This window comes from Lemur catta, chromosome 15, assembly GCF_020740605.2.
Source record: "Lemur catta isolate mLemCat1 chromosome 15, mLemCat1.pri, whole genome shotgun sequence".
Taxonomy (NCBI): domain Eukaryota; kingdom Metazoa; phylum Chordata; class Mammalia; order Primates; family Lemuridae; genus Lemur; species Lemur catta.
This window is the reverse complement of record NC_059142.1, coordinates 38,684,450-38,753,684: the sequence shown is the minus strand read 5'-3', so window position 1 is coordinate 38,753,684 and position 69,235 is coordinate 38,684,450. Positions and strand designations below refer to the sequence as shown.

Sequence of the window (69,235 nt, the reverse complement as noted above, 5' to 3'; positions counted from 1 at the left end):
TTCACATTCTAAACATGTCAAGTGTAAAAGGTGGGTTGGGAAGCTTTGTATCTTTTCCCACGCTTGGCAACAGTTTAAACAACATGTCATTAATTTGCTCCTTTTAGGTTTGCTAGAACTTGTCCATAAAACATCTGAACCTCCTCTCGTAAACAATATTTTGCTAAGCCTGAACATGCTTCTAGCTAAATCTTTACTTAGACTTATGTTCAGGACAGGAGAACAATTTTCAAAATACAGAAGTTTTGAGAAAAATATTACAAACACCTACCAATCAGAATTGACATTTTCTTATATCTGCTTTGGATTTTTAAAACATAAAATTGAAATAAAACATTATTCATAAAGTGAAGTCCTGTTTGAAACCCCCAAGTCCCCTTCTCAGATACAACCTCTGTCATGATCTTATTATATACCCTCCCAGTCACTGTTAATTTACGTAAAAATATAAGCAATATATAATATGTATAGAGTATGTAAATGATATCTAGCATTAGACTTTGCAAATTTAAGAATTTACATATGTAATGTAAAATTATGCGATTTATTTTTAATTTCATTATTGCTTTTAAGAAACATGCATTTTGATACATGGATCTGTTTCATTCTATTAGATATCTATCACTGTGTAACAAATTACCCAAAACAGTGGCTGAAAACAGCAAACATTTATTACCTCACTGTTTCTGTGGGTTAGAAGTCTAGGTGTGGCTTAGGTGGGTGCCTCTAGCTCAGGGTCTCTTATAAGATGACTGTTGAGTGTTGGCTGGGACTGCAGTCATCTCACAGCTTGGCTGGGGAGGAATTTACTTCCAAGCTCACTCATGCAGCTGTTGGCAGGTTCTTGCTAGCTGTTAGCCAGCAGTGTTATTCCCTCGCTGCATGGGCTTCTCCGTATTCCGACTAATTGTCGTTGTGGATAGCAGCTGGATTCTCCAAGAGCAAGTGGGGGCCAGAGAGAGAGAGAGAGAGAGAGAGCGCGTTTGCCAATGTCAGAGCACCTGGAACTTCCTTCATTCTTCTCATGGCGTGGCCTCCTATTACCCCTATTTAATGCCTAGTTTATTAATTTTTCTTTGTAAGGTTAAACCATTGAAATTGCAGATACGCAGTTATTTTCACTTTACAAAAATGGAAATTTCATATGGGTCAAACTAATATTCTCCACTTGGCCTTTTGAATCAAATCCCAGTACACAGCACCTTGTAATTCTCTCTGGTATCTTGATAGTATACTGAAAAGTATTTTTTTTTAATTTCAAAATATTATAGGGGTACAAATGTTTTTGGTAACATGTATCGATTTTGCTATGCTTGAGTTGGGGTTATAAGTGTGCTTATTGCCCAGATAGTGTTCATTGTACCCGTTAGGTGGAATTTCGCCTGTCCTCTTCTCTCTCTTTTCCCTCTCCCCTGCTTGAATTCCACTCGGTTTTAATTCCCTCTGGCACATGTGTGCTCATTGGTTAGTTCCAATTTCATAATGAGTACATGTAGTGTTTGTTTTTCCATTTAGGATAATGATCTCCAGTTTCATGCAAATTGTTGCAAAGGGCCTTAATGCATCCTTCTTCATGGTTGAGTAGTATTTCACAGTATACATATATCACATTTTGTTAATCCACTCATGAATTGATGGACACTTGGGTTGATTCTACATCTTTTTTTTTTTTTTTTTTGAGACAGAGTCATGCTTTGTTGCCCGGGCTAGAGTGAGTGCCATGGTGTCAGCCTAGCTCACAGCAACCTCAAATTCCTGGGCTTAAGTGTTCCTACTGCCTCAGTCTCCCGGTTAACTGGGACTACAGGCATCACACCCAGCTAATTTTTTCCATATATATTTCAGTTGGCCAGATAATTTCTTTCTATTTTTAGTAGAGACGGGGGTTTCTCTCTTGCTCAGGCTAGTCTTGAACTTCTGACCTTGAGCCATCCACCCTCCTCGGTCTCCCAGAGTGCTAGGATTACAGGCGTGAGCCACTGCGCCTGGCCGATTCTACATCTTTGTAATTGCAAATTGTGCTGCAGTAAACATTCGAGTGCAGGTGTCTTTTTGATAAAAGAATTTCTTTTCCTTTGGGGAAATACCCAGTAGTGGGATTGCTAGATCAAATGATAGGTCAACTTTTATTTCTTTGAGGAATCTCTATATCGTTTTCCATAGAGGTTGTTCTAATTTGCAGCTCCACCAACAGTGTATAGTGTCCCTTTCTCGGTGCATCCATGCCAGCATCTATTGTTTTTGGACTTGATGAGGCCAATGTTGGAAGCGTCCTGCCAACGGGAGAGGGAGAGTTAGTTCTGGGACTGTGAGTTTTCAAGTTCCACTGGTAGGACCTGTTGCAAAATGAATGTGTCAAATGCCATCCAACATTTAGTTCCTTTAACTTTCTGTGCTGATTCCTTGCTCATGTGGTGGTTAAGAATTTCCTGTTAATTAATTCTCCTGTAAGTTAATAAATAGGCACCCTTGCTTTATGGGCTTGGCTAACTTGAGTCTGCTCCAAGAGGTGGCTTCACCTTTGGAATGTAAACAATATCATGTCTCTTAGTCTGCAAGGCTAAAGGCCAGACCCTGATAAATTTATCAAGGTTGTGAATTATACCCCAAATGCATTTTGGAAGACAGACTTTTTTTTTTCTCTCTCCAAGTGAATGACAATTATCATGATAGTGCGTATGTTTTCTTTAAAGCATTATGTATTTGAATGCTCAGGGACTTCAGAGAATGATAGGAACCTGTCAGCAATTAATCAAATAATGATGGGGCAAGATGGAGAGTGTTTAAGAGAACTCAAAGCATCTCAGGCATGGAAGGAATCCTGATAAACGCTTGCCAATAATTGAAAATTGCCGTTCCATACTTGGGAAGCTCTTTTAAAGAGCTTTTAGGGAGTTTCCATGTGTCTTCTCACTCCAGGCCCTTTTGATAGCATAGGGCTCAAAACTCCACCCTCAGGTCATGCTAAGGCCACCGTTTTCTGAGCAGGTGTCCTGGAAGCCCTGACTGCGCTTGTGCAGAGCAAACCCCTTGCTTCTGTGCACCCCACTGCCCATCACCGCCCCCCAGCCTTAGACCCCCACCTCCCTCTCCCGTGAATGTCCTAAGCTTTACCTCCCCGCCTCACTGGGCTGCCTTGTGCATAAATCTTTTCTCTTTTGCAAAACCCGTCATCACAGACTCAATTTACCACATGGGGTGGAGCAAAGGTGGCTGGTGTCATACCCAGTGTTCTACGGCTCGTGGGAGTCATTTATATGTTCTTGAGACCAATCCTTTGACCCTGGGTGTATCGTGAGTACCTTCTCCCAGTCAACAGCATGCAGGGCAAAAGCATTGGGCTCAGTGAGCCGATGCAATCACAAAAAGTAGTAAATTGTTTTTTATTAATTGTTTGTAACACAGTAACAGATAATTGAAATAATCTTATTTCCCTATTTTGAAAATCTGTTTTAGCCATATTTTATGTCCTCCCTTTTGAGTAATATTATTTATTTCTGTCTTACATTTTCTGTTTTATTAATTTTCCTCTCTTATCTTTAGTATTTGTCTTCTATGTGGTCTGGGGGCAATGCTATTGCTTTTATCTTAGTTTCTTAAGATGGGACACTTAGCTCATTAATTTTGAGGTTTTCCTCTCTTTTAATATAAAGATTTAAAGCTATAAATTATCCTCAGAATGCTGCTATTGTTGCATGCCATGAGTTTTGATATGCCATGTTTTATTATTTATTTTTTTATTTCTTATTTTATTTTTAAATATTTTTATTTCAGAATATTATGGGGGTACAAACGTTTTGGTTATGTGAATTACTTTTGTACAGTTTGAGTCAAAGTTATAAGTGTGTCCATCACCCAGATAGTGTGCATTGTACCCATTAGGTACGAATTTATCCATCCCCTCCTCCCACCTCCCACCTGCTTCATTTCCATTGAATTTTACTACCATATGTGCACATGAGTGTTGATCATTTAGTTCCAATTTAATAGTTAGTACATGTGGTGTTTGTTTTTCCATTCTTGTGATACTTCACTTAGGAGGATGGTCTCCAGTTCCATCCAGGTTGTTACAAAAGGTATCAGTTCACCATTTGTTTTTTTATGGCTGAGTAGTACTCCATGGTATACATATACCACATTTTATTAATCCACTCATGTATTGATGGGCACTTGGGTTGCTTCCACTCCTTTTCAATTGTGAATTATGCTGCTATGAATATTTGTTTCCACTCCTTTTTGATTGTGAATTATGCTGCTATGAATATTTTATCATTTAATCCTATATATTTAGACAATTCCTCTGTAGATTCCTCGCTATGAGTTTACCATTTATCCACTTTCCCCACCATTGTGGCTCTATATGGTGCAACTGGGAAGGTGCTACCTGCATCTAGCAGGTAGAGGCCAGGGGTGCTGCTCCACATGCTTCAGCTCACAGAGCTGCACCCCTCCACCCCCCAATAAAGCATTATATGGCCCAAACGTCAACAGTACCCAGGATGAGGGATACAGATTTAGATCTATATCAAATATAATTAACAAGTATTGTTACCTCAACTTACCTCCTTCCCCTGTTATAAACTAGGGGGTCTCTTCAAAGAACCCCAGATACATCTGGGTTGGACTTGTGCTTTAGCTTTGTCTCAGAAAATGCAGGATGGAGCTTTGTAGGGATTGTGGATGGCTCCAAGGTAAATTTCTTTGATGTGGTTAGCCCAATGCCCAGGACTGTGTCCATACTTAATTTCCTTAATAACGTCTGGTCAAGACAAAAAATTGACTCAAAGCATGTAGGTACATGAAATACAGCCTGAAGGTACGTGTTTTGCTTGATTCCTTTTTTATATTCCACACTGTACACGGTCAGAGGAAAGAGACCATCCCAGAATGTCAACCCCTGACATTAAAGTACAAGTGTCTTACAGTGAGCCGCTGGCTTTCATGTGCCAGTACAGTGCCAGGAATACAACGGATGCTCAAACCTGCTGGGTGGCTCTTAAAACCAGCCTACTGGCCATTGAGGTTTTGGAAACAGATGGAAGAATACATTTGTAAACAGATTATCTGCATATGGAAAGATTTGTTTTCACACAGGCAACCCAAAGCAGATATCTCTCCAGTCCAGTGCTCAGTGCTCAGATCACTGTTGTTGTTTTGGTGTGTACTTGTAGGAAGATGTAAATGTAAGTGCCCTGGAGCTAGAATCAGAGGCTCCAGGCCCTTGACCAAATTCTGTCCATAACGAGGCAGAAGACCTTATGGAAGCGCTTCATTTATGGGAAAAGAGGGAGATAGATAATCATCTCAGTTCTGTGAGCTTAGGGGTCATTGTCAGGTGTACAATAGATAATAATTGTGAAATGCAATATGAATGTAAGGCCTTAAAAGTAACTGCCATACAAAAAAATCACAATAAAGGCTAGAAGATAGGAAAGACTTTATTGGGAAGGAATAAGGGAAGCTTTGCTGGGAAGATAACACAAAGTGATCATGAAAAGAGAAAAGTAAGACAGAAGAATAAGGAGTCCATTAGAAAAAATGTGGTTATGATGAACTAATAAATATGGAAAAAACCTAAGAAAACTATCATAAGAATTTCTGTTTTAGGTTACTTAGAGGGTATGTGATAATCAGTTTTCCAAGGCTGGGACAATGGCGGTAGGTCAAGGAGACCTGAAGAAGGCCTGTGCCTATCACAGAGATTGACAGCAAATAAAGACACAGAAGGTTAGGGTGAGGTTGACTGCGTCTTACCAAGCCAAGTCATAAAACCTGTTAATCAAGAAACTAATAGAAAGATGGTAGCAGCATGCTGGAGGTCAGCGAAGCCTGGTGATGAGGCTTGTGGCAGGAACTGGGGAACTGGCAGTTTGGTTGTCACAAGGTCAGCTGTGCCAAGTGATTCTATGGTGAGAGGATCAGCAACAGGAAGGCTGGCAGCAGCTGGATCCGCAGCTCTGGGTTAGGCAACCAGGCAGGCAGACGGAGGTGGGGTGGTAGCAGGTCCTGGTGCAGTACACGGGTGCACAGCTGCTGGGCTGGCAGCAGGGTGTGCTGCAGCAAGTGGGGCGGCAGCAAGGCTGGCAGCAGCTGGACACACAGCAGCTGGGCTGGCAGCAGGGTGTGCTGCAACAGGTGGTCACAGAGGTAGGTTTCCAGCAGGTGGTCCTGCAGCAGGTGGTTGGACAGCAAGTTGGGCGGCAGCAAGGCTGGCAGCAGCTGGACTCACAGCAGCTGGGCTGGCAGGAGGGTGTGCTGCAGCAGGTGGTCTCACAGGTAGGTTGCCAGCAGGTGGTCCTGCAGCAGGTGGTCCTGCAGCAGGTGGTTGGACAGCAGGTTGGGCGGCAGCAAGACTGGTAGCAGCTGGACTCACAACAGCTGGGCTGGCAGCAGGTGGTCCTGCAGCAGGTAGGCTGGCAGCAAGGGGAGGAGCAGTGGGTCATGGTGTTGGGTTGGAGGGTTGGCTCCTGTTCAGAGATGAGTTTCCCAGAATCTGATGAGTCCTTCCAATCTGGACCTTTTATACACTGGGCCTCAAAAGTTTGGACCAATTGGCTGAACTTTTCCTTATTGTTGTTTACATTGTTTTCCACAGTTACTGGGTGAATTATAAAGGAGGAAGTTGTTTCCTGAGTGTTAAGAACCTTTAAAAGTATATGTGTAATCTGTTTCTTAATTGAGATAACTCACGGAAACCTTTTTTTCAGATAAAAGGAAGGTGGTCACATCATCAGCATCTTTCCTGCTCTGGTCACCATCTTGATCATGTGATAGTTCCTGCTGTCCTGGGAAGGTGAGGAAGTTCTGCCTGCGCAGACTTTCCTTTGGCTGTATGTAGATTGGGAAGTGTCTGTGGACAGGCTTGGTGCTGACAGCTTTATAGTGACGAACTGAATCCTTGCTTGGGTCCAAGGCTGTTCACCCATAAAAGAGTGACTCAAGACTAAAAGGCATCTCTCTCTTTGTACAACCTACTCCACCTGTGTCTCCCAGTTCTATCAAAGACACCTGGGAAGAGGATGTTTGATACAGTAAGTTTCGTATGACAGAGCAGAACCAACGCAAATGGGTAGAAAAGGAGAAGCAGTACACCAGGACTAAAAAGGTGTCAATCAGTTTACAGGTGACCATTCATCCTGATTTGCCTGGACTGGGAGGCTTACCAAGATGTGGGACTTTCTGTGATATCATTGCGATAAATCCAGGCAAACCAATTTGAGGTGGTGACTCTAGCCCTAACCCTGGATTCCAGAACAGTGCCATTTTTTCCCTTTCTCTCTTTTCAATAAGGTATTACATTAGTTGAGATGATATCTGATTCCTCTTTGAGGTCTAACATGTTTATAACTTTTTAAAAGTATATCATTCATTTAAAATGAAAATTGTTTATTTTCAACTTAATATAATATCACAGTGTAAATACATCCATGTCCTTATTCAGGTTAGGAAACAGAAATTAATCCCACTCCTTTCAAATTATATCCTCTTACTCATCACTACAGGTAGCTAACCACTATTGGCTATTGGCTTTGCAACCCTATAGGTTGGTTTGGGCTTTTGTTTTTTAAATTTTATGTAAATAAAAAAATTATAGTATTGGCTTCTCTTTTTGCCATAATCAAAAGTAATAATTGTCACTTGGTTATTTTGTACTCTTCATGTTAGCAGACCAAACCCTCCTTCCTCCCTCCCTCCCTTTCTTCCTTCCTTCCTTCCTTCCTTCCTCTCTTTCTTCCTCTTTCTTTCTTTCTGTCTTTCTGTCTTTCTTTTCTTTCTTTCTTCTCTCTTTCTCTCTCTCCCTTTCTTTCTCTTTCTTTCTTTTCGTTCTTATTTCAGGAAATTATGGGAGTACAAACATTTTGGTTACATGTTATGATTTTGCCACATCTCAACCATGATTTGAGATGTGCCCCTTCCCCCCTACAATGCTCACCGCATCCATTTGTTGTGAGTTTACCCACTCCCAACCCCCCTACACCCAAAGAATATTACTACTGTGTGAACACCTTAGTGTTGATCAGTCAGTGCCAGTTTGATGGCGAGTACATGGGGTGACTATTCTTCCATTCTTGTGATACCTCACTTTGGAGGATGGGCTCAAGCTCTATCCAGGAAAATATAGGAGGTGTTAGATCACCATCATTTTTTATAATTGAGTAGTATTCCATTGTATACATATACCATATTTTATTAATTCACTCATGGACTGAAGGGCACTTGGGTTATTTCCACATCCTTGCAATAGTGAATTGTGCTGCCATAAACATTCGAGTGCAGATGTCTTTATTGTAGAATGATTTTTGTTCCTTTGTGTAGATGCCTAGTAGTGCTATTGCTGGATCAAATGGTAGTTCTACTTGTAGCTCTTTGAGGTATCTCCAAATTCTTTTCCACAGAGGTTGCACTAATTTGCAGTCCCACCAGCAGTGTAAGAGTGTTCCTTTCTCTCCACATCCTTGCCAGCATTTGTTGCTTTGGGATCTTTTGATAAAGGCCAATCTTACTGGAGTTAGGTGATATCTCATTGTGGTTTTGATTTGCATTTCCCTAATGATTAGAAATGTTGAACATTTTTTAATATGTTTGTTGGCCATTATTCTGTCTTCTTTTGAAAAGTTTCTGTTCATGTCCTTTGCCCATGTATTGATGGGGTTGTTCGATTTTTTCCTTGTTGATTTTTTTGAGTTCTAGATAGATTCTTGTTATTAGTCTTTTATCAGATGTGTAGAGAGCAAATATTTTCTCCCATTCTGTAGGTTGTCTGTTTACTCTAATCATAGTTTCCTTGGCTGTACAAAAGCTTTTTAATTTGATCAGGTCTCATTTATTTTTGTAGCTGCTGTGATTGTTTTGGGGTCTTGTTCATAAATTCTTTGCCTAGGCCCATGTCTGAAAGAATCTTTGCTACATTTTCTTCTAGGATTCTTAAGGTTTCATGCCTTAGGTTTAAGTCTGTTATCCATCTTGAATTGATTTTTGTAAGAGGTGAGAGGTGGGGATCCAGTTTCAATCTTTTGCATATAGCTATCCATTTTTCCCAGCACCATTTATTGAAAGGGATTCTTTTCTCCAGTGTATATTTTTGTCTGCTTTGTCAAAGATTAGATGACAATATGCGGATGGTTTCAATTTGCTCCACTAAGATCCAATATTTGCTTCTTAAATATGGGGGACAGCCACAAATTCTAAGAGGAGGAGGAATATGAAGAGAAGGAGGAAGAAGAGGGACAAAAGGGAGGGAAGGAGGGAAGGAAGGGAGAGAAAGAGAAAGAGAAAGAAAGTTTTTGACAAAGTCCAGCGCACCTTTATGATAAAAACTTTCTTTCTTTTCACTTTCTTTCCCTCCCTCTCATTCCCCAACTTTGTCCTTACTTAATTTTCTTAATAATGTTCTGATCAAGGGGACACATTGCTTTAATGTGGCACAATGTATGGTCTATGTTTTATAAGGAATTACTTAATTCCTTTTTGCTCTGTTAATAGGTGTTCAGGAGAAGAAGGACATTTATTGCAGGGCTATTCACAATACCAAAGGCATGGAATCAACCTAAAGTGTCCATCCATAGATGACTGGATAAAGAAAATACACACACACACACACACACACACACACACACAATGGAATAGCATCCAGCCATTAAAAAGAATGAAATGATGTCTTTTGCAGCAACATGGATGGAACTGGAGGCCATTATCTTAAGTGAAACAAGTCAGACACAGAAATACAAGTTATAGGTGAGAGCTGAATAATGTGCACACATGGATGTAGAGAGTGGAGTGGTAGAAAACAGAGACTCAGCAGGATGAAGGGATGCGACAGTGGTGTATAATTAGAAATTACTTAATGAGTGCAACATACGCTATTCTGGTGATGGATACCCTAAAAGTCTTGACCTCACCACTGTGCAATCTATATGGGTAATATAATTAATTATACATGTACCCTATAAATTTAAACAAATAAAAAAATTAAGTTGAATATGTAAACTTGTCAAAAAATAAAGCTGGAGATGTGAACTTGTCCAAGAAAAGAAGAAAAAAGAAAAGACTTTGATTTAAATGGTACCAAGAAATGAATCCCTTTACAGGAGACTCTCTCTCATGAGGACACATGGACTCTCAAAAAATTCTGATGCAGATGAATTGAATGAATGGCTGGTCAGAGGCTGACACAAAAAGGAATCTCCTGCATTCAGGAGAGTGGTTAATGCAGTCCTTACTGCCATGCCATACAGCTGCTGCTCACTGAGGTGTGGGAAATTACTTTGGGAAGAACTTTGTAAACAGAAATGTTATCTGCAAATAGAAGAGGAGAATCCTTCCATTGTCAAGTAAACTCAAGTGTGTATCTCACTGGGGATGAGTTCCAATGTCACTTCTACTTGTCTGGAGAGGTAAATATACATGCCCTTGAGCAGAAAGAGAAGTCTCAGCCTGGATGTGAGTCTGTCTGTTATTAGCTACATAATATCACCCCCCAAATTTTTCAAAATAGAGGTAATAATATGCACGTGTATGTTTTGAGAAACAATTGGGTAATACAAATGATATGCAATATGTATGCAAATCCCATGAGGAATGCTATGAAATAAAACAAAACACAATATTGGATGAACAATGGCTTAGAATTTATTAAAAACTATTTAGATAAGAATCCCTGCTACTAGGGAGACATCTCAACGTGATCACAAAAAGAAGAAAGCAGGATACAAGAACCACGAGTACACTGAAAAAGAAAACATGATTTTGAAGATTATTGATCAGCTGAGGACACCTAAGTTCATTAGAGAGAAAGTGAAGAACTTGAGCCAAGACCATGATTCCAAACAAAGAATACATGAAATGGGCACATAATCCACAAGGCATAAGGACAAAGACAATCAGGATGAAGTATTCTGCACTTGCTCAAGCTGATTCACAGGGTTGCAAACATGTAGACGAGTCACAGAAATTTTGGTTGGAGCATGGCGGTCTTGAGCAAAGTTCAGAAGTGACTTTGTCCCTGAAAAGATAATTCAGTTGATGGAAGGTTGTTGTGTGATGATGATGGTCCTTTGGGGAGTGGATCAGCAGCAGGAAGGCTGGCAGCAGCTGGATCCGCAGCTCTGGGTTAGGCAACCAGGCAGGCAGACGGAGGTGGGGTGGTAGCAGGTCCTGGTGCAGTACACGGGTGCACAGCTGCTGGGCTGGCAGCAGGGTGTGCTGCAGCAAGTGGGGCGGCAGCAAGGCTGGCAGCAGCTGGACACACAGCAGCTGGGCTGGCAGCAGGGTGTGCTGCAGCAGGTGGTCACAGAGGTAGGTTTCCAGCAGGTGGTCCTGCAGCAGGTGGTTGGACAGCAAGTTGGGTGGCAGCAAGGCTGGCAGCAGCTGGACTCACAGCAGCTGGGCTGGCAGCTGGGCTGACAGGAGGGTGTGCTGCAGCAGGTGGTCTCACAGGTAGGTTGCCAGCAGGTGGTCCTGCAGCAGGTGGTCCTGCAGCAGGTGGGCTGGCAGGAAGGCTGGCAGCAGCTGGACTCACAGCAGCTGGGCTGGCAGCAGGTGGTCCTGCAGCAGGTGGGCTGGCAGGAAGGCTGGCAGCAGCTGGACTCACAGCAGCTGGGCTGGCAGCAGGTGGTCCTGCAGCAGGTGGGCTGACAGCAAGGGGAGCAGCAGTGGGTCATGGTGTCAGGGCAGAGGTTGGGCTGCTGTTCAGAGGTGAGTTTCCAGAATCTGATGAGTCCTTTCAGTCTGGACCTTTTATACACTGGGCCTCCAACATTTGGACCAATTGGCTGAATTTTTCCTTGTTGTTGTTTACATTGTTTTCCAGTCACTGGGTGAATTATAAAGGAGGACGTTGTTTCCTGAGTGCTAAGAACCTATGAAAGTAAATGTTTAATCTGTTTCTTAATTGAGATAACTCATGGAAACCTTTTTTCAGATAAAAGGAAGTTGGTCATATCATCAGCATCTTTCCTGCTCTGGTCACCATCTTGGTCATGTGATAGTTCCTGCTGGCCTGGGAAGGTGAGGAAGTTCTCCATGCCCAGCCTGTTTCTTTGGCTGTATGTAGATTGGGAAGCGTCTGTGGGGAGGGGCGTGGTGCTGATATGTTCACAGCGATGAACTGAATCCATGCCTAGGTCCAAGTGTGTTCACCCACAAAAGCTTGACCCAAGACCAACAGTGATCTCTCTCTGGACAACCTACACCACCTGTGTCTCCCAGGTGTATCAAAGACATCTGGGAAGAGGATGTTTGGCATAATGTGTTTCATGTGGCAGAGCAGACCCAAGGCAGGTAGGTAGAAGGAGAAGCAGTACACGAGGACTAAGAAGACATCATTTTATGAATGACTTTCGTCTTGGTTTGCCTACACTGAGAGGCTTACAAAGATGAGAATATGGGACCATCTGTGATATGACTACCATAGCTCCAGGGAAACCAGGATGAGCTGGTGACTCTAGCCCTAAGCCTGAATAACAGCAGAGTCAGTGTTTTTGGTCACCAACTGAAAATTTTTCTCTTTTTCTATTTTTCTTTCTTTTTCTGTTTGTCTCCCCTCCCTCTCTTCAATGATGGAATTAGATTAGTTGCAGTGATACCTGATTTATCTTTGAGGTCCAACATGTTAACATTTTTAAGGGAAGGTTTACTACTCTTTCAAAAGAAATGCAAATTATTAATTTCCAACTTGAGAGAATATCACAGAGTGAATACATCCATGTCACTATACCCAGGCTAGCATATAGAAATTAATTCCCCGCCTTCCAAATATATCCTCTCACTCATTGCCATAGGTAGCTAATCACTCAATTGTTTTGTAACCCTGTAGGTATATTTTTGGAAGTCTTTGACATTTATGTAAATGAAAAAACATACAATTGGCTTCTCTATCTTTACATTGCAATTTTGAGACTCATCAAAGTTCTCATTTGTAGTTTATTCATTCTCATTGTTGTATAATCTTCTGCTGAATGAATATGACACAATTTATTTGTTGATTGTCTTCCAGTTTGGAACTCATAAAAATAATGCTGCTATGAAAATTTAAGGAGAGCACCTTTGGTAAACATATGAAAACATTTCTGCTGGATATACAAGTTGAAGTAGATCTGCTCATAGAATTGCTTGGCAAAGTTTTTATTCCATGTTTCACTTGATGTTTTGCTCATCTTTTGTTAGATTTATTCTTAGATATTTTACTTTTTATACTTTTATATGTTATAAATTAAAACAAATTTTTACTGTTTCTGGAATATAGAAAAAATTCTTTTTGTATATTGATCTTTATCCTAACTATCTTGTTAATTCTAATAGTGTATGATATATTTGGGGGCAGAAAGGATTCTGGATGTACAGTTATGCCACATAAAAATAATACCAGTTTTATTCATTTGATAACAGTCTTTTTATCTAGCATTGTTTTCTTCTTTTTGTTCACTGGTAGACCCTCCAGTATAAGGTGGAATAGAATGGTATAGTGTATAATTTTTTATATTCTATATATAGGAGGGAGAACTCTCAATATTTCTTAGTTAAATATGATTCTGTCTGCTTTGCAGATTCTTTTCATCAGAGTAGTGAAGCTTTTTCTATTCTTTATTTGCTTAGGAATAGAAAATTAAAAATGTGTTGAAATTTATAAAATGCTTTTTCTTTATGAATTGAGATAATGTTATGATTATCAGTAAATGTGATTTAAAGATTTGATTCATGTTCAAATGTTAAATGAGCTTGCATTTCTGAAAACAATTCATGTGGTTATGATCATGTGTATATGGCACTGGATTTGATTTCTTATATTAATGTCTTGGTCAGGATAGATGCTGTCATTGCCTTCCACAAATTTGTGCTCCTGTCCTTACTCTATGTCCTCTACCTCCTGTAAAAAAATAAGTTCTGCATACCCCAAGATTCCCATCCTCCTGTGCCCAATTTGACCTTGATATTATTATCTATACCAGTATTTCTGAATGCATTTTTATGCCCCATAAAATACAGTAACAGAGTTATTATTGTGTGGTGTGGGCTTAGGGAGCAACTGTTCTCTTTTCAATAGCTACACTAAAACATCCCACGGGAACCTTTCTAACACACAAACCATGGTGGGAATTCCAAGGAGAAACATATAGCCAAACTACATAATTTGTATTCTACTTTGAACAGAAACGGCAAAGTCTGGATGGACATGGGAATGCAGGTATGTCTTTGGGATTCTGCTTTCATTTACTTGGGATATGTTCTTAGAAGAGGGAGCGCTGGGTTATGGGATAGTTCCATTTTTAATTTTTTGAGGAACCTCCATACTGTTTTCTGTAATGGCTGTATCAATTTACATTCCCACCAGTGGTGCACAACAATTTCCTTTTCTCCACATCCTTGTTAATGCTGGTTACCTTTGGTCTTTCTACTAATAGCCATTCAACAGGTATCAGGTGATAGTTCATTGTGGTTTTAATTTGTATTTCCCTGATGATTAGTGATGTTGAGCATTTTTTTGTATACCTTTGGCCATTCATATGTCTTCTTTGAAAAATGTCTATGCATGTCCTTTTGTATTTTTTAATCAGCTTATTTGGGGGTTTTTCACTATTGAATTGTAGCTGTTCCTTATATATTTTGGGAATTAACTCCTTATTGGGTATATGGATTGCAAATATTTTCTCCCATTCTAGAGGTTGCCTTTTCATTTTCTTCAGTGGTTCCTTTGCTGTACAGAAGCTTTCCAGTTTGATGGAGTCCCGCTATCCTATTTTCTCTATTTTGCCCAAGTGCACAGCTTGCTAATTCTCAGCAAGCTGAGAAATGCTATTGGGCCTCCAATAGCATTTCTACCTGCCTTGACATGTACATGCAGGTGCCCTTAAGCAGGCACCGAAGACCCAGTCCTGGGTGTCAGTGAGTCCATTATTAGCTACATGATATTATAGTATGAAGTTTTCTCATTTGAAAAATGGAGGCAGTAATACACAGGTGTCCGTTTAAGAACAAAAGTGGATATTACATATGTGGTGCAATATGTATACAAGTCTCTGTATCAGGAATTCTGCACAATAGAATAAAACAGAACATGGGATGAATGTGGCTTCAGAATTTATTAAGAAATACTTAGGCAAGAATCCCTGATCATGAAAAGAAGAAAGCAGGATATAGAAACATGAATAAATTGGAAAGGAAAGCATGATTATGATAATCATTTATCAGTTGCAGAAACCTATGAAAAGGGGAGAAGATTTGTTTTCCTATGTTCCAAAGAAAGCGGGAGTAAAGATATTGATGTTGGAGTCAAAGTCAAGGCCATAACTCCAAACCGAGGATACATGAAGCTTGTACATGATCCATCAGGCATAAGGAAGAAGAGCATCAAAGTGAAGTAGTCTGCAGTTGCTCAAGCTGATTCACAGGGTTGCAAACATACAGAGGAGTAACAGAAGTTTTGGTGAGAGCATGGTGGTCTTGAGCTAAGTTTGGAGTTTGTCCCTGAACAGATAAGTCAGTTGATGGAAGACTGTTGGGGGACGATGATGGTCCTTTGGGGAGAGGATCAGCAGCAGGAAGGCTAGCAGCAGCTGGATCCGCAGCTCTGGGTTAGGCAACCAGGCAGGCAGACGGAGGTGGGGTGGTAGCAGGTCCTGGTGCAGTACACGGGTGCACAGCTGCTGGGCTGGCAGCAGGGTGTGCTGCAGCAAGTGGGGCGGCAGCAAGGCTGGCAGCAGCTGGACACACAGCAGCTGGGCTGGCAGCAGGGTGTGCTGCAGCAGGTGGTCACAGAGGTAGGTTTCCAGCAGGTGGTCCTGCAGCAGGTGGTTGGACAGCAAGTTGGGCGGCAGCAAGGCTGGCAGCAGCTGGACTCACAGCAGCTGGGCTGGCAGCTGGGCTGGCAGGAGGGTGTGCTGCAGCAGGTGGTCTCACAGGTAGGTTGCCAGCAGGTGGTCCTGCAGCAGGTGGTCCTGCAGCAGGAGGGCTGGCAGCAAGGGGAGCAGCAGTGGGTCATGGTGTTGGGGTGGAGGGTGGGCTGCTGTTCACAGGTGAGTTTCCCAGAATCTGAGGAATCCTTCGAATCTGGACCTTTTAATCTGGACCTTTTAAACACTGGGCCTCCAAAGTGTGGACCAATGAGCTGGACTTTTCCTTGTTGTTGTTTACATTGTTTTCTACAGCCACTGGTGAATTATAAAGGAGGAAGTTGTTTCCTGAGTGTTAAGAATCTTTTAAAAGTAAGTGTTTAATCTGTTTTTTAATTGAAAATAACTCATGGAAACATTTTTCAGATAAAAGGGAGGTGGTCACATCATGAGCATCGTTCCCGCTCTGGTCACCCTCTGGTCATGTGATAGTTCCTGCTGGCCTGGGGAGGTAAGGAAGTTCTCCCTGCCCAGCCTGTTCCTTTGGCTGTATGTAGATTGGGAAGCGTCTGTAGGGAGGGGCGTGGTGCTGATATGGTCACAGTGATGAACTGAACCCATGCTTGTGTCCAAGTCTGTTCACCTACAAAAGCTTGACTCAGTACTAACAGGCATCGCTCTCTGGACAACCTACTCCACCTGTGTCTCTCAGGTGTATCAAGGACACCTGGGAAAAGGATGTTTGGCATATTGTTTTCCACGTGGCAGATCAGAACCAAAGCAGGTGGGTAGGAGGAGAAGCAGTACACCAGGACTGAGAAAACATAGTTTATGGTTGACATTGAGCTTGATTTGCCTGGACTGAAGGCTCACAAAAATCAGAATGTGGGAGTTTCTGTGATATGACTATGACAAATCCAGGCAAAGCAGGATGAGCTGGTGACGCTAACCCTAAGCCTGGTTACCAGGAGAATTAGTGTCTTTGGTCACCGACTGAAAATTTTTCTCCTTCTCTGTTCTTCCTTTCTTTCTCTCTTTTCTTTCTCCTCTTCCCTTCCCTTCCCTTCCCTTCCCTTCCCTTCCCTTCCCTTCCCTTCCCTTCCCCCTTTCTTTCTCTCTTTTCTTTCTCCTCTTCCCTTCCCTTCCCTTCCCTTCCCTTCCCTTCCCTTCCCTTCCCTTCCCTTCCCTTCCCTTCCCTTCCCTTCCCTTCCCTTCCTTCCTTCCTTCCTTCCTTCCTTCCTTCCTTCCTTCCTTCCTTCCTTCCTTCCTTCCTTCCTTCCTTCCTTCCTTTCCTTCCTTTCCTTTCTTTCTTTCTTTCTTTCTTTCTTTCTTTCTTTCTTTCTTTCTTTCTTTCTTTCTTTCTTTCTTTCTTTCTTTCTTTCTTTTCTTTCTTTCCTCTTCCCTCTGTCTTTATTTTTTCCATTTTTCTTCTCTTTCTCTTTTCAATGAGAGAATTAAATTCACTGCATTTTCTTATCCAGGTACACAAACTTTGAGAAGCTCACTCTTACCTTGCACAAAGACTCTCATGAAGGGTAATGACACCTATATCTTTATTGTTAAGTTCTGACTAGTTTTTCTAAATATTCTTGTAGTTACTATGGTCTTTTTTAGTGCAGTGAACCTCCACGAAATCTATGGACATTTGTTATCATTCCTCATTCTTTGTGTCTATACCAACTTTGTAAGAGGCTTCTCATTTGCATCATAATTTTGTCTACTAAGCTCCCTCAAACATAGTGCATCTATTCATGTCTTTCTTCTACGTTATGTCCTCTCCTGTGGCAGTGGAAGACCATAGATCTTGGTTATGGGAATTCAAATCACATAGAAAAGCATTTGATTTCCTGTTATGCTAATCAGTAGCTGAGTGTGTTGGGGCAAAGGTAGAATACGTTCATGCATCTTAGGATCTTTTCTCATATATGCTGCATCATCCTCCTTGGCGTATATTCCTTTGTATTTTCCATTTTCATCCTAGACAGTATGTAGATCCGGGCAAACCTGGAATTTTTCATTTCTTATTTCCCTGCCTTAATTGGTGGCCAATCTACAGGCAGGTACCTTCTTTAAGAGATCCCAATTCTTATATTTTCAACAGATATCACAGAAACAATGAATCATCCTTATTTTTAGCAGAAAACACTTTCTTTTTTTCCCCATTTGTATTGAGACCTGATTGACAAATAAAAATTACATATATTGAAGGTGTACAACTTGATATTTTGATACAGATATGCACATGTATTGTGAAATAATCACCACAATCAAGCTAATCAACACATCCATCACCTCACACAGTCACTATTATTTTTGTGTTGGTGAGGACACCTAAGATCTACCCAAGTAGGAATTTCAACCATACAGTCCAGCATTGCTAGCTAAGTCATGCTGTTGTGCATTAGATCTCCAAAATGGATTCATCCTGCATGATTGAACCTCTGTACCCCTTGACCAGGATCTCCCCAGTTATTTCTCGCAGCCCCTGGCAACCACCATTCTACTTTCTGCTTTAATGAAATTGACTATTATAGATTCCACATAAAAGAAAGATCATGCAGTATTTCTCTTTCTGTGATTGGTTATTTCACATAGTACAATGTCCTCCAGGACTTTCCATATTGTCTCAAATGACAGGTTTCTTTCTTTTCAAAGGCTAAATACTATTTCATTGCACACATGTGAGACATTTTCTGTATCCACTCATCCACTGATGGCCATTCCATGGCTTGGCTATTGTGAATAGTGCTGCAATGAAGATAGGAGTCCAGATATCTCTTTGAAATGCTGCTTTCATTTCCTTGCAATATATCTTAGAAGAGGGATTGCTGCATCATAGGATAGTTCTAGTTTTAATTTTTTAAGGAATCTCCACACTGTTTTTCATAATGGCTGTACCAATTTACATTCCCACCAACAGCGTACAAGAATTTCCTTTTCTTCACATCCTTGTCAATGCTTGTTATTTTTGTCTTTCTGGTAATAGACATTGTGACAGGCATGAGGTGATAGCTCATTGTGGTTTTGATTTGCATTTGCTTGATGATTAGTGGTGATGTTGAGGATATTTTTCTCTGCTGGTTGGCCATTCACATGTCTACTTTGAAAAATGTGTACTCAAGTCCTTTTACATTTTTTAAACAGGCTTTTTTTTTTGGCTTTTAAATTGTAGGTTTTACTGATATTTATTTTGTAAATAAACTCCTTATGAGATATATGGTTTACACATGTTTTCTCCCATTCCATAGGTTACCCTTTCATGTTATTCATTGTTTCCTTTGCTGTGTAAAAGCTTTTCGTTTTGATGTAGTCCCACTAGTCTGTTTTTTCTTTGTTGTTCAAGTGCACAGCTTACTGGTTCCCAGTCTCCAATAGCATTTCTACCTGCCTTGACATGTACATGCAGGTGCCCTTGAGCAGGCACTGAAGACCCAGTCCTGGGTGTCAGTGTGTCATGACATTATAGTATGAGATTTTCTCATTTGAAAAATGGAGGTAATAATACAGGGTTGTCTGCTTTAAGAACAATATTAGATATTACATGTGGAATGCAACATGCATACACATTCTTCTATCAGGAATACTGTACAATATAACAAAACACAACATAGGATGAATAAGGGTTCAGAATTTATTAAGCAATACTTAGGTAAGAATCCCTGAGCATGAAAGACAAAAGCAGGATACTAGAAACATGAGTAAATTGGAAAGGAGAGCATGATAATGATAATTATTGATCAGTTGCAGAGGCATATGAAAAACGAAGAGGATTTGTTTTCCTATGTTCCAAGGAGGGAGAGAGTGAAGATATTGATGTTAGAGTCAAAGTCAAGACCATAACTCCAAACCGAGGATGCATGAAGCTTGTACGTGATCCATCAGGCATAAGGAAGAAGAGCATCAAAGTGAAGTAGTCTGCAGTTGCTCAAGCTGATTCACAGGGTTGCAAACATGCAGACAGGTAACAAATTTTGGTTAGAGGATGGTGGTCTCGAGCAAAGTTTGGAAGTGACTTTGTCCCTGAACAGATAAGTCAGTTGATGGAAGACTGTTGTGGGACGATGATGGTCCTTTGGGGAGTGGATCAGCAGCAGGAAGGCTAGCAGCAGCTGGAGCCGCAGCTCTGGGTGAGGCAACCAGGCAGGCAGACGGAGGTGGGGTGGTAGCAGGTCCTGGTGCAGTACACGGGTGCACAGCTGCTGGGCTGGCAGCAGGGTGTGCTGCAGCAAGTGGGGCGGCAGCAAGGCTGGCAGCAGCTGGACACACAGCAGCTGGGCTGGCAGCAGGGTGTGCTGCAGCAGGTGGTCACAGAGCTAGGTTTCCAGCAGGTGGTCCTGCAGCAGGTGGTTGGACAGCAAGTTGGGCGGCAGCTAGGCTGGCAGCAGCTGGACTCACAGCAGCTGGGCTGGCAGCTGGGCTGGCAGGAGGGTGTGCTGCAGCAGGTGGTCTCACAGGTAGGTTGCCAGCAGGTGGTCCTGCAGCAGGTGGTCCTGCAGCAGGAGGGCTGGCAGCAAGGGGAGCAGCAGTGGGTCATGGTGTTGGGGTGGAGGGTGGGCTGCTGTTCACAGGTGAATTTCCCAGAATCTGATGAGTCCTTCAAATCTGGACCTTTTATACACCTGGCCTCCAAAGTGTGGACCAATGAGCTGGGCTTTTCCTTGTTGTTGTTTACATTGTTTTCTACAGCCACTGGTGAATTATAAAGGAGGAAGTTGTTTCCTGAGTGTTAAGAATCTTCTAAAAGTAAGCATTTAATCTGTTTCTTAATTGAAAATAACTCAGGGAAACGTTTTTCAGATAAAAGGAAGGTGGTCACACCATGAGCATCGTTTCTGCTCTGGTCACCCTCTGGTTATGTGACAGTTCCTGCTGGCCTCGGAAGGTCAGGAAGTTCTCCATGCCCAGCCTGTTCCTTTGGCTGTATGTAGATTGGGAAGCGTCTGTGGAGGGGCGTGTTGCTGATATGTTCACAGTGATGAATTGAACCCATGCCTGGGTCCAAGTCTGTTCACCCAGAAAAGCCTGACTCAAGACTAACAGGCATCTCTCTCTGGACAACCTACTCCACCTGTGTCTCTCAGGTGTATCAAGGACACCTGGGAAAAGGATGTTTGGCATATTGTTTTCCATGTGGCAGATCAGAACCAAAGCAGGTGGGTAGGAGGAGAAGCAGTACACCAGGACTGAGAAAATATCAGTTTATGGGTGACATTCAGCTTGATTTGCCTGGACTGAAGTCTTACATAAATGAGAATGTGAGAGTTTCTGTGATATGACTACCATTGATCCAGGCAAAGCAGGATGAGCGGGTGATGCTAACTCTAAGCCTGGTTACCAGGAGAGTTAGTGTCTCTGGTCACTGATATAACAGTTTTTCCTCTCTCTTTCTTTCTTTCTCTACTTTTCTTTCTTTATCTCTATTTTTCTTCCTTTCTTTCTTTCTGTTTTTTCCTTTCTCTTTCTTTCTTTTATTCTTTCTTTCTTCTTTCATTCCTTTCTTCTCTTTCCTCCCTCCCTCCCTCCCTTCCTTCCTTCTCTCCTTCTTTCCTTCCTTCATTCCTTCATTTCTTAATTTTTTTCTCTCTCTCTTCCCTCTGTCTCTATTTCATTCATTGTTCTTCTGTCTCTCTCTCTCTCTTTTCCCTGAGGGAATTAAATTAGTCACATTTCCTTGTCCAGCTACACGTACTTTAAGAAGCTCACTCTGACCCTGCAAAAAGACTCTCATGAAGGATAATGACACCTATGTCTTTACTGTTAAGTTCTGACTAGTTTTTCTAAATATTCTTGCAGTTACTATGGTGTTTCTTTCTGCAGTGAACCTCAGCGAAATCTATGGACGTTTGTTATCATTCCTCATTCTTTGCATCTATACCAACCTTGTAAGAGACTTTTCATTTGGATCGTCATTTTTTCTACTAAGCTCCCTCCAAAACAGTGCGTCTATTCATCTCTGTCTTCTGTGTTATGTTCTCTCCTGTGACAGTGGAAGACCATAGATGTTGGTTATCAGAATTCAAATCACATAGAAAAGCATTTGATTTCCTGTTATGTTAATCAGTAGCTGAGTGTGTTGGGGCAAAGGTAGACTACGTTCATGTATCTCAGGATCATTTCTCATATATGCTGTGTCATCCTCTTTGACGTATATTCCTTTGTATTTTCCATTTTCATCCTAGACAGTATGTTGGTCTGGGCAAATCTGGAATTTTTCATTTCTTATTTCCCTGCCTTAATTGGTGGCCAGTCTGCAGGCAGGTACCTTCTTTAAGAGATCACAGTTCTTGTATTTTCTACAGATATCACAGAAACAATTAATCATCTTTATTTTTAGTAGAAAACAGTTTCTTTTTCCCCCAGTTGTATTGACACATGATTGACAAATAAAAATTATACATATTTAAAGTGTACAACTTGATGTTTTGATACACATATGCACATGTATTGTGAAATAATCCCACAATCAAGCTAATCAGCACATCCATCACCTCACACAGTCACTAATATTTTCATGTGTGGTGACGACACCTAAGATCACCCAAGTAGGAATTTCCGCCACACAGTCCAGCATTGCTACCTAAGTCACACTGTTGCGCATTAGATCTCCAAAACAGATTCATCTGTCATGACTGAACCTCTGTACCCTTTGACCAGGATCTGCTCATTTATCCCTTCCTGCTCCTGGCAACCACCATTCTACTTTCTGCGTCTATGAAATCGACTATTGTAGATTCCACGTAGAAGTAAGATCATGCAGCATTTGTCTTTCTGTGATTTGTTATTTTACCTAGTACAATGTCCTTGAGGATTTTCCTTAAAGTCTCAATGACAGGGTTTCCTTCTTTGCAAAGGCTAAATACTATTTCATTGCACACATGTGAAACATTTTCATTTCCACTCACGCACTGATAGACATTCCATGTCTTGGCTATTGTGAATAGTGCTGCCATGAACATGGGAGTGCAGATATGTCTCAGGGATTCTGCTTTCATTTCCTTGGGATATATTCTTAGAAGAAGGAGTGCTGGGTTATGGGATAGTTCCATTTTTAATTTTTTGAGGAACCTCCATACTGTTTTCTGTAATGGCTGTATCAATTTACATTCCTACCAGTGGTGCACAACAATTTCCTTTTCTCCACATCCTGTTAATGCTGGTTACCTTTGGTGTTTCTATTAATTGCCATTCAACGGGTATGACATGATAGCTCATTATGATTTTGATTTGTATTTCCCTCGTATTAGTGATGTTGAGCATCTTTTTTATATCTTTGGCCATTTGTATGTTTTCTTTGAAAAATGTCTATGCAGGTCCTTTCTTTTTTTTATTTAGGTTATTTGGTTTTTTTTTTTTTTTGGCTATTGAATTGTAGATATTCCTTATATATTTTGGGAATTAATTCCTTATTGGGTATAGGGATTGCAAATATTTTCTCCCATTCCATAGGTTGCCTTTTCATTTTCTTCAGTGGTTCCTTTGCTGAACAGAAGCTTTCCAGTTCGATGGAGTCCCGCTAATCTATTTTCTCTATTTTGCCCAAGTGCACAGCTTGCTAATTCTCAGTCTCCAATAGCATTTCTACCTGCCTTGACATGTACATGCAGTGCCCTTTGCAGGCACTGAAGACCCAGTCCTGGGTTTCAGTGAGTCCATTATTAGCTACATGATATTATAATATGAAGTTTTCTCATTTGAAAAATGGAGGCAGTAATACACAGGTGTCTGTTTAAGAACAAAAGTGGATATTACATATGTGGTGCAATATATATACAAGTCCCTGTATCAGGAATTCTGCACAACAGAATAAAACAGAACATGGGATGAATGTGGCTTCAGAATTTATTAAGAAATACTTAGGTAAGAATCCCTGATCATGAAAAGAAGAAAGCAGGATATAGAAACATGAATAAATTGGAAAGGAAAGCATGATTATGATAATTATTTATCAGTTGCAGAAACCTATGGAAAGGGGAGAAGATTTGTTTTCCTATGTTCCAAAGAAGGAGAGAGTGAAGATATTGATGTTAGAGTCAAAGTCAAGGCCATGACTCCGAGGATACATGAAGCTTGTAAATGATCCATCAGGCATAAGGAAGAAGAGTATCAAAGTGAAGTAGTCTGCAGTTGCTAAAGCTGATTCACAGGGTTGCAAAGATGCAGACAGGTAACAAATTTTGGTTGGAGCATGGTGGTCTCAAGCAAAGGTTGAGAGTGACTTTGTCCCTGAAAAGATAAGTCAGTTGATGGAAGACTATTGTGTGATGATGATGGTCCTTTGGGGAGAGGATCAGCAACAGGAAGGCTGGCAGCAGCTGGATCCGCAGCTCTGCGTGAGGCAACCAGGCAGGCAGACGGAGGTGGGGTGGTAGCAGGTCCTGGTGCAGTACACGGGTGCACAGCAGCTGGGCTGGCAGCAGGGTGTGCTGCAGCAAGTGGGGCGGCAGCAAGGCTGGCAGCAGCTGGACACACAGCAGCTGGGCTGGCAGCAGGGTGTGCTGCAGCAGGTGGTCACAGAGCTAGGTTTCCAGCAGGTGGTCCTGCAGCAGGTGGTTGGACAGCAAGTTGGGCGGCAGCTAGGCTGGCAGCAGCTGGACTCACAGCAGCTGGGCTGGCAGCTGGGCTGGCAGGAGGGTGTGCTGCAGCAGGTGGTCTCACAGGTAGGTTGCCAGCAGGTGGTCCTGCAGCAGGTGGTCCTGCAGCAGGAGGGCTGGCAGCAAGGGGAGCAGCAGTGGGTCATGGTGTTGGGGTGGAGGGTGGGCTGCTGTTCACAGGTGAATTTCCCAGAATCTGATGAGTCCTTCAAATCTGGACCTTTTATACACCTGGCCTCCAAAGTGTGGACCAATGAGCTGGACTTTTCCTTGTTGTTGTTTACATTGTTTTCTACAGCCACTGGTGAATTATAAAGGAGGAAGTTGTTTCCTGAGTGTTAAGAATCTTCTAAAAGTAAGCGTTTAATCTGTTTCTTAATTGAAAATAACTCAGGGAAACGTTTTTCAGATAAAAGGAAGGTGGTCACACCATGAGCATCGTTTCTGCTCTGGTCACCCTCTGGTCATGTGATTGTTCCTGCTGGCCTCGGAAGGTCAGGAAGTTCTCCATGCCCAGCCTGTTCTTTTGGCTCTGTGTAGATTGGGAAGTGTCTGTAGGGAGAGGCTGATATGTTCACAGTGATGAACTGAATCCATGCCTGGGTCCAAGTCTGTTCACCCACAAAAGCCTGACTCAAGACTAACAGGCATCTCTCTCTGGACAATCTACTCTACCTGTGTCTCCCAGGTGTATCAAGGACACCTGGGAAAAGGATGTTTGGCATATTGTTTTCCATGTGGCAGATCAGAACCAAAGCAGGTGTGTAGGAGGAGAAGCAGTATACCAGGACTAAGAAAATATCAGTTTATGGGTGACATTCAGCTTGATTTGCCTGGACTGAAGTCTTACATAAATGAGAATGTGGGAGTTTCTGTGATATGACTACCATTGATCCAGGCAAAGCAGGATGAGCTGGTGATGCTAACCCTAAGCCTGTTTGTTTATCAGGAGAATTAGTGTCTTTGGTCACTGACATAACATTTTTTTCCTTCTCTTCCTTTCTTTGTCTCTGTTTTTCTTTCTCTCTATTTTTCTTCCTTTCTTTCTCGCTGTTTTCTCTCTCTCTCTCTCTTTCTTTCTTTCTTTCTTCTTTCATTCCTTTCTTCTTCTCCCTCCTTCCTTCCTTCCATCCTTCTTTTCTTCTCTCCTTCCTTCCTTTCTTCCTTCCTTTATTTCTTATATTTTTCTGTCTCTCTTTCCTCTGTCTCTATTTCATTCATTGTTCTCCCTGTCTCTCTGTCTCTCTTTTCCATGGGGCAATTACATCAGTTGCATTTCCTTGTCCAGCTACACGAACTTTAAGAAGCTCACTCTTACTCTGTACAAAGACTCTTATGAAGTATAATGACACCTATATCTTTACTGTTAAGTTCTGACTAGTTTTTCTAAATATTCTTGTAGTTACTATGGTCTTTTTGAGTGTAGCAAACCTCCGTGAAATCTATGGACGTTTGTTATCATTCCTCATTGTTTGTGTCTATAGCAACCTTGTAAGAGGCTTCTCATTTGCATCGTCGTTTTGTCTACTAAGCTCCCTCAAAAATAGTGCATCTATTCATGTCTGTCTTCTATGTTATGTTCTCTCTTGTGGCAGTGGAAGACCTTAGATCTTGGTTATCAGAATTCAAATCACATAGAAAAGCATTTGATTTCCTGTTATGCTAATCAGTAGCTGAGTGTGTTGGGGCAAAGGTAGAATACGTTCATGCATCTTAGGATCATTCTCATGTATGTTGTGTCATCCTCCTTGACGTATATTTCTTTTCCATTTTGATCCTAGATAGTATGTCAGTCTGGGCAAATCTGGAATTTTTCATTTCTTATTTCCCTGCCTTAATTGGTGGCTAATGTACAGGCAGATATCTTCTTTAAGAGACCACAATTCTTTTATTTTTAGGAGATATCACAGAAACAATGAATTATCTTTATTTTTAGCAGGAAACAGTTTCTCTTTTCACCCAGTTGTATTGAGACATGATTGACAAATAAAAATTACATATATTCAAAGTGTACAACTTGATGTCTTGATACATATGCATATGTATTGTGAAATAATCACCACAGCCAAGCTAATCAACACATCCATCACTTCCACAGTCACTATTATTTTCATGTGTGGTGAGGACACCTAAGATCTACCCAAGTAGGAATTTCCACCATGTAATCCAGCGTTGCTAGCCAAGTCACTCTCTTGTACGTTAGATCTCCGAAACGGATTCATCCTCCATGATTGACCCTCTGTACCCTTTGACCAGAATCTCCCCAGTTATCCCAAGCAGCCCTTGGCAACCACTGTTCTACTTTATGCTTTTATGAAGTTGACTATTTTAGATTCCACATAGAACTAAATTCATGCAGTATTTGTCTTTCTGAGATTGGTGATTTCACATAGTATAATGTCCTTCAGGATTTTTCATATTGTCTCAAATGACAGAGTTTCCCTCTTTTCAAAGGCTATATACTATTCATTTCACACATTGCATAAAAGGAAATGAAATGTTTTTCTATGTGATTTGAATTCCCATAACCAAGATCTATGGTCTTCCACTGCCACAGGAGAGAACATAACATAGAAGACAGAGATGAATAGATGCACTATATTGGAGGGAGCTTAGTAGAGAAAATGATGATGCAAATCAGAAGCATCTTACAAAGTTGGTATAGACACAAAGAATGAAACATTTTCTCTCTCCATTCATCCACTGATGGCCATTCCATGGCTTGGCTATTGTGAATAGTGCTGCAATGAAGATGGGAGTCCAGATATCTCTTTGGAATGCTGCTTTCATTTCCTTGCAACATATCTTAGAAGAGGGATTGCTGCATCATAGGATAGTTCTAGTTTTAATTTTTTTGAGGAATCTCCATACTGTTTTTCATAATGGCTGTACCAATTTACATTCCCACCAACAGTGTACAAGAATTTCCTTTTCTCCATGTCCTTTCAATGCTTGTTATTTTTGTCTTTCTGGGAATAGCCAGTCCAACAGGCATGAGGTGATAGCTCATCGTGGTTTTGATTTGCATTTGCCTGATGATTAGTGGTGATGTTGAGGATATTTTTCTCTGCTGGTTGGTCATTCACAGGTCTTCTTTGAAAATTGTGTACTCAAGTCCTTTTACAATTTTTAAACAGGCTATTTTTTTTGGCTTTTGAATTGTAGGTTTTACTGATATTTATTTTGTAAATAAACTCCTTATGAGATATATGGTTTACAAATGTTTTCTCCCATTCCATAGGTTACCCTTTCATGTTTTTCATTGTTTCCTTTGCTGTGTAAAAGCTTTTCGTTTTGATGTAGTCCCACTAGTCTGTTTTTTCTTTGTTGTTCAAGTGCACAGCTTACTGGTTCCCAGTCTCCAATAGCATTTCTACCTGCCTTGACATGTACATGCAGGTGCCCTTGAGCAGGCACTGAAGACCCAGCCCTGGGTGTCAGCGTGTCCATTATTAGCTACATGACATTATAGTATGAGGTTTTCTCATCTGAAAAATGGAGGTAATAATAGAGGGGTGTCTGCTCTAAGAACAGTATTAGATATTACATGTGGAATGCAACATGTATGCACGTCCCTGTACCGTGAATTCTGCAGAATAGATCAAAACACAACATAGGATGAATAAGGGTTCAGAATTTATTAAGAAATATTTAGGTAAGAATCCCTGATCATGAAAAGAAGAAAGCAGGATACTAGAAACATGAGTAAATTGGAAAGGAAAGCATGATTATGATAATTACTGATCAGTTGCAGAAGCCTATAAAAAACCAAGAGGATTTGTTTTCCTAAGGTCTTAAGAAAGAGAGAATGAAGATCTTGATGTTAGAGTCAATGTCAAGACCATAATTTGAAACCCAGGATACATGAAACTAGCACATGATCCATTAGATAAAAGGAAGAAATAATCACGATGAAGTAGTCTGCAGTTGCTCAAGCTGATTCACAGGGTTGCAAACATACAGAGGAGTAACAGAAGTTTTGGTGAGAGCATGGTGGTCTTGAGCTAAGTTTGGAGTTTGTCCCTGAACAGATAAGTCAGTTGATGGAAGACTGTTGTGGGACGATGATGGTCCTTTGGGGAGAGGATCAGCAGCAGGAAGGCTGGCAGCAGCTGGATCCGCAGCTCTGGGTTAGGCAACCAGGCAGGCAGACGGAGGTGGGGTGGTAGCAGGTCCTGGTGCAGTACACGGGTGCACAGCTGCTGGGCTGGCAGCAGGGTGTGCTGCAGCAAGTGGGGCGGCAGCAAGGCTGGCAGCAGCTGGACACACAGCAGCTGGGCTGGCAGCAGGGTGTGCTGCAGCAGGTGGTCACAGAGGTAGGTTTGCAGCAGGTGGTTGGACAGCAAGTTGGGTGGCAGCTAGACTGGCAGCAGCTAGACTCACAGCAGCTGGGCTGGCAGCTGGGCTGGCAGGAGGGTGTGCTGCAGCAGGTGGTTTCACAGGTAGGTTGCCAGCAGGTGGTCCTGCAGCAGGTGGTCCTGCAGCGGGTGGTTGGACAGCAGGTTGGGCGGCAGCAAGGCTGGCAGCAGCTGGACTCACAGCAGCTAGGCTGGCAGCAGGTGGTCCTGCAGCAGGTGGGCTGGCAGCAAGGCTGGCAGCACCTGGACTCACAGCAGCTGGGCTGGCAGCAGGTGGTCCTGTAGCAGGTGGTCTTGCAGTAGGTAGGCTGGCAGCAAGGGGAGCAGCAGTGGGTCATGGTGTTGGGGTGGAGTGTCGTCTCCTGTTCAGAGGTGAGTTTCCCAGAATCTGATGAGTCTTTCCAATCTGGACCTTTTATACCTGGTACCTCAAAGTTTGGACCAATGAGCAGAACTTAACATAATATTGTTTATGTTAATTTCTCTAGGCCATTGGGAAATGCCCCAAGGGGGATTTTGTTTTTCAAGTGTTATGAATTTTCTTTGGGTAGTTGATTTGTTTGCTTTTCTAATTGACAAATAAACAATCAGAGCTATTTTCCTGAAATGAGAAATAAGTAATCATTCTCCAAATCAATTAAGCATTAATCCTCATTTTTAAAGTTGAATACAGTATTTGCTCATCTAATAGGTCCAGCTTAGCCTGGTAAGAGGTGAAGACAGTTGTCAGTCTTCTATTTTCCCTGGGTGCTGTTTATTTTGCAAAGTACCTCTGAAGAAAGAGTGTTGTTGCGTCATGGTGATGAGTTAAAACGAAGTTTAGGGAGGCTTCTTATACCTCCTGTAACATAGAAGCCAGTATAAGATTGATCTTCCTGCTGTAAACAATGATGAACGGTAGGTAAATATATAAAACAACTGTTTGCAGATACTGAACCACAATCAACTTTGGGCTATAACTTTAAAGAAAAGAAACATGGTGTGAGGCCCAATTTATCCCAGGTTTCTCCCCTTCTGTTCTTCCCAAACTGCAGTGCCAGCAGGAATAGAGTCCAAGCAGAGAGTAGAGAAGAAAGGGACAGGTGTTGAGTGGGTTTATTACAGTTCATTTGCTCAGTTCAAAGTATGATTTTTGATGACTAAACTTTCTTAAGTTTGATCTAGTTGAAATTATCAAGCATTTCTTTTAAAATAATACTGTTGTTGTCTTGCTCAGGAGATATTTGTCTACTTCATGATGCAAAAATTATGAACATAAATTATCTAGGAAGGGTTTTAAGATTTTTTGATCTTCAAGCTATTAATATACCTGCAATTTATTTTTTTTGGTAAATTATGAGTGATTGGAATCCAAGTTCATCTTTTCCATGTAGATGCTTTTTTCCAGCTTTGATTAGGGAACATTCTCTGCTTGATTGCTAGATATGTCCCCATTTTCATCCAGAATATTATTTATTTGTGTCTTCTCTCTCTTTCTTGATCAATCTTGACAGTGGCTTATCATTTCTTCGTATTTTTTTTAAACAAATTTTGGCTTTGTTAGTCTTCTCCATTGTATCTTTCTTAACTATTTTATTACTTTATATTTTAATTTATGCTTTTTTGGCTAATTCTATTTTTCTTTTTCTTATTCACTAAGATAAACAGTTTACTTATTGTGAGGTCTTCTTCTGGTTTAATGTAAGCATTTAAGGCTATAAAATTAGTTAAATCACCATTTTTATAGCACTCCACAAGTTTTAATATGTAACACTTTCATTATACGTCAGTTATACATTCTTTCCTTCACATTGTGAATTCTTAAGTTTTGGTCTTCCAAGTCAGTATATCTTCTGCAATTTATCTCATCTATTGTGTACTTTCACGACTATATGTTCTATTGTTTGTTTTGTAACTAATGTTATGCTTGATTCTATCACCTCCCCCCATTATACATGCTTATTTTTATTAACTTTTCATTTTCAAATAAGTTCAGACTTAGAGAAAGTTGCAAAAATGATACAAAGGCTTCCCATATGCTTTCATTTGAATTCTTTAAATGTTAACACTTTATTATGTTTTCTTTCACATTATTATATACATATAAAATATGTATATATGCATTTCTTTAATCAAATAGCCCAATGATAAAAACCAAAGTATTAACACTGATATAAGATATTATCTCTGCTCGGTTCTTATTAATGTTTTCTTGTATTTGTTTATATTGCTAATAGCTTCCCTTATCTTTTTATATGTATCTATAATATTTAGTTAAAACCCAGTTGAAGACTTCCTAGAAGATGGATTGGACATAATTTTCTATATTCTTCCTGCTAAATACAACTAAAAACTCTGGACGTTATATATAAAGCAGACACAAGAGGACTCTGAAAGGTGGAGAGAAGAAGGCAGGCAGGTTAGGAACAATAAGGTGGAGTTTCCTAAGTTTTCTTTTTGCTGCATGTACTCCAGACTTTAGTGCCAGACTTGGAGCTTAAGATGCCTGCAACTCTGAAACTCCAGTGAATGCACACACAAAAATCTCAATAAAAGCTTTCTGTCGTTACCCGAAGGATCAGAAAAGTGGTGGCATAGCAAGAAGAAAAAATTTTAAGTGATAACTGCTCTGCTCCAGAAAAAACTGGGGCTTCACTGCCAGCCACACCAGCAAAAGCCAAGGGAGGAGCCGAGACTTCCAGCCCTGAGAAGCTGTAATGAGTTGCCCTACTCCCCCACTGGGATGGTGTTAGAGTAGAGCCTTGAAACTTTCACCTCTGCCAGCCAGTAATAAGCCCCCACCCTGCACACAGCGTCTGTGGAGACAGTGTGGGAGCTAGAGCTCCCACCTCTGCTCAGCAGTAACGGGAGCTTCCCCACATGGGAATCAACACAGCCTGAATAGGGAACTGGGCTTCTACCTTCATGTGACAGTCATGAGGCAGCCCCCCACTCCCGTCCCATTCTCCTGCTGGAACAATGTCAGAGAAATCCATCCAAAACAGAAGATTTGTATAAGATCCAGAGTCTCATAATATAATACAAGCATGTCCTGGTACTAACAACAACAAAAATCACTCAATATACAAGAACCAGGAAAATCTGTAATGGGATGAAAAGAGACAATGCCCGTGCTGAGATGCTAGAGATGTTAGAATTATCTGGTAAAGATTTTGAAGCAGTCATGATAATAATAATTCAATGAGCAATTATAAATACACTTTAACAAATGAAAATATAGAAAGTATCAGCAAAGAAATAGAAGCTACAACAAAGAACTAAATGTAAATTTTGGAAGTGAAAAATACAATAACCAAAATAAACAGCTCAGTGGATGGTTCAGCAGCAGAATTGAAGTGACAATGAAAGTATCAGTGAACTGGAAGATGGAACAGTAGAAATTACAATTACCCAACCTGAACAACAGTGAAAATAGACTGAAAGAAAAAAAATTAACAGAGCTTAAGGGACTTGTGGACTAAAAAAATATATATCTCAAATTCCTATTAACAGAGTCCTAGAGAAAGAACAAAGAGGACAGGGCTGAAAAAGTACTAAAAAATTATAGCTTAAAATTCCCCCAATTTGACATGAGAAATAAACCTACAAATTCAAGAAAGTGAGTGAATCCCAATCAGGATAAACTCAAAGAAATCTGTGCCAAGACACATAGTAGATAAACTTCTGAAAACTAAAGACAGAGAAAAAATTATGAGTAATTATGAATGCAGCCAGAGAAAAATAATACCTTACTCATAGGGGAAAACAATTAAGATCATAGTGGATTTCTCATTATAAACCATGGAGGCAAGAAGAAGAAATTGTGTGTGTGTGTGTGTATAATTCATATATATACACATGTATATAAAATTTATGTATGAAATATATTTATATATAGTATATGTTACATAATATACATATAATATCAGTATGTACATGTGTGTGTGTATATATACATATATATAGTATCAGTATCAGGGGAGAGCATGAACACAGTCCCTGACTACCAAAGATTATGCAGTTGAGTGTCCCACATTTGGGGAAATCACATCTGGAGTGCAATGGATAAGCCTCACCCTGGAAAAACCACCTTCATGATCATGGTATCTCCCCTGCCAGGTGAGTATGCACAATATTTTTTAAGTGCTGAAAGAAAGGACTGTCAGCCCAGAGTCCTTTACGCAGTGCAAATCTACTTCATGAATGAAGGGTGTGGCAAAATCAATGCTCCAAGTGTGAAAAACAACTGCCAACTGGGATTCACTTCTGTTTACTGGACCCAACAGTCACTGGGTCTGCTGATGAAGAACTGTTGCTGGGAGAAACTAGCAGCAAAGGCAGCAAATGAGAAGCTTGTCCATCGTCTTCTAGCTCCCGTCCCATGACAGAGCCTAACAGTGAGCCGTTGACTAAGAAAGATGTGGTTTGCAGAGTTCCAGCCTCAGCACCACAGAGCAGAAGGTAGAGGGTGGGTTTGGACCTGTGACACACAGCTGAAAATCTAGCACAGTCTGCATGTGATTCGCCTTTCATATACGTTCTTAGGTGAAATTTCTGATCAATTCTTTTGTCCCTTAAAAAATTGGGTTATTTGTCTTCTTATTATTGAGCTGCAAGGGTTCTTTATCTTTATATGCTCCATATACAATATCTTTACCAGATATGTGTTTTGCATATATTTTCTCCCAGTCTAGGCCTTTTATTTTCATTTTTTTAAACACTGTCTTTCAAAAACCAAAGGTTTAAAATTTTGATAAGTTCACTTTATCATTTTTTTCATTTGTTATTCATGGCTTTATATTCATCTAAGAAATATTTGCCTAACCTAAGATCAAAAAGCTTTTTCCTATGTTTCCTTCTAGAAATTTTGTAGCTTTAGGTTTTAAATTTAGGTCTATGATCCATTTTGAGTTGATTTTTTTATACGATGTGAAGTAAGAGTTGAAGTCCATTTATTTTTTATTTTTTTGCACATGGGTGTTTAATTGTTTCAGCACCATTTGTTCCAAAGACCACACTTTCTCTGCATATTAACTTGACACCTTTTTCAAAAATCAATGGATAATATATGTGTAAATCTATTTCTAGACTCTCAATTTTGTTCCATTGGTCTGTATCTCTATCATTTCCCCAGTACTCCCCCAAATAGATTTGTTTTTGAAGCCAGAAAAATATTGTACTATTTATGCAATTTCATGCAAATTACTTTACCTCCCTCAACACTGATTTTCTCAGCTCTGACATGGGGGCAATAATATCCACCTTTCAGGATTGTATGAGAACGAGAGAGAGTGTAGAGGAAGCAACGAGCTCAATACCTAGTATATAGTAGGCTCTCAATAAATGTTAACAATTCACCCATACATTCCCCCTGTTGGAAAGTTTTGTAACCTGGCAGAGAACAATGGATATTTATATTTATATGCCATCTTATGTGCCCAAAATTATTTCTATTATTTTCATATAGAATCCAGAATATTTACAAAATATATTCATAAAAATATGCTCTAAACATGTTCTTGTAGCCTTCTTTCCATCCCTTCTTCCCTCTTTCCTGAGTAATTTAGCCTAAATAGAAAATGAGTGTGTGCATGGAATAGGGGTGGTCTAAAGAAATAGCATACTTCATTTCTTTTGTTTAAAAATTGAAATAAACTAATAGAAAAAATCAAGAATAGTTCAAAGAATTTTTTTCTTTATGACAAAATGATGCTTCATCACCTGTAAACATCAGTGTGTGTTTCCTACATCAAGGGCATTCATTCTCCTCCATAACCACAGTGGAATTCAAAACCAGGCTTTTACTCTTGCAAACAATGCTGCAAAGAACATCTTGGAACTTACACCTTGCAGCACACATATACGTGTATCTGTTGAATATGTTTCTAGAAGTGAATTTGCTCAATCAAAAGGCATGCACATTTCCACAGCTGACTAATTTGATATTAGTAAATTTAATTTGATACTATTAATATTATCAAATTTAAGATACTGCTAAATTACCATCTAAAGAAGTTACTTAAATGTAAAACTCTGCCATCTGTATATGAAAATATGTTTTCTTATAACTTCACTAATTTATTAAAGTCTTTAAACTTAAATATTTCATATTTGTCATTATAAATAGCAACTATTCACTTCTGTATTTCAAGAACATACAGTAGAACTTGGCACACATTAGGTGTTCTGTAGATGGTTTCATGAACGAACAAATTGTTCAATTAAAATGTTTTAAATTATGAATGAGACCAAACACTTTCAAAAAGTTCAAAAAGCATTTAATTTTTTTTGAGTGAAATGACCGTTATTATCTTTTACTCAATTTTCTATTTGGTTATTAGCCTTTCTTTCTTCAGTTGTAAGAAGTATTCATGCATTAAGGAAATTAGTTACTTTTTATTAGATTGTTTAATATATTTATTATATATTCCCAGATCCCCCTTCAACCTTTTGGTTTTATTTAAGGTTTTTTTTTTTTTAAATCAAGCATTTAAATTTTTTCTGTTGTAAATTTTTTCAGTCTTTTTCTTTTTTTTTCAGATTTCAGAAATTTTATTCATTTATTTTTATTTCAGCATATTATGGGGGTACAAAAGTTTAGGTTACGTATATTGCCCTTGCTCCCTCCTACCCCCAATCAGAATTTCAAGCATGTCCATCTCCTAGACGGTGCACATCGTACTCTTTGTGATCTTTTTCTTTATTGCTATTAAGTTTTCTGTCTTAGAAAAGCCATTCTACCTCAAATATTTTAAGAAAATTTCTTCCACGTTTTCTGCTAGTACTTTCACAGTTTATTTTTCCCTGAAGAGTCTTTAGAAAACAAGAAACACTGTCCCACTTGAGCACTGGCATGAGACACAAAGCTTTCAGGATGACACATAGAATGTTGAGTTTCAAATGATCGATCACATGACAATCAATTGGATGAGTAACCTTAAAAGTCTTTGAAACTGATGATACACATAAGGAATAAGACAAGAGGAGACTCAGGAAGAAAGACTAGATTGGATAAACCCTAACACAAAGAAAGAAAAAAATGCATTTTATCTTTTACACAGATTGTCCCACAATTAACTAATTTGATAATTGTTCATCGATTAAGATAAACAATAATAAGGAAATAGTCCTTAACATGGTGACAGCAGCCCCTCTGCTGGGTATAAAAGTGGGCATGGGGTAAGAGGACTCACACATTTGAGAAATTCGCTCTCTTGGAAACTCACCTAGAACCTCCATCCTCTGACACCATGGTCAACTCTCGTTGTGGCTCCGTCTGTTCTGACGATGGCTGTGGCCAAGGCCTCTGCCAGGAGACCTGCTGCCAACCCAGCTGCTGCCAGACCACCTGCTGTCAGACCACCTGCTGCCAGACCTCTTGCAGCCGCCCAACCTGCTGCCGCCCAGTCTGCTGTCAGACCACCTGCCGCCCCAGCTGTGTTGTGTCCAGCTGCTGCCGCCCAGTCTGCTGTCAGACTACTTGCCGCCCTAGCTGTGGTGTGTCCAGCTGCTGCCGCCCAGTCTGCTGTCAGACCACCTGCCGCCCCAGCTGTGGTGTGTCCAGCTGCTGCCGCCCAGTCTGCTGTCAGACCACCTGCCGCCCCAGCTGTGGTGTGTCCAGCTGCTGCCGCCCAGTCTGTCAGACCACCTGCCGCCCCAGCTATAGTGTGTCCAGCTGCTGCCGCCCAGTCTGCTGTCAGACCACCTGCCGCCCCAGCTGTGGTGTGTCCAGCTGCTGCCGCCCAGTCTGCTGTCAGACCACCTGCCGCCCCAGCTGTGGTGTGTCCAGCTGCTGCCGCCCAGTCTGTCAGACCACCTGCCGCCCCAGCTATAGTGTGTCCAGCTGCTGCCGCCCAGTCTGCTGTCAGACCACCTGCCGCCCCAGCTGTGGTGTGTCCAGCTGCTGCCGCCCAGTCTGCTGTCAGACCACCTGCCGCCCCAGCTGTGGTGTGTCCAGCTGCTGCCGCCCAGTCTGCTGTCAGACCACCTGCCGCCCCAGCTGTGGTGTGTCCAGCTGCTGCCGCCCAGTCTTTCAGACCACCAGCTGTGGTACAACTTGCTGTCGCCCCAGCTGCTGTGAAACCTCCTGTTGAACCTCGTATCTGACTACCAACTATAATCCATCCACCATTACATCAACGTGAAAGTGTCATTCATACCAACTTATCTATGTGTTAAATAGCCACCAGCTTTATTATCCTACTATCCTACTAGGCAACTGGGAAAGGGCATCCATCTACATTGAATACCACTCACATCTTCCATGGATCTCTTCCCTGCATTCAGACCTCAGATACAGGATGCAGTTAGACCAAGCCCCTGAGCCTCTGTTATGGTTGCCTTGACCTTCAAAATTACATGCTAACTGTTCTTCAATAAATATTATCTTGATATCAGAAATTCTTTATCTTTCTTCAGTTATTTTTGAGAACTGATTATCAGTTTATTTTTTAGCATCATTTTTCTCAAAATGAAGAGAAGTTTGGGTTTCTATGGCTAGGAAAGAAAATGAATTTTTGCAAATATTGTCTAATGCTTGTGTTATAGAAAGGACTTTTGAAATATATTTTTTAAAATAAGATAACTCATTTTATTTGACTAACAATAGTTTTTTTATTCAGTCAATACAACGATTGATCAGCTGGCATGTTCATTGCACTATTGGACTCTGGGGATGATATCAAGATGTGTGAGGTGCAGGGGCTTCCTACAGGGAGCTCACAATCTAATCTTGGGGATAAGAGGAAGGACCAATGTAGGTAGAATACATTGGGTAGGATTGATCAGAGGGCAGAATTTTTGTCTTGGAGACAGGTGAGACAGAAGGAATAATTTTTATAATAGAACGAGTTAAGTCACTACATTTAGGAAAAATGTATAGGTCCCAAACCCATGAGATGAAGGGGAGGAGGAGGAGACAGGGAAGTTTTTGCATTCTTGTGGTGACAAGAGTGAGATGAGCCAAGAAATCAGTCGCTGTTGACCAAACGTGGCAGACACTGAACCTTGCTGGCCTCACCCCATGCCCTTCATGTTAATGATACTATACTAAAGCAGCCATAAGCAAATGAGGAAGCTCTTAGTCACAGGTGGAATAACATGGGCCAGCAAACACTCCCTCTGGGGAAGGTCCGGGGAGGAGTTGGGGAAGGGTTTGAATGGTAGGCAAAGGTGGGGTCGTACAGGGAAAGGACTCAGGCTGTGCTTGTAAGCTGCATGCTGAGCCTGCACCCTTGGGGTATCCCTAGATACTGCACAGACTTGGACATATTCAGGAAAACAAACCAAATGTCTCCTGCAACCACTTGGCTTTACTTGTCCTGTCTGATGCCACTTAACACATGGAAAAAGAGACTTAAGCAAAATACAGGGGTCAATAGAATAAAGAAATTGTCTTTCTGTTTTCTTGGTCCTTCCTGTAGATATTTTAAGATGGAGAAATCCTACCCTTTTTAGCAATAATAATAATTATGAGGGATCATAAGATATAGAGAGGAGTGCCGTAAGCAGCGATGCTGGCATTTTGAGTTGAAGCACAGATGAAGTGGAAAACCACTGGGAATGGCTGGGAGCCACACAGCTTACAGGTAGGGCAGTAGGAAGTTAAGGCTACAAAGACTGGCAGGCTTCTCATTTTGAGGGGCTCGATTGCCATGGCAATGCATTTACAGTTAAATATTAATTACTGTCCACATTTGTTCTTGACAACACACATTGTCAAGAACTGTCATCCATTCTGGCTCCACTCAGCTCGTGCTGCAGTATTTAGGTTGGTCTTCTCACCATGACAAGTGAAGCTAAGATTCACGGTCTCACCCAACACAGCCTGGCACCAAGGTGGCCACCAGACTGTTTTACCTCTGTTCTTTCGCAGCTACCTTTCGTTTTGGAAGTACAGGTTTATCACAACTTCTCATGTCTTTGAGAGAATTTCCATTCCATAGCCAAATAATATCAATATGTCTAAGAGTCAAGGACCCTAGTTAGAAGCAAAATTTAGTTGAAAAATAAAATAAAAAGCAAAAAAGTAAACAACCCTGTCAGCTATCAGTAGAGCAATATGGAATTCATAGCATAAAGAAAATCATGCCCTTAAACTTAATATTGTTAGTCAGTTATTTAAGATAGTAATTGCTGTCTCATTGTGATTCTCATGGCAGCACTTTTCTCTCATTAATACACACATGAGTGCACACACATCTGTGTAAAGTGGCAAGGACTGAGAAATCTGTCGCAGCAAACCTAATATGTCGTGATTTTGTTTCTTTATCACTAATAGTTTTGGAGTATATTAAAAAAGTCCCCATTTGTTTTGTTTACTTTTATTTTTGTTTTATTACTCCTTATGCTTATTGAATCAATCAAAATACAGAACATTTTCATCACCACCAATATCTCTCGTGTTGTCTTTTTTTAATTTCAGCATACTATGGGGGTACAAATGTTTAGGTTACATATATTGCCCTTGGCCCCTGCCCCCCGACCTGAGTCAGAGCTTCAAGCGTGTCCATGTCAAGAGTAAGAACTCTTTGCCTAGCCCTACATCCCAAAGATGTTCTCCTATGTGTTTTGTTCTAAAAGTTTTTATAAAACTATAGTTTTACATTTTACATTTAAGTCCGTGGTATATTTTGAGTTAATTTTTTTTTTTTTTAATAAGGCGAGTGAGACTTAGGTAGAACTTTTCTTTTTTTCTTTTTGGTTTTTGGTCTGTGAATGTCCAATTGCTCCAGTGCCATTTGTTGAAAAGATCGTATTCCTTTATTGAATTTCTTTTTCATGTTTGTCAAAAACTCAGTTGGGCATATATGTATAGATTTCAATTATTGTTGTATCTTAACCGGTGATTTTATCTGTATCATATTTATTCTAACTACCCTCAAGTTTTAAAACTACTGTATTGATATGTAATTCACATACCATTCAATTCACCATTTAAAGTATATATTTTTTTGTCTTTATATGCACAGTGTTGTACAACCATCCCCTACAATTTAAGGTTACAACATTTTCATCTTCCCCAAAACAAACTTCTAGTTATTAGCAGTCACTCTCAGCCCCTCCTCCCTCCACTCCAGCTGTAGGTAACCACTAATCTACTTTCTGTCTCTATAAATTTACTTTCTGGACATTCCACATAAATGAGCCCATAGTCATACAATATGTGTTTTTTTGTGTCTGACTTCTTTCATTTGAATATTATTCTCAAGGTTCATCCACATTGTTAGATGTAGTGGTACTTCATTCCTTTTTATTGATGAATAATATTCCATTATATGAATATAATACATTTTATTTATTCACTCATCAATTGATGAACACTTGGATTGTTTTGACTTTTTGGCTATTATAATAATGCTGCTATGAACATCTGCTACAACTTTATATTTTAGTTTCTTTTGGGTTATTTTTCTTTTGTTATTAAGTTGTATGAGCTCTTTATATATTCTGCATGTACATCCCTTATCCTTATATCTTCTCTATTGTATTAAATGGATATTTTACAGTGTAATGTATTAATTCCTTTGAGTGTGTGTGTGTGTGTGTGTTATGAGGCATAAGATACAAACCTTAATTTATCAGAATGTATTACAGATTTATACTGAGTTCCAGCAAAATGTAGAAACTTTATTCTTATGTAGCTCCAGTCCCTCCCTATTTTTGTGCTATTACTATTACATATGTATTATGTCTATATATGTAAAAATCTAACAATATACTGTAATTATTACTTTATGTAATCTTATGTCTTTTAAACAAGCTAAGCAAAGAATGAAGAACAGGCATGTATTTGTACAGTTATATTAACCTTTGATTTAACCTTTCTGGTTCTCTTCATTTCTTCCCATACATTCATGGACATCTCATGGAATCACCTTACCCCAATAGCTTTGTTCCCACCTGTTTCCTTTATGTTTATATCTCCAGTTGTTATAGACCCAACAATACAATTATTTCCGTACTGTTTTTATGCAATAGCTTTTTAAATCAGTTAAGAGAAAAAAGGGGAAGAAATATGCAAATGTATACAATTTTCCTTCACAGCCATCCTGACCTCCAGAGTTGACTACCATTGCATGAGAGATCTTTGGCTACCTTTCCCTGGTTGTCTGCATCAAACTTATGGATTCTCTGCTCATATCATGCTTCTATCACAGAGATACCAGCCTCATAATCTCCATTGTTTTTGACAATGCCCCTAGACATGGTGTTTTCCATGCTCTCTTCCAAATAAAGTCAATCTCCACAGGAAGAAGTAACCCCTTAGTGTTTATGGTCTGCCTTGCCCTCTGGGCAGGATCCTCGTGCTACTGCAATGGCACTAGGGTGAGAATCCACTTATTCCAAAGTGACCCCTCAACTCTACTAGTGGGCACAGAGATGGGCCCCCAGACCTTACCCTGTCAATTTGCCCCTCGTAACATGGAGCCCCTTCTCTATGAGCAAGATGGGATGGAGGTGATGAGATTTTGCGCCCCAGAGAACAGCAAGGTTTAGCTTAGTGTGATCAGGGAGGCTTAGTCATTTAATTGAGTGGAAGGGAAGCAGGTGTATCCATCAGTGCACCTCCCTTCAAGGATACTCTAAATCAGTGAGCTTTCCAAGAATTGCAGACAACAAGCAGAGACACTTCTTCCCATGTGCTGGTCTCCATATGGCCCAGGGAAGTAGCCACCCTCAACCAGCAGCAAGGCCAGTGGTCTTTGAGCCACATGAGCTGCAACAGAAACCCTGATTTCCTCTCAAGTCACTAAGTCCTTCATGACTTTCCCACCTTGTAAAAAGCATGGCCTTGTATGCTGTACTGTACAAAGCCCTACTCTTGATCCATTTTCTTGAGAAGACAAAGTCTTAGGTGTACTTGACTTTAGGCCATATTCTTATAGAAAGATTTATACCAGCAATGAGTTGAAGAGAAGATCATGGCATAGGACTCTCCTGACCATTCCAGAACTTCCTAGGCAGCTCTTAAAAAATACAGAGTTCTAGGCTGCACTACTGGATACTTAGTATCACTTGGTTACTTCAGAAAGAAAGATAGGATAATTTCATTTGCAACTTTCACTCCTAGATAGAGTGATACTGCCTATTAGAACAAGTTAATGGCATGAGGATATATGCCAAATGCATTGCTTGGAATTCCTTTCCCCAAATTGCTCATCCCCAGCATGCGCCTGGAGCCATACTCTTCCTCATTGCTCAAAGTGACTCACATTGGGGGGCTCTCTCCTCCTCCTTATAAGCCCTCATGCCAGCAATATAAAGTGGGAGCTATTTCATTTCAATTTGCTTTCCTGAGCTGCTGCCCCATAGGCTGTGTGTCCTGGACTCATGAGACTTACAGCATAGGCTTAGGTTGAGTCATGGTTGAAAGAGGAATGTATGGACACCTAGTAACAAGTTGTCAGTCCCAGGACAGCCAATTAGAGGCTTGAAAATCAGGTGATACATACAAGGAAGGAATACAATAAGGAATAAGAGTTGATTTGGAAAGAAAAAACGATTAGACTAAAATATACTATAGAAGGGGAAAATGCATTCTGTCAGAACTTACAATATCATGATAATACTCCTAGCTCTTCCATGTCTAATTTAAGGTATACTTCATTTTACTGTGTTCCATCTTGATTCAAATCAGTTAAGGCAGATTCCAAACGTTTCTATAATAAGGATATGTTATTATTATTTCAAGAAGTCATCATAATCTATGATTAAGATCTGGGCAACATTTCTGTAGAGGCATCTGAAGAAACGTGGAGCCTGTCAGTGGTGTCTGCACAAATAAGCTTAAACCTGATTGGTTCAATAGTTCAGGGCCATTTCAGAGCCTGGTAAATGGCTCATCTCAATACAGGTAAAAATATCAAGAGCAAGTGCTCCTACCAGAGGGCCATGTCATGATTACTTGTAGCATATTTTCAAATTCAAATGCAGACACCAATCCTGGAGATTCTAATTAAGATATTCACCCCAGCTGAGAATTACTCAAGACTATGAACTAATTTCAATTTCAAAAATCCTTAAAAAGAGAAAATGAGTTTTAAAATTTCAGCTTTCCAGGATCTATATATGTTAGAATGTTAAGTGTGGAGATATTTGAATTATAAGAAAAATTGTAAGAGCACGCTCAGAAATATACCATACCATACAGATGAAATAAAATTCAATATGCATTTCTTCTCAGCAGAACTCAATAGGCAATAAAACCCACATTGTGGTGATAAATTCTGAAATATTGTTTATTGGATTAAATGAATTGAGTACCTTAAATTCTTTATAGGAGATTTTTTGTCTTTCACTGGCATGCGCTTATTTTTAGAAATTCGGTTTACCCTTTTCTCCAAAATAAAGTCAATGGTATTAAGAGGTATAATGTGTTAAGGGTGTAATGTTTTTTAATTAAGAGCTAAGACATGAATTAAATATTTTAAAATTTAGGATATTAAGACATACATATGCATACAAATAACTTTTGTTCTAATATCTTAAGTTATCTATATTTGATACAGCATTTATTTTCAGAGTGATTTCAACATGAATTGTTCTTTTCTATATTAGTGTAAAATATAATTGCCTAGTTACTGAGTAGAATGATTGTGAAAACAATAGAGAATCATGCAAACAAATTTTTATGTGCAGAAAAGTTTATTAAAAAGCAGAGAAGTAACAAAACTTAAGAGATTCACTCTAGGAGAAAATATAAGACACAGCTGGACCCCTGGTGTGAGGGTGTGAAATCAGTGCCAATGCAAGCCCTGCAGACAATGTCCACCTCTTTGGGAAGGATAATCTAGAGCCCCAAAGTGATAAGCAGAATGACAAATTTAGAGGATTGGAATGATTTCTTAGCTAGTGGATTACAGATTAATTTACATTTTGTGCCATCATTGGAAGGGAAAGAAAGCGAGAGAGGGAGTTTAAGATGAACCAGAATGTTCTCACAGAGCCAGTGGGATGGTGATGGGCGCATTGCAAACAGGAGTCCATCCCATGGAGTGATGTCAACCAGATTCCATGTGTCTTAATGGTCGGCACAAAAGAAGGGTCTATGTCTGTGGGGACAGGGGTGAAGGAAGAAGTGGGCCTAGGGCAGCTGGCTCAGCAGCAAGAGGAGGTGCAGCACAGGGGGCGGGGGCAGGTGGAGATGACACAGGTTGGCCGATAGCAAGTGGTGTGGCAGGAGACTCGGCCACAGACTGGACGCAGGCAGCAGCAGGGGCGGCAGCAGGGGCGGCAGCAGGTGGGCTGGCAGCACTGGGGCTGGTAGCAGCTGGACACAGAGCAGCTGGGGCGGCAGCAGGTGGGCTGGCAGCACACAGATTGGCAGCACTGGGGCCTGCAGCAGCTGGACACACAGCAGCTGGGGCGGCAGCAGGTGGTCTTGCAGCAGGTGGTCTGGCAGCAGCTGGGGTGGCAGCAGGTGGGCTGGCAGCACACAGATTGGCAGCACTGGGGCCTGCAGCAGCTGGAGATGCAACAGCTGGGGCGGCAGCAGGTGGTCCTGCAGCAGGTGGTCTGGCAGCAGCTGGGGCGGCAGCAGGTGGGCTGGCAGCACACAGGCTGGCAGCACTGGGGCCTGCAGCAGCTGGACACACAACAGCTGGGGCGGCAGCAGGTGGTCCTGCAGCAGGTGGTCTGGCAGCAGCTGGGTTGGCAGCAGGTCTCCTGGCCACAGCCCTGGTCAGAGCAGACGGAGCCACAACAGGAGCTGACCATGGTGTCAGAGGGTGGAGGTTCTGGGTGGGTTTCTAGGAGAGTGAAGATGTTGGGTTTGGAAGTCTTCTTGGTCGTATCCCCTTTTATACCCTGCTGAAGGACTATTGTCACCATGTCATTATTTCCTTGTTATTATTTACCCCACTGGAAAACTTAATCATTTAATTACATAATTCTGTGTTTCTAGTTAAATACCCCAAAATAGAGAAACCAACACATTTCCTTTTCCTGGTGTGCTGTTGTGTTTCCAATTGACACACTTTTATATCTCTTCCTTAGTGGGAGGCACCTTTGTCTCTGGCCTATAGGTGGTCTTTTAGAAAACACTGCTCACGTGAGTCTGACATATTGTTTTTGAGTGTGACCTTTCCTGCTATCTGTACATTGCTCCCTGAAAATCATGGAACATGGTTTTCACAATGCTAATGTATCTTTTGTTTCCAAAGAATGGTCTAGTCAGGTGAAACGTTGGAAAGGAATTAGCAGGAAAGACTCATTTGAGGGAAGATGTCTCATCTCTAGTGGGGATGGCTGTGATCCTGTGTGGGCATGTTAGTTGCTCAGAGAGATGATCAGACCCCAAGGAGGTTCTAAACTCGGTGTCAGATCTCATTCCACAGTTTCAAGCTGAAGCACTTAGGAAAGACTCACTGCTTTTAAAAAGAAAAAATGTTAGTACAAGTGAGAGAACATAGTTGTTAGACAAAGATAGTGTCAATGGAAACAGAGAGAAGTGAACGTGTTGAGAAATGTTTTGGAGACATGGCGGACAGTGGATAAGTGGAGACTTATTCATGCTTTAGACGTGAAGTGGCAGAGAAAGGGATTAATCATGGGTCACCTAGAATTTTAGATTAACAACTGAGCCTACCGTAGTGCGATTTACTGATATGAAGAAGAAATAAAGAAATAAATATGGAGAAGAGGGAGACCAATAGTTCTGTTCTGACGATGTCACCTTGGAGGTGGATATTATTCACTTTAAATGAAGATATTAAGTAGAAAGTCTGTGATTCAGTGAAGAAATCAGGGATGGAACAGGGTGGTGAACATAGTGTTCTTGGTCGTCAGGGAGCTGGGTGAAATTGCACTGGAGGGGTGTGTGGGTAAAGAGGGCAACGTGTAGAGCTATGGGGCTACCTCAACATTTAAATAAATGCCAAGAGAGGAAATGGTGCAGCAAAGGAGAATGAGTAAGGGCAGCCTTTAGAATCTGCCAGTGGGATTACTGGGTCACAGATTGGCCTTTATAATCTTAACTACTGTCAACTGATCCTCCAAGGAGTACCATGGGTTTATAGTCTCACTATACATTTATTAATTATAAACCTTCTGATTTCTACACATAGTCATTAGTTCAGGCTAATGATCAGTCATTACTTTTTATTTTTGGCCATCAGAGAAAGTAGTATTTGACTGTTTTAAGTTGCATTTTCTTTCTTTTTTTCCGTAAAGTATCTTTTTATTTTTTATTATTATTTTTTAATGTTTAAAGGTATCCCATACTGGGTATGTATGTTGTTTTTTTTTAATTCAGGATATTATGAACATTTTGGTTACATGAAATACATTTGCCTCACTCAAGCCAGGGCCACAAGTGTCTCCTTCCCCTATACATTGTGCCGTCTCCATTAGCTGTGGGTTTACCCACCCCACTCCCTGTACTGCCAACCCCCCCACACCCCCTACCTAACTGGCACCTAGTGAGTATTACTACCATGTGAGCACCTTAGTGTTGATCAATTAGTACCAGTTTGATGGCAAGCACATGTGGTGGATGTTTTTCCATCCTTGTGATACCTCACTTCAAAGGGTGGGCTCAATCTCTATCCAGGATAATATAAGAGGTGCTAGATCACCATTGTTTTTTGTAGTTGAGTAGTATTCCATGCTATACATATACCACATTTTATTAATCCACTCATATCTTGGTGGGCATTAGGGTTGTTTCCACATCTTTGCAATTGTAAATTTTGCTGCAATAAACATTGTAGTACAAGTGTCTTTTTGATAAAATGACATTTTTTTCCTTTGGGTAAATACCCAGTAGTGGGATTGCTGGATCGAATGGTAGGTCTACTTTTAGTTCTTTGAAAAATCTCCAATCCTACCAACAGTGTATAACTGTTCCTTTCTCTCCACAACCACACCAGCATCTTTTATTTGGGGGCTTTTTGATAAAAGCCATTCTTACTAGAGGTAGGTAATATCTCATTGTGGTTTTGATTTGCATTTCTTTTATGATTAGTGACATTGAGTGTTTTTTCATATGTTTATTGGCCATTAGCCTATCTTCTTTTGAAAAGCTTCTGTTTATGTCTTTTTTCCACTTTTTTAATGGGGTTGTTTGATGTTTTCTTGCTGATTTGCTTGAGTTCTTTGTAGATTCTGGTTATTAGCACTATATCAGATGTATAGTATCCAAATATTTTCTCCCATTCTGTAGGTTGTCTATTTTCTCTGTTGATTGTTTCCTTGGCTATGCAGAAGCTTTTTAATTTAATCAAGTCCCATTTATTTATTTTTGTTGTTCCTATGATTGCCCTTGGGTCTTCTTCATAAATTCTTTGCCTAGGCTGATATCTAGAAGAGTTTTTTCAACATTTTCTTCTAGAATTCTTATGATTTCATGTCTTAGATTTAAGTCTGTTATACATCTTGAATTAATGTTTGTGAATGGTGAAATATATGGGTCCTGTTTCAATCTAGGATGGTTTTTCTCCAGAGAATAGATCACAATTTCCATTTACTAAGGTTATCATAAAGTAAATACATAGTCAAAGTGAGAATTCTCTGATATTGTGTTGGTGATACATAAGTCACTTTCAATTCTAGTATAAAAGTTAAAAAGCAAACATATTAAAAATAACCATAACTATAGTAATTTGTTATTGGATACACAATATAAAAAGATGTAAATTGTAACATGAATAACTTAAAAGCGAGGGTAGGAGAGACATATAAGTAGAAAATTTTTGAATGCAATTGAAGTTAATTTGTTATCATCTTAAAATGAAATTTTATAACTACAAAATATTCTGTGTAAGCCTCATGGTAAACATAAAAGGATAACCTGTAGTAGATACATAAAAGGTTAAGATAAAGAAATCATAGCGTACTATTGAAAAAGTCATCACATCACAAAGGAAGACAGCAAGCAAGAAAGGAAGGAAAAAAACATCAATAAAACAACAAAAAACAGTTAAAAAAATGGCATTATTAAGTCCTTATCTATCAGAAATTACCTTGACTATAAATGGATTAAAGTCTCCAATCAAAAGTCATAGAATGGTTGAATGGATAAAAGGCAAGGCCCAATAATATGCTGTCTACGAGAGACTCACTTTAGCTTTAAGAACATACATGGGCTAAAAGTGAAGAGGTGGAAAAATATATTTCATATAAATGGTAACCAAAAGAGAGAGGAGGTGGCTATACTTATATCAGACAAAGCAGACTTTAAGTTAAAAACTATCACAGAAGACAATGAAGGTCATTATATAATGATAAAGAGATCAGTATATCAAGAAGCTATAACAATATAAATATTTATGCACCCAACATGGGAGCATCTAAATATATAAACTAATAGAACTGAATATATATATAAAATATACAAAGGCTGTAGGAAAGTATCCAACGATGTAATATGAAAAGTATATTAACAATGGCTGGATACTTTCCAGACAGCCCTCATGTAACTGAAAAGAGAAATAAATGGCAATGCAATAACAGTAGAGCACTTCAATACTTTATTTCCAACAATGGACAGATCATCCATGCAGAAAATCAACAAGAAAACAATTAATTTGAACAATAATGTAGACCAAAGAGACCTAACATATACAGAACACTCCATCGAACAGGAGCAGAATATACATTCTTCTTAGGTGCTCATGATATATTCTCTAGAATAGATAATATGTTAAGCCACAAAACAAATCTTAACAAATTTAAAAAGATTAAAATCATATGAAGTATTTTTTCTAACTACAACTGCATGAAACTTGAAATCAATAATAGGAGGAAAATTGGAAAATAAAAAAAGGTAGAAACTTAAACAACACGTTCCTGAACAACCAATGGTTCAAAGAAGAAGTCAAAAGGGAAATAAAAAATATCTTGAGAAAAATGAAATAAAAAAACACAATTTACCAAAGCTTATGGGATATAGCAAAAGTAATTCTAAGAAAAAAGTTTATAGTAATAAATGTTTACATTAAAACGAAAAGTCTCAAATAATACCCAAATTTATACCTCAAGGAACTAGAAAAAAAAAAAAAAAGCCCAAAGTTAGGAGAAGGAAAGAAATAATAAGGATTAGAGCACAAAGAAATAAAATAGAGAATAGAAAAACCATAGAAAAGATCAACTTGAAAAACAGAGCAAAGACTCAAATAAATAAAATCAAAAATTAAAAAAGACATTCCAACTGATACTATAGAAATACAAAGTATCATAAAAGACTACTAAGAATAATTACATGCCCACAAACCAGATAACTGAGGAGGCATGGATGAATTCCCAGAAACAAACAATTTGTCTAAGAGTCATGAAGAAATAGAAAATCTGAACAGACCAAAAATGAGTAAAAGGATTGAAGTGGCAATAAAAAATCTCCAGACAAAACAAAAACCTCAGGACCAGAGGGCTTCACGGGGGAATTCTACCAAGCATTTAAAGAAACATTAATGCCAAATTCTTCTCAACCTCATTCAGAATTTAGAAGAGGAGAGAGTATTTCTAAACATTGTTTGTGATGCCAGCATTACCCTTATAGCAAAACTAATAGGGTCACTACAAGAAAAGAAAATTGCAGGCCAATATGCATGATGAACATAGAGGCAAAAATCCTTAACAAAACATTAACAAGCCAAATTCAACAACACATTAAAAGAATCCTATGTCACAATCCAGTGAAATTTATTACTGGGATGCAAGGATGATTAAACATCCACAAATTAATAAATGCAATAAATCACATTAAAAGAATGAAGAACAAAAGCCATATGATCATTTCAATAGAAGCAAGAAAAGCAATTGAGAAAATCCAAGATCCTTTCCTGATAAAAACTCTCAACAAATTAGGTATAGAAGGAACATCCCTCAGCACAATAAAAACTATATAATAAATCTGCTAACGCTATACTCAATGAAGAAAAAAAGGCTAAAACCCTTTTCCTCAAAATCAGGAAGAAGACAGGCTTGCCCACTTTCACTACTTTTATTCAGCATAGTACTGGATGTCCTAGCTAGAGCAACAAGGCAAAAAAAAGAAACAAAAAGCATCCAAACCAAAAAGGAAGAAGTAAAATTGTCTGTAGTTACAGATGACTTGGTTATATGAAACAAACACCTTAAAGACTATAATTAAAAGTCATAAAAATAATAAATAAATTCAGTAAAGTTGCAACAATAACGAACTATTTGGTAAAACAGGAAAGAAAACAATCCCATTTACAATAGCACCCAAAGAAATAAAATACCGAGGAATAGATTTAACCATCTGATCCCATAATGGAAGAGCCATCAGAATAAAATGCAACTTTATCCTCCTGAGTCACCAGAAAGAATTATGGGCCTATCAGAAGCATCATCACCCAAGGGCTGACGTGAGGTACCAGCAGTAGGAGACTGAAGCACGTAGCACCTAGAGGCAGAATGTCATGTGGTGGCTGTCTTTGAGGAAGCTAAAGCAAGAAGGACACAAAAGGTGATTCAGGAAAGAGCTGACCAGAGGAATTCTAACACATCAGGAAAAAAAAAATGCTTTCCATCCATGTTGATAAAACTAACCAGGAAAACAAACTTGCCTAATTTGATAATTGCCTATTTATTATGAAAAACAATAACAAGGAAAGAGTGCTGCACCTAATGATAGCAGGCCCTTAGCAGGGTATAAAAGGCAACCTGGGTAAGGAGACTCCCAAACCTTCCAAACCTACCTTCCTGGAAACCCACCTGGAACCTCCACCCTCTGACACCATGGTCAACTCCTATTGTGGCTCCGTCTGCTCTGACCAGGGCTGTGGCCAGGAGACCTGCTGCCAACCCAGCTGCTGCCAGACCACCTGCTGCAGGACCACCTGCTGCCGCCCCAGCTGCTGTAGGCCCCAGTGCTGCCAGTCTGTGTGCTGCCAGCCCACCTGCTGCCGCCCCACCTGCTACCAGACCACCTGCTACAGGACCACCTGCTGCCGCCCCAGCTGCTGCATCTCCAGCTGCTGCAGGCCCCAGTGCTGCCAATCTGTGTGCTGCCAGCCCACCTGCTGCCACCCCAGCTGCTGCATCTCCAGTTGCTACCGCCCCACCTGCTGCCGCCCCAGCTGCTGCATCTCCAGCTGCTGCAGGCCCCAGTGCTGCCAGTCTGTGTGCTGCCAGCCCACCTGCTGCCGCCCCAGCTGCTGCATTTCTAGTTGCTACAGGCCTTCTTGCTGTATCTCCAGCTGCTGCCGCCCCACCTGCTGTAGAACAACCTGCTGCCGCCCCAGCTGCGGTGGCAGTTCTTGCTGCTGAGTGTCCTGCTCTGGATCCATGAACCTTCTTGCTCCTTCCTTGGTCCAGGAAGAGAGCATCTATTCCCAGAACATGTGGACTTACAAACACAACCATGGCCTGATTTGGAAAACCCCAGTCTCTATATTATTATTTACTCTCTTCTGTAGATACATTTAATTATTGGTGAATCAGCATTTGCAGTCAGATTCTGCATCAAATTGCTTTAGAATTCCTAATTCTGATTCAAAATGCAGGAGTCTTCAAATTTCCCCTTCTAGATTTTTTTCTTTCTAATGTTTTTCTGTCAAATCCACTTCCATGTGGAATTGCTTGATGTTCCTCAATAAAACTTCTTAGCATTCAAAGGCACCAAAACTGCTCATCTCTCATTATTTCTTATTAATGAAATGGTCTATGTATATTTCTGTCTTTTTCTGCACAATACTGAAGTACATATTATCAGGGGATCATGAAATTGAAAAATTAAATTGGCATTCTCCAATGTGATTTTTATCAAATCCCAAATTCTATCTAATAGCAGAAACAGGAAAATGTCTAAAGAGAGGCATCACTGAACCTAACACCTATAACATGAGAGCTATAGATTGCAACTGCCACCTGTTTTAACTGCCAATATTTTTTTAAAAGTGCTCAATAAACTATATTCCCTGAGTTGATTTAAACCTATTTAGAGGAAGCTCGGTGTAGAGTATAGAATATGGACTTGGGAATTAGACACAGTCCAGGCTGAATTCTGACTGTGCTGCACACCAGCTGTGATCATGGACATGTCACTTAAACTCTCTTGACCTAGGATGGCTTTGCGCTAAACAGAGGATCACAATATCCACCTGTTAAGGTCACAAAAATTCAGTGAGACAAAAGTGCCTGGTAGACAAATAAAAGCATGCTCCCTTTACCTTCAATGAGCCTTAGTTTTTTTTTCTTCTTATGTTGAACTTATTATAGATTAACAGAAAGTTGAAAAAAATATGACAAAGTCCCATGTACACTTCACTCAGTTTTCTCCAGTGGTTACAGCTTGCATAACTACAATACATGTCAAATCCCGGAAACTGACATTGGTATAATCCATAGAACTTGTTTGGATCTTGCCAATTTTTTTTATATATAGAGAGAAACGGAGTCTATGTTGCTCAGGCTGGTCTTGAACTCCTAGTCTCAAGCAATCCTTCCACCATGGCCTCCCAAAGTGCTAGGATTATAGGCGTGACCACTACACCTGGCCAGATTTTACCAGTATCACATGCCCTCGTGTGTGTGTGTGTGTGTGTGTGTGTGTGTGTGTGTAGTTCTACACAATTTTATCACGTGCATAGATTTGTATAACCATCGTCATGATCAAGATACAGAACCATTCTGTCTCTGAAAGGCCTCACCACTGCCTGCCACTCATCATCCCCAATGCCTGGCAACCAGAGATGTTCTCCATCTCTGTGATTCTATTTCAAAAATGTTCTATATATGGAATCTTATATTGTGTCATTTTTGGTTATTGGCTTCTTGTGCTCAGCATAAATCCCTGATATCATGTGAATTATTGAGTGCATCATTTGCTTGCTGAGTAGTATTCCATGATGAGGATGCACCACAGTTTGGTTTGTTCCACCATTCACCTCTTGAAGGACATCTTGGGTGTTTCAAGGTCAGATTTATTTCTTCACTTATTTATTAAAATGTACTCGGGGAGGTAGGGGGTGGGGGGAGGGGATGGAGGTATGACTACATGGTGAGTGCCAGGCGCACTGTCTGGAGAATGGACATGCTTGAAGCTCTGACTCAGTGGGATGGGCGGGACATGGACAATGTATATAACCTGAGCTTTTGTACCCCCATGAACAGCTGAAATAAAAAAAGAAATGTATTAGGGCTTTCTACTTGCAGGTGAAATTTGTCACTTTTCAGTTGCAAGGCACACTATTGAATTGCAGTATTCTTGGATTTACCAAATTTGTCTTCATTTTCTTTATCTCTTTGTTTCAAGCCTTTTAAAAGTTTTGTAACAAACCTATCTATTTTCTCCTGGACTAAAAAGTTCTAATATTCTAGTCTTTACTTCCAAGGGTATCACTCTTCTTCTGAGAATCTAAAAGCACTTTTTGGGATACTCATCAGCTTATGTCTCTGTTAAATTTTGAAAGGCAGACAGGCACAAAAAAGGGAAAACATGTTGCTAGAAATATAAACTGCACGCTGCATTTATTTTTGTGACCCACCTAATTATGCCCAATATTTAGGGGACGCTGGCGGATTTAGCACTCACCAGGGAGCACAGCTGTAGGGAAAAATAAATTTCTAAGAGTTCTATATCACTCTTTTAAGACCTCTAACCCAGAGATTTTCAGATAGTAAAGTTTTCTACTGATAGAGTCCAGAAATAGACCTAACAGCCTATAGGACTTGATTATAGTATAAAAGTGCTGGTGTAAAGGTAGTACAGAAAGGAAGGATTATTTTTAAGTTGATATAGTGTAGCTAGCTAACTTCAGAAATAAAGAAAGGAAAATAAAAAGGGAGAATAAAATGAAAGAAGAAGAAATGAGGGAAAGAGAGAGAGAGAGAGAACTTCATTCATTAAATCAAACCAAATTTCATCTAGATAAAAACTTCAATATAAAAATGAAATTATTCAGTTGTTGTACCTGACCGTGGATTCCAGCCACACCTGAACACACAGCCCAGACAGCAGCCCCACTGACTTCAGAGCAAGGGCAGAAGCTTTACCCATGCTAGAGACCCCAACAATAAGACCCACCTGTCCACAGATGCTGCCAGCTACCCTGTCTAGAGGCTGGGTTGACCTGTGAAAGTCTTTCCCTGATGAAGCACACCTATAAAGCCAGAAAGAGGTGACTTCATCCCCAAAGACACAGACAGGCAAATTGCAAGGTTGTAAGGATCATACGCACACACACACACACACACACACACAAATACACAATGAAATATTATTGGCCATGAGATGAAGAAATTCTTGTCATTTGGGACAACACGGATACACCTTGAGGATATTATGGTAAGTGAAATAAGTCAAGCAGAGAAAAAAATACTGTATGATCTCACTTATATGTGGAATCTAAAAAAGTTGAACACATAGAAACAGGGAGTATAATAATGGTTGCCAGAAGTCAAGGGTAGAGGAAACGAGGAGAGGTTGGTCAGAGTACAAATTTTCAGTTATAAGATGAATAAGCTCCAGGGATCCAATGCACAGCATGATGGCCATAGTTAATAATACTATACTGTATACTTTAAATTTGCTAAAATAGTATATCTTCAATGTTCTCACTACACACACACACACACACAAATGATAACTGGGTGAGGTGATAGAGGTGTTAATTAACTTGACTCTGGTAATCATTTCACAATATATATCAAAGTATCATGTTGTATGCCTAAGATACATATGATTCTATTTGTCAATTATTCCTCAATAAATCTGGAAGGAAATAAAAGTGTTAAGAAATTATGACATATTTATCAACATAATCTAAACATATCCTGAGCAACATATACAAACACACACATTCACATCAATAAGAAAAAACAGTCAATTAATATAAATAAAAGTGATCTCTACTGAGCCATCAGTGGGCACCAGTCATCAGGACTCCTCATGGACATCACTCTTTTCCCAGAATACAAGGTCTTCTTGAATGTGTCTCAGCAACACCAGCTCACACTTAAACCCCTCCAGGATCATCTCAGAAAGGGCCCATTCCGTAAAACACCTTCCCATGGTGAGTCAGATTTGCTTCTCTCTGCGAGCTGCCCACATACCCTGTGTCAGCCTATTGCAGCATCAGGGCAAGTCTGATCTCCCACCCTGAGCCCTGCAGGCTGCACTGCCATTGCTTTGGTTCTGTTTCCTTCTTTTTAGGTTAAATTTCCAAAGCTTTTCTACTCTTTCCTCCTTGATCATGATGTAGCCATCAATAGCCACTTTGCTTTTCATAAAACCCAATTTATCTCTATTCTTTTAATGTAGCCTGAAATGAACTGCATTTTCCAAATGTGTTCTGACCATTCAGAAACGAGTAGAACTGCTTCCTGTTCCTCAGTAAATACCACACACTTTGACTGATGCATCAAGGTTTGCATGCAGAGCTTAGCTCAGGAGTAAGGGCAGGAAGTGTGCGCTAATGCTGAGGTTACTAGAGTGTGACGCACCTAAGTCTTCTTCATTACAAACTGCTTCAGTCTCTCCTTATAGACATACACGGGTTGTTTGTAGACCAGCAGTTCTCAACCTGTCTTTCTTCCGGACGCCCAGAATCACAGGCTCACTGTGGTGACACAGGTTAAGTGACCCTTATCTGAAGTGCTTGGCAGCAGAAGTGTTTCAAATTTTGAATTTTTTCAGATTTTGGAATATTTACATTATACTGGTTGAGTAATCATAATCCCAAAACCCAAAATCCAAAATGCTCCATTGAACGTTTGCTTTGGGTGTCATGTCAGCAGTCAAAAAGTTTGGGATTTTGGATTTTCAGATAAGGGATACTCAACCTGCAATATTATACCTGGTGAAGGAATGCTTCGAGTGGATACAAGCTTAGGGCATATGGGTAGTTTATATAAATTCTCCCAAGAAATTTAGATATATGTACTCCTGTTCAATCTCACGTGCCAGGCCATATTAATAACCACTCCTATAGATCTAGTATTGGCTCCAATATTTCATCCTGCTAGATTTGGTCTCCTGTGCAAGCACATCTAAAGCATGTGGAACCGTGATTCTGCCACTCAGCATATTCACTCTTTCCTGACTTCCTGGCCCCAAATATTTCGATGATCATATTTTATGGAAAGACTCTCAACAGTCAACATGTTCACAGCTGTCAGACACCTAAAGAGTCTACACAGAAACTGCTACCCCAAGACTATCCTAAAGCGGAAAGTGACACAGATTTGGGAGAATATGGCATAAACACAGAATGTTACTACCTCTTTCTATGGGTTTCCTTAACCTCCAGGTTCAGGGAAATGTATACGGCAAGGACACTGGGTCATCTATCTTAGGTTGGCAAGTAAATCTTGGAAACACAGAGGATGAGTTGGTGTGTGCTGTTAAAGCCAGAAAGACGAAAAGGCAAAGTCAGAAGGAAAATCAGCCCCACAGAGCAGAGAATTGGGGGAACTTAACCCTTTAGCACCCCTGATCTCTTGCAGCCAATATCCCCAAGAGGCCCTAAAACTGAGTGCTGGAAGTTTGACTCTGGAGAAAAAGAAACATCAAAATTCCATGACTTGGCTGTCCACCTTAAAACAGTCCTGTTTTTCCCATTAAAAAGTCTAGAAAATGGGTCATGATTCACAGTGGAGAAAGTAGAGAAGGAGATACGTCCTAAGAGTCTTGGTCACCAGTTTCACATTCAAATCCTCACTGCCCACTTAACCCATAATGGAAGAGCCATCAGAATACAACACAGCTCTATCCTCCTGAGTCACCAGAAAGAATTATGGGACTATCAGAAGCATCATCACCCAAGGGCTGACGTGAGGTACCAGCAGTAGGAGACTGAAGCACGTAGCACCTAGAGGCAGAATGTCATGTGGTGGCTGTCTTTGAGGAAGCTAAAGCAAGAAGGACACAAGAGGTGATTCAGGAAGAGCTGATTAGAGGAAACCTCACACATCAGGAAAGGAAATGTTTTCCATCCATGTTGAAAATTTAACCAGGAAAACAAACTTGCCTAATTTGATAATTGCCTATTTATCAGGAAAAACAATAACAAGGAAAGAGTGCTGCATTTAATGACAGCAGCCCCTTAGCAGGGTATAAAAGGCAACCTGGGTAAGGAGACTTCCAAACCCTCCAAACCTACCTTCCTGGAAACCCACCTGGAACCTCCACCCTCTGACACCATGGTCAACTCCTATTGTGGCTCCGTCTGCTCTGACCAGGGCTGTGGCCAGGAGACCTGCTGCCAACCCAGCTGCTGCCAGACCACCTGCTGCAGGACCACCTGCTGCCGTCCCAGCTGCTGTGTGTCCAGCTGCTGCAGGCCCCAGTGCTGCCAGTCTGTGTGCTGCCAGCCCACCTGCTGCCAACCCAGCTGCTGCCAGACCACCTGCTGCAGGACCACCTGCTGCCGCCCCAGCTGCTGTGTGTCCAGCTGCTGCAGGCCACAGTGCTGCCAGTCTGTGTGCTGCCAGCCCACCTGCTGCCAACCCAGCTGCTGCCAGACCACCTGCTGCAGGACCACCTGCTGTCGCCCCAGCTGCTGCATCTCCAGTTGCTACAGGCCTTCTTGCTGTATCTCCAGTTGTTGCCGCCCAACCTGCTGCCAGACCACCTGCTGCCGCCCCAGCTGCTGCTAGACCACCCACTGCTGCTGCCCAAGTGTTCTAGTGGTTCTTGCTGCTGAGCGCTCTGACCTGCATTCATCTATTCCTCATCAACCAACACTCTTGATGTAGTGCATCTGTGAGATAAATCATGTCAGGCCAATTGCAAAAGTTCAGTTCCAACTAATTTTTAGATTCAATTTGGCCTCCAAATATACTCCCCCCACTGACCCTGTTACTATTACTCTACCAAATGAACACAAGTTTGAATTTTTTCTGAAATCTTCCAACTACCATGTCACCCCAATTGAAATATTTGCTTTTTGCTGTAATTTCTCATATGGAGATATTCCTACATCTTCAATAAATCTTAATTTTCTGAGCATACAAATGTACGGGCATCACGTCTCATTATTTTTCCTTCTTGAATTGTTGTCTACTTGTCCATTTCCCTGTTCTTCTTCCCTGCAGAGGGAGAAGACTATAGCAGATGATTTCAGGGGCTCCACCTCCATTCCCCCAGCACTCTTCATTCTAATATACGAAGATGGTTATTTAGAGCAAGCACCTGGAGCTCTGTGCCTGAGGACTTTCTCTGAATAACGGAGCAAGCTCTGGACTGGAGAGTTTAAGCCTCTAGGAACAGCATTCACCCAATGAATGGGAGCTGGTGGATAAATGCCCTAGCAGCCTAGCTTACTTCTCATCTAGTGGGGGCTATGTCATCCCTGTCTTGCAGAGGTCCTCAGTGGGAGTGAACCGCAGCTGCCTACAGGACTTTTTTGCTCATTAACTCACTGTATATTGACTTTCTTTTCTTCCCTGATTTTCTTTTTATTTTTGTTATTTATTTGTTTTTTTTGACACAGAGTCTCACTCTGTTGCCCGGGTTAGAGTGCTGTGGCGTCAGCCCAGCTCGCAGCAACCTCAAACTCCTGGGCTCAAGCGATCCTCCTGCCTCAGTCTCCCGAGTAGCTGGGACTTACAGGCATGCGCCACTATGCCCAGCTAATTTTTTCTATATATATTTTTAGTTGTCCAGCTAATTTTCTTCTATTTTTAGTAGAGACAGGGTCTTGCTCTTGCTCAGGCTGGTCTCGAACCCCTGAGCTCAAACGATCCACCCACCTCGGCCTCCCAGAGTGCTAGGATTACAGGAGTGAGCCACCGCGCCCGGCCTATTTTCTAAGTTCCTTGCAGTACTTTTTGGGTTGATCTCCCAAATGTATCCACCTGAACTCAAATTCCTTTTCTGGGTTGCTCCCGAGGAAACCCAGTCTAAGACACCAGTGCTCCTAATCTCAGTTTCAGCACCATTCAAAACACTTTTGTACAGTAAGAACGCTCACCACAGCGTTATGGTCAGTTCTCGAGTTTACTGTCATCTAAACTGGTTTATCTCCTGAACATTTAGCTATTTCTTCCTTTCAAATTTGCACAGGCTTTTTTTTAGATTAATTGCCTTCAATCTTTTTTCTTTCACAGCATTATACCTGAGGGACAGGGTAAAATCACCATGTTAGTAACTCTCATCCTAGTGAAGGTTGTGATTGGAAAGGTTGTGCCCTAAGCTATGTGTGCTAAGTTGGATTCACAAAAATTAGATCATAAAGAAGGGATTCTTGCACATGTGATTTATAAGAAAATGACCTCAGGATAAATCTGTTGGACACTGTGGGGGACAGGATAAAGTAGTAGAAGAATCTGAGACAAAATGTAGTTGGAGTTCTATTCTGACTCCACAGGAAGCTCTAGTGTGTGAATGGTATTCTGGAATTGCTGCTCCAAGAGGCAAAGTGATTGGACCTTTGTACTCCAACATCAGTAGCTGTGGGCCACCCTGTGGGAATAGAAGGGGGTGCAGAGAAGGCAGAAACCTCCAGAGTGGTGGCTCCTACGAGCTAAGGACAACCACCTGGAGTGCAGTGCGGGTGAACAGCGTGAGCCACTGGCAGTCGGCACTCACACTAGTGTGGAGTGGGGGCACCTTCCCGGTGAAAGGGATCTGGATAGGGCACCGTACAGCCCACCCCGGCACTGCTCAGCTCCACTTATTTCTCTCATTAAGCTCACTCCAACTGGTCACAATTTCTAGAGGAACTTACAAGAGGAGGGTTAGTGGGCAGCACTTGGGCTGGTGTAGGTGACATGCCTGGTGGAGTAACTAACCTTGGTCCTCATCCTGAGAGTTCCGAGCCCTGGTTACTATTTCCCTACCAGGCTATAGCCCTTGTACTTGCTCATTTGCAGTGAGAACTGAATTTGGAAATGCAGTGAGAATTTAGTGGCTCACCTAAGTGCTAAATATATGCCTCCCTGCCCCCATTGTGCAGTAGTGGTCGTCCTTCCTTATGAGGACATGGTCAAACGCCAGTGTGACTAGCTCCTTTCTTTACATGCTGATCCTCTGGCACTAGAAGCCCAAAGTGATAAGGTGACAGCCATAACTTTAATTCCAGTCAGACCCTTACTATGTCTCCTGGAGGTGGCTCTTCCCCTCATGGAGCCAGGGCCTCTAGATGCACAGAACCTAACTTTATATGGGAGGGAAGCAAACATTCCCCCAAGTGGTCACTGGGATTGAAGGTATGTGGGGCAGCTCCTCTTTCCACCCCCTGGTTTTCTGTATTAATGTAATTTAGCTATTGGGGACACAGCACCACATGGGGTCCTTGGTTTACGGTGTGTACTGCATCCTGGGGGCTAGTGCTCCATCCTCACAGGGTGTCATGTCCATGCTGGCACCTCAGCTATGGCTTCAAAAGGTGGCTTCATCATACTACCCATTCAGTTGTTTCTGGATGGTGCAGTATAAAGTAGGATCAGTCGATCCCGTGGTCATTGCCCACTGCCACCCATCATTTGCTGTATATGGGGTCCTTTGGTCAAAGATGAAGTTATGGTGGATTCTTTGCTGCTACATCAAGTGCTCTTGGGCCCTTGTATAACGGTGCTGGCTGAGGCACAGCAAATAGAAAATGCAAACCACACCCAGGCTGCATGTCAGTCCCATCAGGAGCAAGTCACTGGCTGGTCTCCTCACAGATGGCACCTTATCAGGGGCTCAATGATGCTCTCTTGCCGGCAGGTCAGATAATCAGCAGGAGATGTCCTGGTGTTCTCTAGATAGAACACTTTATGAAAATAATACCAAGTGGCAGCTTTGGGAATCCTTTGTCAGATTTATCTCTCATCTTCTGGAGCATATGAATCTTACTGAGGAATCCATAACAATTCATCTTTCTTGTTTATTAGGTCTGATTAATGACAATATTCATATTATGCATCAACATGATATTCTGTAGGATGTTTCAAAGGTCTTCATCCCTTTAGAGTATATAGACGGGAGAAGTGATGTAGCCCTCTGCCAGCAGAGTGAATTTACACTGCTGTCTGTTTCAAGTGAACTGGATCCATTTCTGGTTGTCCGTCCTGGTGGGTATTGAAAAGGATGCATTTGCCAGTTCAGTTGTTACACACCCTGTACCAGAGCCTGTGTTCATCTGCTCCAGCAAATATTCTGTATCCATCACGTCAACCACAATTTATTTGCTAGGGTTTGCATTGATGCACTGTCATCTGCCATGATCTATCTGGATTTTGTGGGGTCTGAACTAGTTAGTTAGATGAAGATGGTATTCACCTCCTCTGCATTTTTTTCAAGATGGAGATATATTCAAGAAGCTTTATAGCAGCTGGTCCCTCATTCAATTGAAGTAACCAGTCACTTTAGCTTCAGTTCTATTACATTCTCAAGGCAACAATGTACAGTAACTCTCTAGAGGCTAAGCTGTTAAAAGTCTGTTTTTATACCAATAGTGAAGATGTTTCTTATACATACATAATGAGTATGATGTGCACCGTCTAGGGGATGGACACGCTTGAAGCTCTGATTTGGGGGGGAGGGCAAGCAAGGGCAATATATGTAACCTAAACTTTTGTATCCCCACAATATGCTGAAATAAGAATAAAAAATATATATAAAAAATAAAAAGCAATATTATATCCTGGAACTCTGTAGTTGAAAGAGGAAAAAAATCAAGATTAGAGCAAGCAATGATTGAAGAAAATTTAGAGCAAGGAGATATTTCCATCAATGGTATATGGGTATTTAGATTACTTTAAATGTTGCTCTGATTACATACACTGCTTCATATCAAGACTGGTAATATTGCTTAATGCTTATTCTTAAATAATTTTTAAAGATTCAAAACAAATATTTAGAGATAGGATCTCTCTCTGTTGCCCAGTTTGGAGTGGAGTGGCACAATCATAGCTCACTGTAACCTCAAACTCCTGGGCTCAAGTGATCCTCCTGCCTTAGCCTCACAAGTAGCTGGGACTATAGGCATGCACCACCACACCAACTAATTTTTTGTAGAGATGGCATCTTGCTATGTTTCCCAGGCTGGTTTCAAATTCCTGGCCTCAAGCAATCTTCCTGTTTTGGCATCCTGAAATGCTGGGAATATAGGCGTGAGCCATCACACCCAACCTATTCTTGAATACTATAATAGAGTTTGATTTTTATTATAAACAGGAACTTAATTGAATTGTAAATATGTTAATTTCTCCATCACTTAGACATGTCTATTCAGGGCATCTATATTTAGATCATGATATATTAACTATGTCGCTATAATTCACCTAATAATTGTTAATTTTTAGCTCCAGACAAAATGCATACTAGACATTTAAAATGATTGAGTACTAGCATAATATATGTGATACTTGATAAGAAAAGCTTTTCTCATGCCATTCTTTAAAAGGTATATTAATATGATGAGTCTAGGTTACCTCGACGGTGATTAAAAATATCAGTTGGGTTTACTTCATACAAATTTCCTTGATGTTTACCTGACTGAGGCCTTATATCATTGAATTCTATAAACAAATTAGTTTAAAAAGAAAAAAGTCCATAAAAGAAAAAACACTTTACTATTCTGTGTAATAAAAGCGGTACAGTATAGGTAGACTTTATATAATTTGTGTGTATGGTCCTCCTGTTATCAATTCTACTTCACCAGACTATGGGTAAACCTTAGCAAGAAGTACCTAGAGTGATGCTTCTTGTGCTTTTGAGTTTTGTTTTTTAAAAATCCCAGGGTGCTTGGCCGGGCGTGGTGGCTCACACCTATAATCCTAGCACTCTGGGAGGCAGAGGCAGGTGGATCGCTCGAGGTCAGGAGTTCGAGACCAGCCTGAGCAAGAGTGAGATGCCCTCCCCCCATCTCTACTAAAAATAGAAAGAAATTATCTGGCCAACTAAAAATATATATAGAAAAAATTAGCTGGGCATGGTGGCACATGCCTGTAGTCCCAGTACTCGGGAGGCTAAGGCAATAGGATTTCTTAAGCCCAGGAGTTTGAGGTTGCTGTGAGCTAGCCTGACGCCATGGCACTCACTCTAACCCGGGTAACAGAGCGAGACTCTGTCAAAAACAAACAAACAAACAAACAAAAACCCAGGGTGCTATCTGCAATAATTTCCCATGTGGTTCCTACCCTAACATTCCATTCTCATCCATATGGAACTGTTGGCTGTGGTATTAGAATGATCTAAAATAGTAAAGAGAATTATCAGTGTTTCATTCTGCAATGCTCAAAGTTCAATGTTTCAAATCCAGGACCATTTTCTATATTATACAGATACTACCAATTGTATTTTAATCATTTTATCACTTCTGTTTCCAATTTAATATTAAACAAATGACTATAATACAGACAGCTTAAGGAGGTTGGTCTCAAGCTTGGCTGCGCATTAGGACTACCTGAGGAGCTTTAAAAAATTCCAATGTCCAGGCCATACCCCAGATGAGTTAAGTCAGAATTTTTCTGGGCAAGACCAGGCATTGGTAGTTTCTAACACTCCCCAGGTGATTTCAACATGCAGCCAACTTTGAGAACCCTTCTTTAGAGGCTATGATGCTCTATACATTTCTCCACAAGAGAATATACCCTGACTTTGTAGCTGTGACAATAGGGTTCTCTTAATCTCCACAAATTTAAATAGAAACCTCTCCCATCATAATCAAAATCTTTTTCTTTTATGTTTTTATTTTCTCCTCATCCTCTCCTACACAGCATATCAAGTGAAAATCTCCCCTCTCAGGACATCTTATTCACTCACAAAAGAATACTTTAAATCTTTCATGTTCTCCAGCCTCTGAAAACACATGCCTATAAAATAAAAACATGTAAATCAAGTGTTTGTTAAGCATGCTAATGTGATAAAAAATATTAAAAAAGTGGCTTGGTCTTTAAATGGCTTTAATTCAGAACTTTAAGGATGCCATCATAAGGTGACCAACTAGTCTGTTTGTCTGGGACTTCCCTGGTTCTAGCTATGAAAGTCCTGAGTTCTGGGAAGTCCCTCAGTCCTGGGCAAACAGGGACAGTTGGGCACCCTGCCATGACATTGGTTGGTAATAGTTGAAACGAACCATTGGCATTCGTTCATATGGCTCTGAATGAACTAGAGATACAGGCACCAACATCAGTGACTCTCACAGACATAAGCCAAGCTAAAGATGCCAAACAGAAAAAAAAAATTACATTTTATGTCATTTATTTGAAGTTCTAGATCAAAACAAATCTATGGTGAAGAAATATTAGGACAGTGCCTGCCTTATGTTACTGAAGTGACATTTGGGAACTTTCTGGTTTAATGAAAATGCTCTTTATCTTGATGGGTGTGGGGGTTCCGTGGAGGTATTCACTTATCAAAACTCATCAGATAGTGCACTTAGGATTTGCGCATTTCAATGTAAGTTTTACTACATCATAAAAAGTAAATAAAAACTGATTAAAATTTTATTAATAAATCTACCAACGTGTCACGTTAGCTAATTTGCTCCAAGTACAATTCTTTCATTTCAATTATGTGACATAGGATGAGCTCCTTTGATGTCACTTTGCCATGCTATATTACAATTACGTGCATGCGGTAGCTACATGTGTGTGGTCCTCCCAGTAAACTATGACTCCCCAGGGGAGACTCTAAACCACAGTTGTAACCCCAGTGGCTGGCGACCTGTGTCTCTCACAGTATCCATTTCTGTTTTGTAAACAAGGCAGGACCTTCATGTAGGTGCTTCTGCATTGAATTAACAGAATGAAGCAGGAGGTCTCTAAGTGGGGTCATTGAACCTTTACCGTCAACATCACCTGGGCTCTAGTTAGAACTGGGGTTCTACCCAGCAACCAGAAACTCTAGGAGTAGACGTAGAAATCTGGGTTTTAACAAGTCCTGCAGGTGACTCTGATGCACACTTAAGTTAGAGCACTACACAGAGGATAAGAGGATACGTAGAAATAGTAATTCAGGAAGGTAGAATTTACTAAGATCCACTGACATTTGAAATGCCATAGATATCTCAGCTCTGGAAGTAGGTTCTGATGAGAAGCAAATTCTACTTTTTTTTATAAATGACTTGATAAGGAAGGAGTAGAGAGGCATATTCTTATTATTCAACATTTTTTTGCTCTATTGATGAAATATTTTTAATTGCAATAAAGATTGCAAATGTGGCTATGTCACCCAGAAGCTAAGTGACCAGCTGGAGAGACATGAAACATACAAAACAGCAGAGTAGCAATGTAAGAAACTGTGGAGCCTGTAGTTACCCCAACTATACAGGTAGGTTGCCTGCCAGGGTTTCAGGATATAGAACATGACCTAAAGTTTGAAACATCCAGGGAAAGCCATTGCAACAGTTGCAAAGGTCACCATGGTCACACACACATAGCACTGACTCCTTCTTCATTGATCAAACATGAGCCACAGACTAGGTCCTTTTCCTCTTGTCCCAGGCCAGATGCCCACTAGGCAGATGGGTTTTCCTCCCATGGTCATTGAAGAAATGCAGAACCAGAAGGGTGACTGACCAATCGCATCCTGGTAGGGGGTGCAGAAGGGAAGAGTGACAGATGTAATTCCAAATGCAGAGGGTCACATGAGAGCCCTCTGTGGAGGAAGATGAAGGAAATGTGGTCTAGAAGATGCCATCGAGGTGTGAATCAGGAGGACAGGCAGATGGGAGAGAAGTTCTTACATCTGGACAAGAAAATTTTCTTTCCAACAAGTTTAAGCCATTAAATGGACAAACATTATTGTGTAATCTGATAATTACTTAGCTGCTGAGTAAACAAAAACAAGGAAAATGTGTTGGCAACAGGAAAATGGGGCAGTATATAAGAGGCTGTGGCACAAGGAGATTTCCAAACTCCAGAACCTGATTCTCCTGGAAACCCACCCAGAACCTCCACCCTCTGACACCATGGTCAGCTCCTGTTGTGGCTCCGTCTGCTCTGACCAGGGCTGTGGCCAGGAGACCTGCTGCCAACCCAGCTGCTGCCAGACCACCTGCTGCAGGACCACCTGCTGCCGCCCCAGCTGCTGTGTGTCCAGCTGCTGCAGGCCCCAGTGCTGCCAGTCTGTGTGCTGCCAGCCCACCTGCTGCCGCCCCAGCTGCTGTGTGTCCAGCTGCTGCAGGCCCCAGTGCTGCCAGTCTGTGTGCTGCCAGCCCACCTGCTGCCGCCCAAGCTGCTGCATTTCTAGTTGCTACAGGCCTTCTTGCTGTATCTCCAGTTGTTGCCAACCCAGCTGCTGCCAGACCACCTGCTGCAGAACCACCTGCTGCCGCCCCAGCTGCTGTGTGTCCAGCTGCTGCAGGCCCACCTGCTGCCAGTCTGTGTGTTGCCAGCCCACCTGCTGCCGCCCCAGCTGTTGCATCTCCAGCTGCTGCCGCCCCACCTGCTGCCAGACCACCTGCTATAGAACAACCTGCTGCCGCCCCAGCTGCTGTGTGTCCAGCTGCTGCAGGCCCACCTGCTGCCAGTCTCTGTGCTGCCAGCCCACCTGCTGCCGCCCCAGCTGCTGCATCTCCAGTTGCTGCCGCCCCACCTGCTGCCAGACCACCTGCTGTAGAACTACCTGCTGCCGCCCCAGCTGCGGTGGCAGTTCTTGCTGCTGAGTGTCCTGCTCTGGGTCCATGAACATTCTTGTCCCTTCCTCAGTCCAGGAAGAGAGCATCTATTCCCAGAACATGTGGACTTACAAACACAACCATGGCCTGATTTGGAAAACCCCAGTCTCTATATTATAATTTATTCTTTTCTGTAGATACTTTTTATTATTAATGAATCAGAATTTACGGACTCTGCATCATATTGTTTTAGAATTCCTAATTCTGATTCAAAATGCAGGACTCTTTAAATGTTCCCCTTCTAGATTTTTTCTTTCTAATGTTTTTCTGTCAAATCCATTTCCATGTAGAATTGCTTGATGTTCCCCAATAAAACTTTTTAGCATTCAAAGGCACCAAAACTGCTCATCTCTCATTATTTCCTATTAATGAAATGGTCTATGTATATTTCTGTCTCTTTTTCTGCACAACACTGGAGTACATGTTTTCAGGAGACCATACAATTGAAAAAATAAATTGGCATTTTCCAATGAGATTTTTACCAAAACTTGAATTCAGTCCCATAGCAGAAATAGGAAAATGTCTAAAGAGAGGCATCTTTGGACTTAACACATGTAACATAAGAACTACGGATTGCAAGAGCCACTTAGAAGAAACCACTCAAACGACATTCCAGGAATTGTATTAAATTAATATAAATAGAGGAAGCTCAGTATAAAGAGTAGCTCATGGACTTAGAACTAGATAGAAGTGGTGCTGATTTCTCACTGTGCTGCATAGTGACCATGATCTTGGACACATTACTTAATCCTCTCAACCAAGGATTACTTTTCTCTAAAGTTAGAATTACAATACCCATTTATTATGGTTGTCATAAAAATTCAGTGATATAAAGATGCCATTAGACAAATAAAAGCATCCTCCCTTTTACCTTCAAATAGCCTCATTTATATTTTTAAAAATAACTATAGATTTACAGGAAGTTGAAGAAAAAGTACAACAAAGTCCCATGTACCATTCACCCAGCTTCCCCCAGTGGTCACATCTTATATAACTGTAGAGGTTCAAGTCAAACCTCAGAAATTGACATTGGTATGATTCACAGTACTTGTTCAGATTTTACCAGTTTACATATACTTCTGTGTGTGTGTGTGTGTGTGTGTGTGTGTGAGTGTGAGTGTGTATGTTTTGTGTTTGGATAACTTAGAAGGAATGGAAGAATTCTGAGAAACATACAACCTACCAAGACTGACTCATGAAAAATAGAAAATATGAACAGACCAATAATGAGTTAGAAGATTGAAGCAGCAATAAAAAACCTCCCAACAGAGAAAAGCCCAATAGTAGATGATGTCACAGGTGAAAGTACCAAACATTTACAGATGAATTAATGTCAATTCTTATCAAACCCTTCCAGAAACATTGAAGAGGAGGGAACACTTCCAAATTCCATTTTATGATGCCAGTACTACCCCTTACCAAAGCCAGATAAGGACACTGAAAGAAAACAAAATTACTAGTCAATATTCCTCAAGAATACAAGTGGAAAAATACTCAACAAGATATTAGCAAATCTCATTCCACAGCACATTAAAAAGATCATTCACCATGATCAAGTGGGATTCATCCCAGGGATACAAGGATGGTGGATCAACACACATAAATGATACATCACAGTAACATAATGAAGTACAAAAAGCATATGGTCATTTCAGTAGATGCAGAAAAAGCATTTGATAAATTTCAACATCTCTTTGTGATAAAAACCTGCAGCAAATTAGGTATAGAAGGAATATATCTCAACACAATAAGGGCCACATGTGACAAACTCAGACTTAATGGGGAAAAGCTGAAAACTTTTCCTTTAACATCTGGAACAAGACAAGGATGCCCACTCTCACCCCTTGTATTTAACATTGTATGGGAGGTCCTAGCTAGGGCAATTAGGCAAACAAATAAAAACAAATTAGAAACAAATAAAAGGCATCCAAATTGGAACAAAAAAAAAGACAAATTGTTTGCAGACAATATGGTGTTATATATAGAAAACCCTAAAGACTCTATCAAGAGACAGTGAGAATTAATAAAGGAATTCAGTAAAGTTTCAGGATACAAAATCAACATACAAAATCAGTGGTGTTCCTATACATTAATATCAAACTATCTGAAAAAGGTATGAAGAAAACCATACCATTTACAATAGTTACAGAAATAAAATACTTAGAAACAAATTTAACCAAAGAAGATCTCTACACTGGAAACTATAAAACATTGATGAAAGAAATTGAAAAAGATAAAAATACATAGAAAGACTCCCTGTGTTCATGAACTGGAAGAATTAATATGGTTAAAAAGTCCTGACTACTCAAAGCAATCTACACATTTAACATAATCAAAATATCGATGACATTCTTTACAGAAAAATAAGAAAAATCATAAAATTTATATGAAACCACAAAAGACTCCAAATAGCCAAAGCAATCTTGGGCACTAAGAATAAAGCTGGAGACATCATACTACCTGACTTCTAAATAGACAACAAAGCTATAGTAACCAAAATAGCATGGCACTGGCTTTTATGTCAGACACAAAGATGAATGGAACAGAATAGAGAACCCGGAAATAAATTCACACATTTACAGCCAACTGATTTTCAACAAAGGGGCCAATAACACACAATGGGGAAAGCATAGTCTCTTCAACAAATGGTGTTAGGAAAACACGCAGAAGAATAAAACTGGACCCTTTTCTCCCACCATATAATAAAATCACCTCAAAATAGATTAAAGACTTAAATGTAAGACCCAAAACAATAAAACTACTAGAAGAAAACCTAGGAGAAAAGATTCATGAGTTGATCTTGGCAATGACTTTTTAAATGTAATCTCAGAAACACAGGCAACAAAAGGAAAATTAGGCAAATGGGATGACATCAAACTAAAAAGCTTCTGCACAGCTAAGGAAATGATCAAGAGTGAAAAGACAACCTAAAGAATGGGAGAAAATATAAAGTATATATCTCA

At 40.6% G+C, this 69,235-nt stretch overlaps 10 protein-coding genes and 1 pseudogene across 18 annotated transcripts; 4 read left to right on the top strand and 7 right to left on the bottom strand.

Annotated features, from left to right (window-relative positions):
• Window positions 1–5,918: 5,918 nt before the first annotated feature.
• On the bottom strand, window positions 5,919–6,443 carry LOC123620912 (keratin-associated protein 9-7). The gene is made up of 2 exons (XM_045526495.1): window positions 6,415–6,443; window positions 5,919–6,312 (listed from the first exon to the last, which is right to left on the bottom strand). The coding sequence occupies exons 1-2, from the start codon at window positions 6,441–6,443 to the stop codon at window positions 5,919–5,921; spliced, it is 423 nt and encodes a 140-aa protein (XP_045382451.1).
• Window positions 6,444–10,947: 4,504 nt separating this feature from the next.
• Window positions 10,948–11,660, bottom strand: LOC123620911 (keratin-associated protein 9-6-like). The gene is made up of 2 exons (XM_045526494.1): window positions 11,374–11,660; window positions 10,948–11,274 (listed from the first exon to the last, which is right to left on the bottom strand). The coding sequence occupies exons 1-2, from the start codon at window positions 11,658–11,660 to the stop codon at window positions 11,067–11,069; spliced, it is 495 nt and encodes a 164-aa protein (XP_045382450.1). The 3' UTR covers window positions 10,948–11,066.
• A 7,913-nt stretch (window positions 11,661–19,573) lies between these two features.
• On the bottom strand, window positions 19,574–20,482 carry LOC123620909 (keratin-associated protein 9-2-like). The gene has a single exon (XM_045526493.1). The coding sequence runs from the start codon at window positions 20,359–20,361 to the stop codon at window positions 19,927–19,929; it is 435 nt and encodes a 144-aa protein (XP_045382449.1). The 5' UTR covers window positions 20,362–20,482; the 3' UTR covers window positions 19,574–19,926.
• Window positions 20,483–24,114: 3,632 nt separating this feature from the next.
• Window positions 24,115–25,447, bottom strand: LOC123620908 (keratin-associated protein 9-2-like). Its single transcript, XM_045526492.1, has one exon. It carries the CDS (start codon window positions 24,562–24,564, stop codon window positions 24,115–24,117), a length of 450 nt encoding a protein of 149 aa, XP_045382448.1. The 5' UTR covers window positions 24,565–25,447.
• A 2,873-nt stretch (window positions 25,448–28,320) lies between these two features.
• Window positions 28,321–29,179, bottom strand: LOC123620907 (keratin-associated protein 4-4-like). The gene has a single exon (XM_045526491.1). The coding sequence runs from the start codon at window positions 29,112–29,114 to the stop codon at window positions 28,506–28,508; it is 609 nt and encodes a 202-aa protein (XP_045382447.1). The 5' UTR covers window positions 29,115–29,179; the 3' UTR covers window positions 28,321–28,505.
• A 3,551-nt stretch (window positions 29,180–32,730) lies between these two features.
• Window positions 32,731–32,882, bottom strand: LOC123621276 (annotated as a pseudogene).
• Window positions 32,883–36,005: 3,123 nt separating this feature from the next.
• On the top strand, window positions 36,006–36,848 carry LOC123620906 (keratin-associated protein 4-1). The gene is made up of 2 exons (XM_045526490.1): window positions 36,006–36,393; window positions 36,784–36,848. The coding sequence occupies exons 1-2, from the start codon at window positions 36,006–36,008 to the stop codon at window positions 36,846–36,848; spliced, it is 453 nt and encodes a 150-aa protein (XP_045382446.1).
• Window positions 36,849–43,845: 6,997 nt separating this feature from the next.
• LOC123620905 (keratin-associated protein 4-12-like) lies at window positions 43,846–44,530 on the bottom strand. 3 transcript variants are annotated; one of them, XM_045526489.1, is made up of 2 exons: window positions 44,207–44,472; window positions 43,855–44,116 (listed from the first exon to the last, which is right to left on the bottom strand). In XM_045526489.1, exons 1-2 carry the CDS (start codon window positions 44,470–44,472, stop codon window positions 43,855–43,857), a joined length of 528 nt encoding a protein of 175 aa, XP_045382445.1. The 3 variants fall into 3 exon arrangements, with proteins under 3 accessions (XP_045382443.1, XP_045382445.1, XP_045382444.1); XM_045526488.1 differs by having other exon boundaries at window positions 43,855–44,281; window positions 44,327–44,472; XM_045526487.1 differs by having other exon boundaries at window positions 43,846–44,530.
• Window positions 44,531–50,457: 5,927 nt separating this feature from the next.
• LOC123620904 (keratin-associated protein 4-6-like) lies at window positions 50,458–50,988 on the top strand. The gene has a single exon (XM_045526485.1). The coding sequence runs from the start codon at window positions 50,458–50,460 to the stop codon at window positions 50,986–50,988; it is 531 nt and encodes a 176-aa protein (XP_045382441.1).
• Window positions 50,989–56,862: 5,874 nt separating this feature from the next.
• LOC123620903 (keratin-associated protein 4-12-like) lies at window positions 56,863–57,318 on the top strand. Of its 2 annotated transcripts, XM_045526484.1 has the most exons (2): window positions 56,863–57,008; window positions 57,054–57,318. In XM_045526484.1, exons 1-2 carry the CDS (start codon window positions 56,863–56,865, stop codon window positions 57,316–57,318), a joined length of 411 nt encoding a protein of 136 aa, XP_045382440.1. The 2 variants fall into 2 exon arrangements, with proteins under 2 accessions (XP_045382440.1, XP_045382439.1); XM_045526483.1 differs by having other exon boundaries at window positions 56,863–57,318.
• An 8,246-nt stretch (window positions 57,319–65,564) lies between these two features.
• On the top strand, window positions 65,565–66,260 carry LOC123620901 (keratin-associated protein 4-2-like). 6 transcript variants are annotated; one of them, XM_045526479.1, is made up of 2 exons: window positions 65,565–65,710; window positions 65,756–66,260. In XM_045526479.1, the coding sequence occupies exons 1-2, from the start codon at window positions 65,565–65,567 to the stop codon at window positions 66,258–66,260; spliced, it is 651 nt and encodes a 216-aa protein (XP_045382435.1). The 6 variants fall into 6 exon arrangements, with proteins under 6 accessions (XP_045382435.1, XP_045382438.1, XP_045382434.1 ...); XM_045526482.1 differs by having other exon boundaries at window positions 65,565–65,764; window positions 65,891–66,260; XM_045526478.1 differs by having other exon boundaries at window positions 65,565–65,785; window positions 65,831–66,260.
• Window positions 66,261–69,235: the final 2,975 nt, after the last annotated feature.

What these genes read in the sequence shown, in the direction of transcription:
- LOC123620906 (XM_045526490.1), top strand. Translation starts at nt 36,006, where the DNA reads ATGGTCAACTCTCGTTGTGGCTCCGTCTGTTCTGACGATGGCTGTGGC. An exon ending in CAGCTGCTGCCGCCCAGTCT is followed by an intron (nt 36,394 to 36,783) that starts GTCAGACCACCT and finishes GCTGCCGCCCAG; the next exon opens with TCTTTCAGACCACCAGCTGT.
- LOC123620911 (XM_045526494.1), bottom strand. Translation starts at nt 11,660, where the DNA reads ATGACCCACTGCTGCTCCCCTTGCTGTCAGCCCACCTGCTGCAGGACC. An exon ending in TGCCAGCCCAGCTGCTGTGA is followed by an intron (nt 11,275 to 11,373) that starts GTCCAGCTGCTG and finishes CACCTGCTGCAG; the next exon opens with CACACCCTGCTGCCAGCCCA.
- LOC123620908 (XM_045526492.1), bottom strand. Translation starts at nt 24,564, where the DNA reads ATGACCCACTGCTGCTCCCCTTGCTGCCAGCCCTCCTGCTGCAGGACC.
- LOC123620904 (XM_045526485.1), top strand. Translation starts at nt 50,458, where the DNA reads ATGGTCAACTCCTATTGTGGCTCCGTCTGCTCTGACCAGGGCTGTGGC.
- LOC123620909 (XM_045526493.1), bottom strand. Translation starts at nt 20,361, where the DNA reads ATGACCCACTGCTGCTCCCCTTGCTGCCAGCCCTCCTGCTGCAGGACC.
- LOC123620912 (XM_045526495.1), bottom strand. Translation starts at nt 6,443, where the DNA reads ATGACCCACTGCTCCTCCCCTTGCTGCCA. An exon ending in TGCTCCTCCCCTTGCTGCCA is followed by an intron (nt 6,313 to 6,414) that starts GCCTACCTGCTG and finishes CACCTGCTGCAG; the next exon opens with GACCACCTGCTGCAGGACCA.
- LOC123620907 (XM_045526491.1), bottom strand. Translation starts at nt 29,114, where the DNA reads ATGACCCACTGCTGCTCCCCTTGCTGCCAGCCTACCTACTGCAAGACC.
- LOC123620905 (XM_045526487.1), bottom strand. Translation starts at nt 44,472, where the DNA reads ATGGTCAGCTCCTGTTGTGGCTCCGTCTGCTCTGACCAGGGCTGTGGC.
- LOC123620903 (XM_045526483.1), top strand. Translation starts at nt 56,863, where the DNA reads ATGGTCAACTCCTATTGTGGCTCCGTCTGCTCTGACCAGGGCTGTGGC.
- LOC123620901 (XM_045526477.1), top strand. Translation starts at nt 65,565, where the DNA reads ATGGTCAGCTCCTGTTGTGGCTCCGTCTGCTCTGACCAGGGCTGTGGC.